Source organism: Hydra vulgaris, chromosome 03 (genome assembly GCF_038396675.1).
Source record: "Hydra vulgaris chromosome 03, alternate assembly HydraT2T_AEP".
Classification (NCBI taxonomy): domain Eukaryota; kingdom Metazoa; phylum Cnidaria; class Hydrozoa; order Anthoathecata; family Hydridae; genus Hydra; species Hydra vulgaris.
Genome location: NC_088922.1, coordinates 4,632,501 through 4,687,500, shown reverse-complemented (window position 1 = coordinate 4,687,500; position 55,000 = coordinate 4,632,501). Strand labels below are relative to the sequence as shown.

The 55,000-nt window shown below is 27.1% G+C and overlaps 1 protein-coding gene across 1 annotated transcript; it reads right to left on the bottom strand.

Moving 5' to 3' along the window:
* Window positions 1-30,357: 30,357 nt before the first annotated feature.
* LOC136078405 (deoxyuridine 5'-triphosphate nucleotidohydrolase-like) lies at window positions 30,358-31,272 on the bottom strand. Its single transcript, XM_065794177.1, has 3 exons — window positions 31,126-31,272; window positions 30,705-30,810; window positions 30,358-30,653 (listed from the first exon to the last, which is right to left on the bottom strand). Exons 1-3 carry the CDS (start codon window positions 31,270-31,272, stop codon window positions 30,358-30,360), a joined length of 549 nt encoding a protein of 182 aa, XP_065650249.1.
* Window positions 31,273-55,000: the final 23,728 nt, after the last annotated feature.

Genomic DNA, 55,000 nt, shown 5'->3' with positions numbered 1-55,000 from the left:
ATATAAATGTCTACAACTTAAGCTGCACAAAAGTTGTTACAAGACAAATAAAAGGATCAAAACAAAAAAAGAAACGTGTGATAAAAAATTTAAACTTTTATAGATAAACTACAATGTTTTGAAGAACAAGATCCATGCTTTGCAGACAGTGACATCCAGCCAACATTGATATACGGATGACGCACGGGTCTCATACGAGTCGCCAAACGAATCCCATATGAGAAAACAAACGGTGTCCCACCGGATCTTGGCCGCGGTTTCCATATGAAATGAAAGTGGCAATGATATATTAGAGTTAAAATCAAATCAAATATATAATTCTTAAAAATAATTAATATATACTGATTGAAATAATATAAAAATATGTAATTTTTAATAATTTAAGTTTAATTTGTCGTGTCATTATAAAGCCAATTTAATTTTGGGTTGATTTTATATTCATCTTATATATATATATATATATATATATATATATATATATATATATATATATATATATACATATATTATCATATGTATATATATATGATTACATATATATAATCATATATATGATTATATATATATGATTATATATATATGATCATATATATATGATTTTATGATATATATATATATATATATATATATATATATATATATATATATATATATATATATATATATATTATATGATATATAATATATATATATATATATATATATATATATATATAAAATATATATCATATATATATATATATAAATATATATATATATACAATATCATAAGTCATATATATATATATATGATATGTATATATATAAAATCATATATATATATATATGAATATATATGATATGTATAATATATATATATAATATATATATATGTATATATATATATATATATATATATACATATATATATATATATATATATATATATACATATCATATAGTCATATATATATATATATGATTATATATATGTAATCATATATATATATATGATAATATATGTATATATATATATATATATATATATATATATCATATAATCATATATATATATATGATTATATATATGTAATCGTATATATATATATATGATATTATATGTATATATATATATATATATATATATATATATATATATATATATATATATATATATATATATATATATATATATATATGTATGGTAATATATTTATATATATATATATATATATATATATATATATATATATATATATATATATATATATATATATATATATATATATAAGTTATAATATATTAAATGGTTTTGTTAACGACAGTTACACACTCGGAATTTTTTTAGATCTATTAAAAGCATTTGATACTGTTAACCACAAGATTCTAATTTATAAACTACGCAATTATGGAGTAGTTCACGCAAATTTAAAGTGGCTGCAATGTTATTTACAAAATCGCAAACAAGGAGTACCATATAACTTAACATGTTCCCCATTTGAATCAAACAATTGCGGAGTTCCCCAAGGATCCTTACTTGGACCCCTGCTGTTTTTAATATATATTAATGATATTTATTTGTCTTTAAAAATACTTAATGATCTTATTTTTGCTGATGACACAAATGTTTTCTTTTCTGACTCAAATTTAAAAAATATTTTTTATCTTGTTAAAACAGAATTAATATATCTTAATGAGTGGTTTGAAGCAAATAAACTTTCATTAAATATCGAAAAAAAGAAATATATTTTGTTTGCTAAGTCATCTAAAGTCATCCACTCAAATTACCTGAACTAACAAATAACAATATTAAAATAAAAAGAGTTTTTTTCAATGAAAATACTAGGAATTATTTTCGATGAGAATTTAAATTGGAAAAACCAAATAAAGCTAGTCGAGAACAAAGTTTAAAAGACCCTGGGGATTATGTACAAGACAAAACATTTTTTAAATAATTTATGTTTAAAAAATTTATACTTTTCATTTATACATAGTCATATTAACTATTGTGATATTGCCTGGGCAAACAATCATTTATCTTTCCTAAAAATTATTTATACAAAACAAAAGCAAGCAAGTAGATTAGTTTTGGGGGCAAGTAGATACGAAAGTGCCGAGCCGTTACTCAAGGAAATAAATGCTCTAAATGTATACAAACTAAATATATACCTTAACTTGTTATTTATGTTTAAACTTCAAAATGAAATGATTCCAAAATATTTTTTCAAAAGTTTCACTCGAATTAATCATAAATATGAAACAAGACATTCAATGAGTAATTACTACATCCCACTAACATCACTCAAAAAATCTGACTTATCGACTATATGGCGGGGACCACGCTTGTGGAATTCGGTTCTTGAAGAAAATATGAAAAAAATAAAATCTATTGCTACATTTAAAAGAACTTTAAAAAAACACTTACTAAATTTAAGCATTACGTACATTCTCTCATTTTTTTTAAAAAAAATGGAAATAAATTTGTATTTTTAATTTTTTATGTACTTTATTTATTTTTAATATTGTATTGAATATGTATATGCATATGAAGCGAATTAAATTTTTTTTATTTTTGTTTATTGTCTATAATATGTATACGAATATGTACAGATTTGTAATTTTTTATTTGTCATTTTATATTTTAACTTTATCTTAAATTTCTTCTTTTTTTAACTTTAAGTTCTTTTTTAACTTTTTTAAATTTCTAACCAAATTTTTTTTTTTTTTTTTAACTTATTAATTTCACTCTTTTATATAATATTGGAAGATGTAAAATTTAATTGTTTTTTTTTTGTATTTCACAAAGGGGCTTGATGGTAAGTCATTTTGACTTCTACTTTCCCCAGTCAGCTTGTAATTATATATGTATTTGTTTAAATTTATAGATAAAATTGTAAAATGTGTAAAATGACGAAATAAATAGAAATTCTAAATATATATATATATATATATTTATATATATATATATATATATATATATATATTATATATTATATATATATATATACATATATATATATATGTATATATATATATATATATATATATATATATATATATATATATATATATATATATATATATATATATATATATATATATATATATATATATATATATGATATATATAGATTAATCTAACTACTGTCCCATTAGTCTTTTTCCTATCATAATCAAGGTCTTTAATTAACAAACACTTAATTTCTCATCTTGAATCTATTAACTTACTTTCTGACCATCAATATGGATTTCGATCTTCTCGTTCTACAGCTGATTTGCTAACAGTAATAACTGATTGGTTTTATTGTGTATTAGATAAAGGTGGAGAGGTCAAAGCCATCAATTTTGATATTTTAAAAGCTTTTGATAAAGTTTGGTATGTTGGTCTTCTCCATAAGCTTTATTCTTATGGTGTACCTGGCAACATCTTTAAGATTATTGAATTCATCCTTTCCAATCGTAGCATAAAAGTCATCCTTGATGGATAGCACTCTTCTTCTTATTTTGTAAGTTCAGGGGTTCCTCAAGGTTTTATTCTTGGCCCTATACTCTTTTTAATTTACATTAACGATCTTCCAGATATTCTAACATCAAAGGTGGCATTGGTTGCTGATAATACTACCATTTATTCTTCTCCTGATAAGAAATCAACACTCTCTGATTGCTTGGAGGGGGCATTTGCGCTTGAAAAGGATCTCACTTCTGCTACAGCATGGGGCTCACAGTGGCTTGTGAACTTCAATACAGATAAAACTCAATTTTTTTCAGCCAATCGTTATCACAATAAGTTATATCTTCCTATATTTATGAACGGTGATGTACTCAATAAGTCATCTACTCTTCATTCTCTAGGATCAACTTTTACTTCCAATCTTTCTTGGAAACCATATATCAAATCAGTTGCTAAATTAGCATCTGCTAAGGTTGCATCACTTTATCAAGCTTGTCACTTTCCTATATTCGGATTCTATTCTCTGTCTCTATAAATCTCAAATCCGGCCTTGAATGGACTACTGTTGCCATATCTGGGGCGGATTTTTTAACGATGCCTGATGATATCTAATATGGGAAAAGTGCGTCAAGAGTTAAGAGACCATTTATTGACACGTCAAATGATGGTAATAGTTGAGGGGTCGTCGTCAAGTGACGGGAATAGTGTTGAAGAGCAAGTGAGGGGGAATAAGCAAATAAAGTTTTTTATTGTCACGTCAGGAATTTTAATTTGTTTAATGAAGCGTGATAAAAAAAGTATATAAAGAGTGAAAAAAATGAAATAGGTTCATAATCAATGGAATCGAAAAATAAACCGTTACAACAATTTCAAACTCCAACGACAGTGGCAGTAGTTCAACCTTATAAACCCGATCCTCCAATTGATAATGGTGGTACACACGACTCGCTTGGGAATCGTATTCGATTTTTTGAAGTGCGTTTGTGACACAATTGCGACAATATTAGCAATTTCGAGCTTGTTTATTGTTATTGTAGTGGGAAGATATTTATTTGGAGCGTTATTGGGAGTTTTCATAATTCTTGGAACAATGTTGGGATTATATATTTGTAATAAAATAATAAAAAACGAATTGTAAATTTTATTTATTTTATATATTATAATAAATTAAGGTTTAATATTTCTAATTCCGTAAGATATTCCTCCAGAAATAGCGCCACCCAAAACAGCTTTTGCAATAGTAGGTATAAGAGGTATAAAACGACTTTCTACTGTAGTCAATAAGGGTCCTATAAATTTTCCACGCAAACGTTTTGTTCCATGTCTTTTATAATGTCTTTTGTGATGTCTTTTTTTATGTCTTCTTTTATACATTTTTTTATCGCGGTATAAGAGATGATAATAAAGTCGGTGCTAAAACTGCAGCTTACAATGGAAGAAATTTACCATGCATACATTTTCTTAAATGTCTTCTTAAAGGTTTTCTACCTGCGCTTTTTAACGGAGGTAAATAAACTCTTACTCTTTTTCTATGCATTACGACGTGTTTGGGTTGGTTAAAGTAAATTTATATTGTAAAGTTGTGTTTTTTTAATATGATCAAGCTTAGCTTTTTGCATTTGTTTCTTTTAAGCTACATACCAAGGGTAAACTTTAAATTTTCTTAAAGTGTTTGCTAAATCTTCTCCTTGTAATTTTCTTTGTCTTCTTAAACGCTTTCTACCTGCGCCTTTTAGAGGAGGTAAATAAACTCTTCCCCTCCCTCTTTTTTACTCTTTTGTTTTACAAGCGGTGCAACAAAATTTTTTACGCATTGCGTTGTTTTTGAAGATAATCCGAAGCGTAGCCTCCTACGTTTGATTTTAATAGTCGTTTAGCAAAATTTTTAACTTTGGTAAAAAATTTCCTTTTCCTCTATGATGACATGCGCTACCTCTATGATGACGACGGCGACAAGAAGCATAACTTCTCCAAATTGACCATTGATTGTCTTGCTTTGTCAAATCGTATTTAGTTGTATCACCCACTGAATTAACAAATCTTCTTCTGTAATTATAAAGGGTGATTTTTTTAACAATGTTGCAAGCCATTTAAACCGGTGTAAAACAACTTTTGCTTAAATGATCACTTTCATTTTTTGAATTAACGAAAAATATAATGCTGTGGGGTACAATATCTGCTGTTTTTATACTTCCCAAATTAAAAGTGACTTCGGTGACATTTTCTACATTGGTTACAACTTGTTCGTAGAGAGCAATACGTAGTAAATTATACATTTCGTCTTTTTTACTGTTGAGATATAAAGATTTTTCCAAGGGTAAACTAGGTTTGAGCCTATACGTATTGCATTAAATCTTTGGGTTTTTAATAGCTAACCCCACATTGGCAAGCGCTGTTACGTCGGCGTCTGCAATAGGTCTTACTCATTCTAATAGTTGATTCATATCATTTTCAATATAAAGTTCTAATCTAATTTGTTCATTTTTTACAAAATATTCTTTCATTTGAAAAACTTCACACAATAAATTTAAAGGTACTCTAAATTTAAAACCTTTTTCTCCAGTCAAGAAAGCATTATATCTTTTAGCGCTGTTTGATAGCCAGCAGGTACAGGATAAGGTGCTGCAGCTGTGTTGAGAGGGCGAATGAGTCCATTAGGATCTGCAGCTTGTATAAGCGTTTTGGTTTCAGCATAACCAATAGGGTTTGTGGCATTTTCAGTGTCTTCTGTTAAACCTAAATTAGGATTAATCATCAATTCTCAAAAAACTTTCATTTTACTTTTTTTAATCAGCATTGATCTAAAACGATCATAAGATCGATTAATGATAGCATCATTAGCACAAGTATTATTAGCACTATTATTTCTAATTATAGACCTATATCTATATTACCGTGTTTCTCAAAATTGCTTGAAAGAATAATGTACAACAGGCTATTTAATTATTTATCAGAAAACAATATGTTGTACTCAAAACAGTTTGGTTTTAAGAAAAAATGTTCCACTGAACATGCAGTGATTGATATAGTCAATCAAATAACAAACGCATTTAGTACTAACTACTTTACATTAGGAGTTTTCATTGATCTGTCAAAGGCTTTTGATACTGTAAACCATAACATACTTATAAAAAAACTTGAATATTATGGAGTAAAAAATAATAACTTACTTTGGTTCAAAAGCTATTTGACCAATAGAATGCAATTCATCCAATATGCGCAAAAACAAACAATTCCATATGCTGTAACTTGTGGTGTCCCCCAGGGCTCTATTTTAGGACCCTTATTATTCTTAGTATATATAAATGATTTAAATCTAGCAACACACTTCTTAAACTGTATTTTTTTTGCAGATGACTCCAATCTTTTTTATTCTCACAGAGATATTAAAACACTTTTTGAAACAGCTAACGAAGAGTTGGGTAAGGTTAATGAATGGTTTATAAGTAATAAACTGTCTCTAAATGTGGAGAAAACCAAATTTATTTATTTCATAAAGTAAATAAATTAGAAAATATTCCAAATAAACTCCCAAATCTAATAATCAATAACGCTAATATTAAAAGAGAAACTTCAGTTAACTTTTTGGGCGTAATATTAGATGAACATTTACGTTGGAGTGATCATATAAAAAGCATTGAGAAAAAGTTATCAAAAAATATTGCCATGATATATAGGGCTAAACCATTTCTAAATAATAAATCTTTAAAAAGTTTATATTTTTCTTTCATTCATTGTCATTTGATTTATTGTAATATTGCATGGGCAAGTACAAATCATACAAAATTAAAAAAATTGTACAGTAAACAAAAACATGCCTGCAGAATATTATTTGGAGCTGATAAAATTGTACCATGCGAGCCTCTTCTGCGTATACTGGGCGCATTAAATGTTTATAAAATAAACTTACATCAAGTTTTAATGTTTATGTATAAAACAAAAATGGGGCTCCTAAAATATTTCAGTCCTATTTTGAAAAAGTAGAGCATAAATATCCGACAAAATTTTCAAATAATAACTACGTTGTCCCTAAATATAATTCAAAACAAATTACATATTCAATTCAATATCGTGGACCCTATTTGTGGAAAAAGTTTCATAATATTGCAAATACGGAAAAAGTTAGTATACATCAGTTTAAAAAAGAATCGAAACAGGTGTTATTACATATGGATTTTAATATATCCGATTTTAAATGCCTCTTTTAAACTAAAAATTATTTATGTAAAATATGTATCAGAATTTATCAATTTATCAATTTTTGTTTGTTAGTTTTTTCATTATTTGAGTTATGGTGTTTCCTCTAATCTTAAAAGTTATTGATGAAATCTTAGTTTTTCAATATTTTACTTAACTATTAATGAGTTGTTATTTATTTTACTTTTTATTAAATTGGTTAGAAATATACATACATAAAACGGTTTTTTTAAAATTAAGTACTCATTTATTTTGAATTTTTTGTTCTTTACTTAAATATTACTTTATTACAAATTGTTATAAATTTTATTTTCATATTCTTCAACAAATACTTTGTATAATATACGTATATAGTGTGGCTCTTGAAAATACGTGCTCTTTAATTAATTAATTTATTTTTTGTTTTTCTTTTTTACTTTTCTTTCAGTTTTTCTTGTTTACTTGATTATTACTCTTAACATGAATATTGTTCTTGAAGTATTTCTTAAACTAATTGTTATTTATTTTTATATTTATAATTTTTAATAAATAGTTTGTAAAGTATAAATATATTATCCGGCTATTGTAACTACGTACGATTGGGGCTCGGTGATAAGACAAAATGTCTTCTACTTGCCCCGCCAGTTTTTTTTATTTATAAACCTTGTAAATTTTAAAAGTTATTAAACGGCGAAATAAATAAATAAAAGTAGTATTTTTTTTGATAATTGGGATAAAATTTGACTGTTTTAAATAAAGCTTGAATAAAGTTGTTGCAAAGACACACTTTTTTTGCTAATTCATTGTCTGTTGTAGGTGTAAATCTTGTTTGCGTGTTCAAATCTTTATGAAGAAGTAAATCAAAATCCAAATACCAATCTTGTGGATATGTCCATTCGTTAAGTATAGTGGTAAAAGAAATTAAATTAGCCATGTCCGAAGTAAGATCGTAGAAAAATTTTTGATTATTAACAGCAATGACCTCATCTTAAGCTTGAGCTGTTTGAAAACCAGGATATTTTTCATTTAAAATAGCTTTATATTCAGCGCTAATATTACCACTTGTTGCTTCTTGCAATAAACAATTTTCGTGGTCGGCTTGTGCCAAAACATCTTCAATAGTAACATGACCGTTTGTATTGGGTGTATAACGATTGCCGTCACTATCTCTCACATATTTAGCTAATGAACATTTTTTTTTTTTTAAAAAAAAGAAAAAATAATTTTTTTCTATTTATTCATCTTCTGATTCTGAAGTTCTTTTTTTAAATGGAATTTTTTTATTTTTAACGTCTTTTAAAGCACGAGTGTAAACAAGTTCAGTTAAACTTTTTTTATTCAATTTTTTTTTCTTTTTTTCGTTATTCTGCATGAGTGGACTTGATAAAATGGCTCTTTGTTAAATAATACAGTTTCTACATAATCCGTTTATTTTGTCAACTGCATTGACTTCTTGAAAACATTGTGAACAGATGTGTAAAGGAGTTGATTTCATTTTAGGTTTTTTTTCAACAATTTCTTCTTCTTCTGAACTTTCGGTTTCAGATTCTGAATATTTTAGTTTTTTAGGTTTGGGTTTGACTTGTACATTTTTTTTCATTTTCTTGGGAGGTTTTTCGTCTTGTATTTCTTCTTTTTTATTTTTAATTTTTTTTATTTCATCCAATTCGGATTTCATGTTTAGCAATTCAGATTTAGTAGAATATTGAGATTGTTGATTTTGTAATTGTTGCATATGATTTTTAATTTGATTAAATTGTTCTTTAGGATTTATTTTTAATTCTTGCATCATTTTTCTTCTAAATTGACTAAATTTTTATGATATCTTCCTTTGGCACAAAAGAGACTCATTTTTTTGTAAAATAGAGAGAGAGAAGAAAAATAAAAAACTTTTTTTCTTTTTATATTTTCCTAATCATAATAAAAAATAAAAGACATTATTTTATACTAATCAAACTAGATAATTGTAAAACGGAACCATTTGAATCTTTAACGTAGGATTAAAAAAAACAGTAGAACTAAGATTATTAAAGGTGAAGGGTTCAGATTTTGAATTGAGAAACGACCATCTTGTTTGTTTCTAATCGTCGACATCGTTGATATCAAAGGTGGTCAATTGTCCTTGAATAGAAGTATTACGATTTTTTGTAAAATCAATATTGGTGGTGACTTGAGTAGAATTAGTATAGTCTAATAAATTAAAAAATGCAACAATTCCAGGAACATAAATTTTGTTCATATAAATTCCACATTGGACAGCTTGATCTCATTTAATAAAAGTGTAAGTGTCTGTAGTAGTAAGAAAATTGGAAACGGAGTTATTAAAGTTACTAGTTTGTACGGGAGCACATCTTAAGAAAGCTAGTCTTTTTTTTTGAATATTTAAATCTAGTGACTTGGCGTTGGTCATATTTTGATCGACTTGCATAATAAAAGGATTGATTTGTTGAGTTAAACTGTATTGATCTCTTTGTAAAAGTAAAGTATAAGGTATAGAATTGTTTCCAACAGGTTGATACATTTTTAAAATGATATTTTTTAATGGTAAACTGTCTGTCCGAGTTTGTACAATAGTACCATCGCTCTTTTTTTGGTAAATGAATTGACCATTAAGAGAAGTGCAATAAAATACCAATTCTGTTAGATTATTTCCTTGTAAAATAGTTTTGACATTATTTAACCATGTTTTATGACTCGGTGTAGTAGCTCATTCGAAACTAGTTGTAGTGACAAGAGGTACTTTGATGGTAATTGAAAAAATAAGTGAGCTTTGTTCGCAATATATTAAAACTTCAATAAAAGTTTCTGCGCTATATTTAGCAATTATAGAGCTATCGGATGTCCGTATTTTATAAATGTCATCAGGTAAGTTTTGAAGGTAATACTTGAAAGGGAGTGCCTTTCTTTTTGGGAGGACCAATAGGAACATTATTCCATGTATAACTGTTATCATAATCTGAATAGGAGTTACATTTCATTTCAGAATAGGCGTTACCTTTCATAAGTAATGTGCTAATTTTAATGGGTTATAATAATTTTCTTTGGAAGGATGGTAAAGAAAAATAAGTATAATAATTTGAAGTTCCGTCTATAGGATGAGGAAGTGCCCAGGAAGGCACACCCTTTGCTTTATTTGTAAGACATTTACTAAACATGTTAAAATCGGACCCTGCATAAGTATGATCGTCAAAAGTCAAGTTATTTAAATTGAGATTGAGTAAATTGTTTGTCATGTTTAAACTTTCGGTAAAAACATCCATCATTTTTAGTTCTCTTTCAGGCCATATGACTTGATCTACGTTAAAAAAAGGTAAAGGTAAAGAAGCTAACGATGTATTTTTTAAAGTATAACGATAATATTATCTTTTGGATGTGAGAGGAAAATAAATTTGATAAAAACTTGTTAATAATTCTGTAGTTTCTACGCCTACATCAGCTGCTGTAACATAGATAAGTTTTGTACCAAACCCAGTTGCAAAAGCAGTTGTAAAAACAGCTTTGATAATATCTACAAATTGTGGTAGTACTATTTTTTCATTAGTATAAACTCCAGGATAAAGTGGGTTTTTAGTGTCAACATAATTGTTCCAACTATTCCATAAAGATTGAATACGAAGATTGACATTATAAGGTGTGTTGAAATCGTTATGATTAGTTTCTACGTTATAAAGGTTGTCTTCAAAGGGTATTGTGTTGGTGTTGGTTATTATTTTTAATAAAAAGAAAGAAATTTGCCACGGTACAATGTGTTTCATTTTTGATTTTGTGCTTTCTGCAATAGGTAAAAAGTTATTAACATACACATCTAGATCAACACTAAGAGTGTTATTGTAGGTGATTAAATTTGTTCCAGTTAAAGCCGGATTTTTATAATTGGGTGAGAGCATAATATGAATAAAAGGTCGAACAAAGGTTTCTTCTATACCGTTTAGAATAATTTGTCTTTCGGGTGAAATAGCTGCTGTTTGTGCGGCAGTTAAAAGCGGATGTTTTGCATAAATTAAATAATTTTTACTAGTGTGAGTTTTAATGATAAATTGTATATGTAGAGAATTAGTAGTTATATAATCAAATTGTAATAATTTTGTAAAATCTTCTAAAACGTACACACTTGCACTTGTTCTATTTGAAAAAAAAACCGAAATAAGACAAACCTCTTTCTTGTAAAGGCAAGATCACGCTTAAGGTAAATAGAATAGGTTGTAAAAAAGAAGGATTTCTTGCTTATTCGTTTCTTTTTTTATAATACCATAATAAATTATAATTGGTTCTATTACTAAATGGGAAAGTATTGACGTTAAATAAATTTTGTTAAACATTTTTGTTTCTATCTAAACTAAACTTTATCATGAGTAATTCGATTACAGCCGTTTTGTATCGAAGCTCAGTTTGAGGATCAAATAAATATTTTCGATTAAAGTATTTTGGTTGATGAAATTTTACCATCTTTATTATAATAACTTGGAAAATAGTCTGAAAAATATAAAACTCTATTTAATTTAGAGTTATAAAGTTCCAAGTTTCTAACAAAAAAATCATCTTGATAGGCGGTGGGTGTCATATCGCCAAAGAGTTTACCTCCACCTGACGCATTAAAGGTCCACACATAACTCAAATGATCGGCGTTCATGTTTTCCGTATCTAAAATGTCATAGCAAGGAACGTGTCACCTGGTAAGGGTATATGATTGGTGCACAAGACAACATTTTTAATAACAAGATAAAAATATTTTATTGGTCTTGTAGGATTGCTAATCATATTGCTTTGAATATCTGATAACATTTTTTTATGGCAGGTTTGGATTCCATTCTTAATCCGTAATTGTTTTCAGAAAACGGTAGATTTTCGTCTATACGAGTTAAATTGGTAGGAACATCCATACTCGCTAATTGTAGAATGGTATTACTTTTAAATGTGGGTTTGTCGATATCGTTGGGAGTTAACGGTAAACTAAAATCATTTAAGACATTATAATGCACACTTGCTTCATTTTTATTTTTAATTTCAATAAAATATAATAAGTAGTACAATTGTATTTATTTTCATCTAAATTATCGTCAAACGTTAAATTGTTTATTTTTTCTTTTTTTCTTGCAGTCGTTTCTTCAAAGGTTTTAAAAAAGTATCAACATATTCGCTAAAGTTTTTATAGTAAATGTCTTTATCTTAATCGTTAATAGGTAATAAATCTTCTCGTTTCATTTTGAAAGCCGTATTTAAATTAACTACTAATCCCACTTTATAAATATAAATGGGTAAATAACCTTCTAGTAAAGGGTTAGAGCGTTTAGAGATTTTAATAATAATTACTTTTTTGTAGTGTCCCAATACGCATGATCTCGAGTAGTTAATTTGCTAAATGTGTCTTTGGGATCTACTTTATATTTTTTCAAATAACATTCGGTGCCAACGGATAGGGGTTTGTATATTTTTAATTTGTCGATTTTGTATTCTTTTTCTACTCGATGTAACATGTTGAAAGAAAAATGAAGTCCTCGTCTTTTGTCATTGCGGTATTGATTGACTAAACAAACAGCTTTACCTTTGGCGTTGTCAGCATCCAATTCTTCAGGAGCTATTCCACTTGGGACTCTTTCTTTTTCGTTGAGTTTTTGTTCAATGTCCTCGATATAAAAACTCTAAATGTTTTTCTGAAGTTTGCGTTGTTTTCTTAATTTTTGATAAAGCTGTTTTAATCGTCCTATTGTCGATTCGGCCAAGTTAGCTTTTCCATAATTTTTAGAACTAAAATGATAAATATTTTATTCATAACACCATTCTTCCATTTTGTTGTTAAAAAATTCTCCACCTTGATCGGTTTGCAAGTAGATAAAAGTTTTATCGTCTCTTTTAATATCTTTAAAAGTATGTTTACAACTACTCAGCACTTTATCTGCAGTTTTTATACTGGTGACTCTCAAATACACTTTTTTAGATACTCCATCTACCACAACTAAACAAAATTTAGGCCGATGAGGAGCAAAATTCAAATTAAAACTGTTCATATCGGCCAAATCAGCTTGAAAATATTGTCGAGGTCTTTCGTACGAATATTGATGAGTTTCTTTATCATAAGGTTTCCTAGGCGCTTGTTTTTTAACGTTGACATCAGCTGTTTTTTTAAAAAGTAAAGTGACATGGGACCGTTCCATTTGGCATAAATGGAACTTTCTAAAAGCGCTCTTAATTGTTCGTAAAATTTTAAATCGGTTGGATTTTTTTTTAAAGTGTTCGATTGTAGCATAACTTTTTTAATTTTAGGTACGTCTGTTAAAGCAATTAAACGACTCGATAATTTAGTCAGTTGATCTTCTACAAGGTTGTCAATAGTATCTCTTAAGTCGTTGTCTGTTTTTTTTAAGAGTCAGGATATTTTGTTACGTCGCTTTTTTCTTTTGCTTTTGATTTTGTCTCTAATTTTGATCTTGGTTCTATTTTTCTTCTTAATCCTACTCTTTCTTTTAAAGACTTATTTTCTTTTGGAGTTGCAGTTGCATTAATGAAAGCGCTGGCATCTGTTAGTTTACTAGTAGTAACAGGTAAAGCAGTAGCACCTAATAATTCGGGAGAAGTTCCAAGTGATTCAGTAGGTTCGGTTTTAGTTGTTTCAGTAGGTTCTTCTTTTTTTTTAGTTTCTATTGGAGTTAAATAGGGATCAGATGCTCGTGTTCGTGGTACTATTATGGGTGTAGGAATTCCTTATAAGAAAGTCCTTGTTAACGGATGAGTGAAAATTTTTTTTTTTAAATTGGTAAAAAGTTTTAAAGCGTTGGCAAAATTTTCAATTTTATTAGAATCCATTTCAAAACATTTTTTATAAGATATTAAAAGTGAATTTAAACCACCAAGTCGAGATTTATACATTCTACCCATTATCATCAACATCTCGAGTAAGCTTTTTTCTTTGATTGTATTTTCTGTGCTGTAAAATTGATTTGAATTGGATTTAATATGGTGCAATAATCCAAACGCACCTCCTTTAGCACAAGTTTGTTCTACATCTTCTTTTAATAGAACTACATCTGTTACATCTCTAAAAGGTAAAGAAGGTACAGGGTTGAAAAAAGTTTTAAATGTTTTATAGAGCATAGTTTCTCCAATTGGTCTGTTGGCTAATGCGTTTTCGTCATAGTTATTTAACATTCGAACATAAATATCTTTACTGGGCAGTAAATAACTGTTCACTTGAATGTATTCTCTCAAAATTTCAAATTTGAATAATCGAAACATTTCGTCATATTGTAAACATCTTTGTTGAATAATGTCTTTTGTTTCAGATAATATTTCAAAAGCTCTTTTTCCACCAAAACTTTTATCGCTTATGGATTCGCTTTCTATAAAACTAGAAGTCATGACAGTGTAAGGATCTCGAGCTAGAGCGCCGGCATATACACCTTAGGATGTTAAGTTAGTTTCGTTTCGGAAAGGTATGTTGTATTTTTTAATACAACTCCACAATTTTTCAAAAGTAAGATGCCTTACTTGATAATAATCTTCTCACTCTGTAGCTATTCTCATGCTAGCTACAGAGTGAGAAGAGGTTAGTAAAGTTAAAAATTCGTTAGCATAAAAAGAATATTGTTTTGGATTATTTATTTTTTCAAAAGCAAAGTTGGTGACATTGTTAATAATACTAGCTATAAACTCTTTTACATCTACGACATTGGCTTGATATAAAATATAAATTTTAAAATTGTTTAGAGTGGCTTTTTTGTTTCTCGGTTTGTAAACGCGTAAAGAAATTTGATGAGATCCAAACCGATAATTAACTTGATTTTTACACATGTCGACGAGATGTTTAGGTAAGTTGGGATTTTTTTTACAGATTCGTTTCTATAAAGCTGTTTTAAAATTTCGCTCGAATTGGCTGTTTTGTGAAAAACTAAAAATTTACTAAGAGGTGTCAAAATATAAATTTTTTAATGACTCGATGGAATAGTTTTAAAGTAATAGAAGGCGGTAAAGTGTTTAATGTAGATTGAATAGAGGAGGAAGGCGTAGTAGTAAGAGAGTTGTCTTAAATAGGAAATTTTTTAAAATTTCTCATCATTCTTAACGATTCGCTTATACTTTTTTGATCAATTTGATCATTGAATTCACTTTGCTTATTTAAATTTAAAATGGTTTTAAAAGCGGAAGCATCTCCTCCTACGTTGAGATATGTTTTCTATTTTTCTTGATCGGTTATTAAACTTGTAGCCAAATCACTGTTAAGCATAGTATCTAGAGGTAACAAAGCATTTAAATTTTGTTAAAAAGCTCACTTTACCAGCGATTTGATTTTCAATATTGATGCTATCTGCATAATTAAGAGAAGAGGGTAAATCATATTTCAGGATAAGCTGAGACAAATCCGATTTGTTTGTTTCTTCTGATTCTAGGTTAACTTCTGAATTTTCTTGTTCGTCCATTTGTAATAATTTTTTATTAAAAACATCCATGTTGTAGGCATTTTTGGCTAATACTTTACGTAAAGTCAATAAAAGAGACTCGTGATAAGATCTATATCTATTCATGTTTCATAAAAATACAAATTATTTTAAAAATAAAGTTCTTTTTGACAATAATCCACGTCAAACTGTTGTCTTAATAAATCGATTACAGTTTTTGTAGGTTGTATAGTGTCGAATGTGATTAAATTATTAGCATAATAATTTATAATTTCGTGATAAAGTTTAAAACGAGTAGAGTTGAAATATTCTTTTAAAACGTCGTAATTATTATAAACAAAGTCTGATATAGCTTGATTTGTATTTTTCATTTTTTCTTTTTTCATGAATTTTCATTCGGAAAAGTCATTGATGACTTTTCCGTTTTCGTTAAATTTTGGATAGGGATACAAATATTCTTTGACAAAGAGTTTAATTTCTATACAAACATATTCTTGAAAAGCGTTTTTTATTTGATGTCTTTTGTGATCTGATAAAAGTTTGCATTTTAACATAGTACAGCATTAAAACGTGTCAAAATTTCCTTCATCCATATTTTAATTTCGTTTTCGTCAATGTCTTTTCTTCTATTCATTTTGGGAATAAAATTTTTTTCTCGAGCAGCCAACTTTTGTCTCATGGCTTAACGTTTACTCGCTTTGTTTAAAGGATTGCACAATTCGTAATTGTTTTGTAAAATTCGTAAAAACTCTTCGCTTTCCCATTTATTCAGAATCAAAACTGGGTCCACCGTTAGAAGATTTGTTTGTAGATTCGTCTGAAGATTTGCACAAACCATATCGTTTTTGTCTTTTAATTTCTTCGAGTAGTTGTGTTGCTCTTTTGCTTTCACTCCATTTTTTTTATCGGATTTCCTTTTCCCTTATTTATATCGTTTTATCTTCTTCGTCGGGTTTATTTTCCTTCTCTTGATTATAGCCGTTGTAATGAGATTTGAGATAATAATGTTTTTTTAAATTTGGCGCTTTCACATAGGGAAAAGATTGAAAACAAACAATTTTTTTGTTAACGCTCATGTCTTTATAATCAAAGTCCAATTTACTTTGAGCATCTACTGGAAAAAATACTATTTGTTCTTTACTCGTATTCTGCGTTCTCAAGCGTGCTACCGAAGAGTTTCTTTTAAATAAAGCCAAATGCCGTGTTGATTAGAAGTTTCTTTATTTAACAAATCACTTATAACATGATGATGCATTTTACCAGTAGAAGAAAAATCGTTTTTAAATAATTTATCAATCTCGCTATTGTTATCAAAAGAAATAATACATTTGTAATAAGACACTAAATTGTTCCAACATTGACTGGATTTAGAAGGTACCGAATAAAAAATGGTAATGATACCTACTCCGTGATGAGTAGCTAGAACATGCGCTAGTATATTGTTGACTTTTTAGGCAAAAAGCACTAATATCATCGCATAAAGGTATCGTTTTTAATAAACGATATTAGCTATTTTGAATACCGTATTTATCTTTGGAAAAACCAATGGCTCTCTGTATTACCGAATCTAAATTTTCTGAAATGTTAACTTTTATAATATGATAAGCTTCTAAGTTATTTTTAGAAGATTCGATAATATTTTTCCATGTTTTATGTTGAGATTCGCTAGGTTCTCTTATTTGTATCAAAAATAACATTTCTGCATCAGGATATTTTCCACAATGCAATGATTTTCTAGCCATAGTTGATTTTTCGCTGTTTGTAGGTCCTTTATTAATTTATTATCAGGATATACATCTTGAGTAGGTTTAAAAATATTAAATTTAACTTGTGAATTCGTTTCTTCGTCCTTGTGTTCAGTTTCTTTTGATGTTCCTTTAAAATAAAAATCATGAAAACCTTTTTTGTTTAATATTTCGGTAATAGATCTAGCATCTTTTTTTTCTAATGGTTTCTCTGTAGGTTGTTCTGCAGTTTCGAGTTTTTGTTCAAGAGGTTTTTCTTCTTTAACTTCCATTTTTTATATTATTAGAAAAAAAATTTTTGTAATTTTTATCTTTTTTTTCACAAAACAAATTTACAAAAAACGGTCTAAAATAATTTTTTTAATGTCCACTCTTGATATGTTATCCAATGCGTAAAGTAATTGTTCTTTTGTCCCGTTACAATTCCATATTTTTAAAATTTGAAAACTTTTCGCCGATATATTTATATTCGTCGTCAATACAATCGAGTTGATTTTCGTGCATTTTTTAATATCTTTCATAAGGTTTCCAATTGATCGCCAATCGTCTTGCTAATTCTGCTAGTAATAAAGTATCCTCTATTAAGTTATGATTCGTTTTTTTTCTCTACAAGACAAGAACAATTATAATGTATTCTATAAAAATTTTCACAATGCTCACAATCTTCTTCATAACAGCCTAAATGACATACAAAGCTTAAATATTCAAGTAAACATTCTGTACAACAAGTTAAAAATGCTTCAGGGATAAACTCGCGTTTGTTTAGAGTGATTAGAATTAAACGAGAAGTAAAAAAGTCCTTTTTTTTCGTGATAATATTGAACTTCGTTTTCTGTACTTTCTACTAAATAAATTTTTTTTAAACCAGCTTCTTTTAACTTGTTTTCGAGTTGTAGGGTATTAATTTTTGATCAAAAAAACAAAACTCCAATTTTTTTATTTACAAAAAAAAGTTTTACAAATTTATATTCTTTTTAATATCGTATAATAAAGGTATCAAAACTTTTCAATTAAACATCGCCATTGTATGATAACACTCTGATTTTTTTATGCAATTTTTTTCAATTTAAAGTAAATTTTGAATGTGTTTATCGCAACAAAATATTTCCATATCGGGTAAAACTTTTAAATTGGCTTCTCGTATCGGTTCCAAAAGATAATGATCTCGAATTTTAGTCGTGACTCTGTCATCAAAAACATAATTTTTTTGTGTAAATCTTGTGAAAATATCAATAACGTGTGTTTGTATTTTAAATTGTTTGTAATTAACACTCATTCTATTTTGTTCGATAAGTTGATTTTCTTTTACCACTGAAAAAGGAAGTTCTCTACACAATCTTTTTGTTACAAAGGTGTCAAAACCGTTAACATAATTTGAAAATAAGAGTTTAGAATTGGGTACTCCTTTAGCTCTATTTTTGTAATAGTTTTCTTTTCTTCGTCTCCGTTGACGCTGTGAACACTATGACATTTAGGTCTCATGGCAAAAGCTTGAGCAATGTAATAAGGAGGAGGTTTTCGTTTTGAAAATGATCAGTTTCTTTTGCGTAAAGAGTGGAATAAAATTAGTGAGTTTTTTTATAATTGGAATAATCCATCCAACGATCGCCAAATTTTAAAAAATAAATCCATTGTTCTACTTTTTCGTAAAACGATTAAGAAAGTGTGTTGTTTTTCTTTTTCTTTTGCGTAATGAAAAAACAACCAGAATCATTATGTGTTACTACCAAATGTTTTTCTGCTCCATGATTTCTTAATACTTGTCCCAATTCCCAACTTAAACGTCCCACGTTGAGTTTTGCATTAGATAAAATTTGTAAAGCTACAATACCTAAAGATTTATTATTGAGTTTACATTTTTCGGTGGTTGTTAATATGAGAGCATTTTTATGATCTTTTGATTTTAAAAGTTCAAAGACGTCTTTCATTTTATGATGATTGGTTTCATCGTGAAATAAAACACTTTTGATTTTGACATTGCTAATAAACACTGATTCTTTATAAAATAAAATTTGAAAATGAAAAGGAAGTAATAACTTAATATTTTCATCCGTTTGACTTTCTCGAATTAAAACATGACGAATGTATTAAAAATTTTCAATGATATTTTGAAATGCTTTTTCTTCGTGATTGATAAAACTAGTATTTAGTTTTAGAGCAATTTGTTGATTTAATGTTCCGTAATGACCGGTAATTTGTAATTTGCAAGAAGCATCGACTATTTTGTCACCCTTTTTAATGGCTTTATTTCTTTTTTCCATATTTCTTTTTATCATTTTTTGAGGTAAAGGATAACGCCATAAAGAGAGTACTTTATAAATTTTTTTAACAACACATCCACAACACATAGTCAACCATATTAAAGTGAATAAAAATTCACAAGTTTCATGCGAACTTAATTTCATGACCAATTTAATGGTTTTATCTTTTTCTTTACCATACGTTCCTTTGTTTTTGAGCTAACGTTTAGATACAATTTCAGTTGGAGAATAATCTTGTAATGATTTAATTTCTTTTTCTACCATGGGTGAAAAACCTCCTACTTCTTGATATCTTGATATTCTGGTTTCATGGTAATTTGACCATGAACTAAAGCACTGGTTGAAAATCCGTTTAAATTAACGCGATGATATTTTCGAATCACATCCTCTAAAGTAGTACATTCCAAATCAAAGGTTTTAATTGAGCACCTTCGTATTGACCAATTTCGTCCATAAAAATTAAACATCCTCCTAATAAGTTATTGTTTAACTTGAGTTCTTTTATTTAGATTCAAAGTAATCTGTATCGATTGCGTATTTTTGTGTGCCGTTGGTTGACATGCCGCCACGAATACTCTTTTCAATCATTTTTTGATGTTCGTTGGTTGGAGGAAATTGAATGGAAATTAAACTGATTGCAGAATTTAATTTGCTTGTATAACTAAAAATGCTAACATGATTAAGAATATGAAATTTTGTAAATTGAAATGTTCTTTCATGAAAGTCAATCATAACAGAACCTTATACTAATGTGTCGAGCACAGTATATATATGCAAAAAGATTGTAAAGTTTTTAAATTTAAAAATTTCCACATTTTTTGAACTCCTTCATAAGCTTCTTTGATTTTTTTTATTTCTTCTTGCACATTTTTAGACTTCATTAAATCGTTTTGAGCAAATAATTCAATAGGTGGAAATGTTTTATATTCAATGTTTAATAGTTCGTCTGTTATTTGCGAGTAAGGAAATAATGTTTTTTTAATAAAACATTTTTTAAACTCTTGATTGTCCGTTAAATTATTAATTTCAGGATAAAAAGGTCGTAAATAATGCAAGATGGTGTTGACATTTTGATTTTGAGCTTTTTGAGATAACATACTACTGGCTTGTTTTAAGAAACAATTCAAAATTTTTAGGCTATCCACAATTTTAATTTGTTTACCAACGCAGATATTATTCACTTTGCTCACATTTTTAGATATAACAAAAACATCTTCCATGCTGCTATATTTTATAAAAGCTTTAAAAGGTGTTGTTTCAGATTCAGCCAAATGACCGTATAATGGAATATCAAAAAATTTTTTTAAACCTTCTACAATCATAGTACGGTTATCAAAAGAAGCGTTGTGAGCAAATATAGGACAAGACAAATGTTGACTTTATCGGCCTAATTTTTTGTTGAAGTAATTATGAGCTAATCCATAAACTTGCCCTGAAAAATGATCGCGATCAATAACAAGATAATCTTCAAAAGCGTTGAGAAAAAAATTGCATTTATTTAAAACCTTTTCTCTATTTTTTCCATCTTGAATAAAATTGGATAATCAAAATTTTTTTTCAAATTGTTTATTAAGAGAAATCAACATGCAATGATACATAATTTGTAACCTGGTTATTAAACTTTCTCATAAAAAAACAAAAAAAAATGTTTTCTGTATTTTGACTGCCTACTTCGTTGATACATTTGCGAACGATTTTGATTAAAAAGTATATTTCGAGTTGATAATCAGTCATGATAAGGTAAGCCAATTGTTTCATATAAGCTACAAGTTCTCCGCTGGTTATTCTCACATAATCACTTAACAAACCGTTAGTGGCATGTTGGTATTCAAATTTTTTCCACCATCTACATCAAATATAAAACAAACTTGATACTTGAAATAAATCTTGTTTTAATTTTTCAGCATCGTTGTTGATTAAATAATTTTGAACATTCAAAGGTAACATGAACAATTCTAAACGAGCTACTCTTTGAAACATGATATTAACAACTTGAATTCGTTTGTCGTTGTAAATACGAAATTCGTTATGATATAATCTTTCTATTTCTTAAGGAGTCATGCGAGAAAAGTTATTTTTATAAATATCAGATTGACGAATTTTATCTGCAGGATGTCTACAAATAGAACGTAAAGGATTTTCTTCTTGCCATATTAAATTTCTTTCTTCAGATGATATATTTAAATTTTGAAAACGCGGTAAACATATTTCATAAGCAAATCGAACCAAAGTATCAGCAAAGCTACTAAATCATAAACTCGTAATTCCATTTTCAATTTTTCATTATTTTCATGAGTCGAATTTAACTTTTCCCACAATATACGTCTGTGTGTTTTGTGAAGTAAAGAACTCCTGGTTGAAAATAGGCAGGTAGACACGTTAAAGGATTTCTTTCTAAACTTTCAATAGCATTTTCATAATAAAAAATCCATTGAGTGATCATGTATCCTTGTTCATCCAAAACAAAAAATTCTCTCGCTAATGTTTCATGAATGCATTGAATGACGATTGAATGACAATGATAACTCAACTCGGATAAAGGTTTGACTTTTGAAGTGGCATTTTCTTCAGATTTTGTAATACTCGTTTCCCAATTAAACGTCATTAAAAAAGGAAATAAGTTTCTTGTACACATAAAAGAATTTTTCGTACGATAGTGACTAATGCAATCGCCATATGTAAATTTGTCCGGTTTATAATAACCTTCACACTCGTGTGTCTCTCTAGTAAATTTTTGTCCGCATTCTGAACATTCAAATAGAACACGTGACTAGTTAGTAGAAAAATGTACAGTAAAAAATTTTTCATTTAACATGCTTATAGCATGAAAAGAATTGTTTTTTTAAAAAATACAAATTTTTATAGTGTTTTTTGTTTTTTTCCGTTGATTGGCTTTATTTCTTTCATCGTCATTGATAGAAACTCTTTGAGAATCTTGATCGTCTTTGGTAATGTTTGCGCTTTCGTATACCACTTTTAATAATTCTTTAAGAATACTTTTTTTTTGCAATTTTAATTTAGAATGCAACAAACAAATTTTGGTATTACTTTTGTTAACGGCAAAAGTTTTAATGTTAAAACGATCAAAAGTATTTTCGTAAGCAAAACACTGACACAAATCAATCAAAGTTTGAAATGATATATTTTCAGATTTTTTTTTAAAATTTTGTAAAACGATTTTCCAAGCTAAAATATTTTGCTCATCTTGATGATCAAAAAGGAGTTGTAAAATATTTTCTTCTGAATATAAATCGGTTGCATTTTTTTCAAAAACTTTTTTATTCCATTCTTTAATTGTGCACACATTCTGTTGGCGAATCAACAAAGAGATCAGAAAAGCAGAATAAAAACATAAACCTGGTTCAAACAAATTACTATAATCTAAAAATATTATTATTTTTTGATCATAAGAGAGTTTACTATAAGAAAGATCTTTTTGCGAATTTTGCCATTGCGTTATAGAATAAGGTCTATGCCATTCACCAAACCAATCGTCTACATCAATTTCTTTATTCCTCTTTTATTTTTTTTTAAATGAAATTATTTTTTTATTTTTTTCGTAATATGTATTAGAGCGTTTTTTTCTTTTTTTAATTTGTTCATCTGTTTTGATTTCTTTGCTCCTCTATTGTTGTTTTTAAAAAAAGGATTTTTTTATTTTTTTCGTAATATGTTTTGTTGTGTTTTTTCTTTTTTTGATTTGGTTCATCTGTCATGAGCATTTTTCTTTTAAAACCTGATAATTCAAAATCTCGAAGTTTCATCATTGATCTTTTTGTTAAATTAGATAGAGATTTGATTTTAACATTACAAAGGCGTTTCAACCTCCGTCCGTTATCGTTTTCTAAAATATTAAAAACACCACGGAGATTGGCATCTTGAATAAAACGTAAATTAGTCGATCCTTCTAATTGTTTTATAAAATAAACAGGCGAATTGTAACATCGTTTTTATTATTTTACAATAACCATTTTCAATAGATTTGCAACATTAGGTAACAATGTTATAACCAATTAAAAAATTTTGAAACAAGTCGGCAAAATAAATACTGTTTTTCATTTGCGTTTCAAACCCTTCCAATGTTTGTTGTTCTACGTGATAAACAATTTTATTTGGACTTTGAGTTTCTGAATAAAATTGTGATTCTTCAATAATATCTTCATCTTTATAATCATCTTTGATGTAAAAAAAATGTTTAGTGTATATACTGTTGTTACTAAATTTAGTTTCCTCAGTTTGATATTCAAAATTCATTTTTTTATATCTAAAAAATAAACACATGTATTTTTTATAAAATTCCAAAACATCTAAATCAACAGTGATACTTTTAAATATTTTTCGTAATTTTAATTTATTATTAATAATTATAAAAATATCATTAATATTACAAACTCGTGATAAAGAAACATAATAAAGACTATTATTAAAATCCTTTGAATTAAATTGAACAACTGCTTTATTCATTGTACTTCCTGAGCTTTATGAACAGTAAAAGAAAAAGCTAATTTTAAAGGTAAACCGAATCTTGAGCCTACAACAGCATGAGAGCAATCTAAAATCTCTTCTTTGATACATTCGGTTTTGACTTCTTTTTTATTTATATTAACCCAAACAGCATTGTTTTCTATTAAAATGACTGTGCCAATAGAACCATTGCACAAACCTTCTTCAACATTAATTTTTTTCACAAGCATAATAATAGCACCCATTTTAAGATAAACAGCTGCTGGAATCTGAAACGAACATTGTATGTTTGGATTTTTAATAACATCTTTAACATAAAACCAATAACCTTCGTGCTTTATACTCTCCATTTTTGTATTATTATAAACATTGACTTCCTTTTTTCTAAAAAATAATCTCTTATATTTAGTGTTTAAATTTTCATCTTTTTCAAAACAACGCGTCATAAAATAATCAATAGTTTGGTCTGAAACTTGACCAAAACGTATTTCATTTAATGCTCCTAAAAATTGCGCATCTTCTTTTTGTCTAAAGCATTCAGTTAAAATCAAAATTTGTGTCATATATTGTTGCCATATTTTAGATTTAAAAACAAATTCTCCTTTAATAGGTGGTAATTAAAAAAAAATCGCCAGAAGCAATAACTTGAATACCACCAATTAATTCATCATATCATTGTTTAATTTCACAAGCTATTAAATGTAATAAATCAAAATTATGAGTGTTAGTCATTGAAATTTCTTCAATAGTTAAAATATCAGTTTCCAACCACGTTTTTTTAATGTCTGGATGCATATGACGTTTATAATAATCTAAACTTTTAACACCAGTATCTATACCAGCAAAAGCATGTATAATGACACTATTTAATAAATTTGCTGCTTTTCCCGTACTTGCAGTTATTTGTATTGTTTTATAAATTTGTATACTTTGAGCAATTTCTTTGACGATATAACTTTTTCCACAACCAGCACCACCAGTAATAAAAAAATTGATTCCTTCATCAAGCCATTGAAGCGCTTTATTTTGTTGCAAAGATAACATTTTTTTATTATATTGCTGAAAAAAAATTTATTTCGAAAATAAATACATAATAGCATATTTAACAAAAAACATCATAAGAATAATGTTTTGTTTAACATTTTTTTCCAGTTTAGAAGTCCATGAACCATCGACAAAAACTTTACAGCAAACATTTCATCTTCTGTCAGAAGATTTTATTGATTAGTTAATAAGTTCAGCAATTTTTTATTATCATTTTCTCTTATTTTATTCATCTAAAAAAAAATTACATATAATATACTTGATCAAAACATTTTTCACAATATATAAATGAACAACTTCGCTTCCAAACTTTAGAATATCTAAATTCAATGCAATCTTCACATTCGTTTGAATAATGTTTACAATTTTCAATTTCTAGACATTTTTATTTCACACGATTTAATAAATCTTCTTTAGATATATTTTTATAAAAATAATAAAAAACTTTCAAAATTCAAATTTAAATAAACATGAGAATGTATTTTAATATATTGAAACACCATAAAAATCAATATAAAAGGTATTCTTTTAACTTCTTTATGAAAAAAACCATCCTTGCCATATTTCAAAAAAACTAATCTACAAGATTAACATAAAGTTTGTCTTGAAGTAAATACGTGCTTTCATTTTTAATTTGTTTTATCTATTTGATATTTTTTTATTACATCATTCTCGAAAATAAATTTTTTGAGTTTTTTAATTTTTCTTGACAACTAACACACGGTTCTCCTCTACATTTTGTACATGATCCCATAGAAAACAAAAGTTTTTTTATTTCGCCAGTTTCATCAAATTCTGCAGCGTAATTTAATAATTCGTCCAAATCAACATTATCATCGAGAAAATCATAGAGTGATTCCATATACAAATTAAAATTTGTTTCTGACATTTTATTATGTAATCTAAAACAAAATTTTAAAAAAATTACAAAAAACTTTTAATTTGTTTCCATTTGATATTTGTTCACGAGATCATTGTCGTATATATATTTTTTTAATTTTATAAATATTTCTCGACAAGTGCCACGTGCTTCAAAAGCATAATTTTCTCCATAAGTACAAATTGCACAATTGTTTGTAGAAAGCATACTTTTTTCTAATTCGCCACATGGATTAGATTTTGCAACATAATCTAATATATCATCAAAATCAAGATCTTTTTTTGGCTACTTCTCTATATAAATCAAAATCTTCCAAGGTTGTTTTAGACATTTTTTTTACTAATCTAAAAATAAAAAATGACATTTTTTATAAAAAAAATTTACAAAAGTTAATTTTAATTTGTTATTTGATATTTGATATACAGTTCATTTGTTCACGAGATCGTTGTCGTATATATATATTTTTATTCTCTTAAATTTTTCTTGACAAGATTTGCATGAATTAATATCACAAATTTCACATTCGTCCATTGAAAGCAAATATTCTTTTATCGAACCACTCAATCAAATTTAGCAACATAATTCAAAAATTCATCAAAATCAATATTTTTATCAACTATTCGTCGAAAGAAATCAAATTCTTTAAAGCTTGTTTGAGACATTTTTTTACTAATCTAAAAATAAAAAAGTAATACTTAAAAAATTCTACCAAAAAAGACTATATCCAAAAAGTGTTCTTAATTCAACATAAATATGACACGAATTCAAATTACAAAATACACAAATAAGAGAACAATCACATTGTGAAATTTTACAAAGAGCTTCCTATACAAAATCACGTTTTTTACAAATAACATGGAGTAATGTTTCCGTACAGTTCATTTTTTTTGCAACTTTTCACACATTTCTGAATCGTGTTGACTTAAACTCCATCCTGAAAATGAATTAACAATGTAATAAAATTTCTTATCAATTGCAAAGGTTTTTTCTTCTGAATAACTGATAACTCGTAATTTTTCTGGTTTGATTTGACGAACTTCTTTTACAAAATCATCAAACTGTTCTTGAGACATTTCTTTACAAATGTTCGGATGAAAATCTTCCAATGGAAATAGAGGTAACAGGCAATCATACCTCCATTTTTCGAAATCTTAACGAACATTATTGTAAATATTACTTCCCATAATTTAAAAGACAAGAGGTGCAAGATCTTTGTTTGCAACTTTATCATTAATGATACCAAACTTCCATCTTAATTTTTTACAATTTCAGCTTCATAAAACACATCCATTTTTTATTATGTAATTTAAAAAAAAATACAATAAAAAAATAAAAAAAATAAGTTATAAAACTTTTTTCTTTTGTTCCTTTATCGCTTAAACAATTTTAGCTTTTCGACAATTTGGACATAGTTCTATATATCGATATGTGGTTACAGCAGGTGTCATAAAACTATTGCTTGCTCGTATTGTTATTCTTACCATTTCTTTTTATTATGTAATCTAAAAAAAATATAATTAAAAATTTATTTACTCTAAATAAAAAGTACTCAAATATTCCATCGTTTTTAAAAAACTCTGTAATTCCTCACGGACAAATAATATTTTTTCAGTTTCACTCTGTACATAAAAATATTTCATTATTTCTCTATTAAATTGAGGAACATTTTTTTCAATATTATCAAACATAACTTTGTCTCTTTGTTTCTCATTCTTATAATCCATTTTTCTTTTCAAATACTCGATATCTTTTTTATTTGAAGTAAATAATTTGTATAGAGCATGAATATAAATTTCTAAAATTATTAGTCTTTCTTTAAAACTATCTTTCTCAGCATATTTTTTGAACTAATTTATTCATTTCCTTATTGGCTCCCTTTACTCCATCTCCATTGATATCCAAATTTTTATCAAAATGAACAGCATAACTATCATATTCAATAAAATAATTTATTTTTCGATATTCATAAGCGATATCAGCATTGTATTTATCGAGCTTTAAGTAAGTATTTGAAATATACTTTTCACAATTAAACTCGTGAAGAAACTCCATTTTTTTAAATTAGTTAACCTAAAAAATTTAAAGTTTAAAGTACAAAAATTTAAAAAATACAAAGTTAAAAACAAATTTTACACATTAAAAATATTTATAAAAGTAGTGATAAAATATTTATTAATTGTTTTTTTTAACAATAATCTTTCTTCATACTTTGAAATATACATAAAATCTTTCATGTCTACATTTGCTTTTATATGAGAGAACATAGCTTTATCTCTTTTCGAAAATTCCTCTTTTTCTTTTTTTCTTTTAGAATTTATCAATTCTATTAAGAAATTACGCAGATTTACATGATCTTTTATAAGCTCACTGTTTTTATTTATAACTTCTGTTATTTTTTGAAACTCTCCCAATATTCCATTTTGATGATCATCCATAGTTAAAAATTCTTTAACGATAACGAAATGAAAATAAAAACAGGTGTTAATAATTCCAAACTTTACCACAATTCATCTTCAGAATGATGTAGCTTGCAGTATTTGTCAAACCAATTAATGACATCTTCAGACCAACTTTTAGACTCATTATTCATTTTTTTTAATTAGTTGTCTAAAAAAAATTACAATAAAGAATTACAAAAACAAAACACTATCATGAAAACTAATAGCTGTTATCATTGTTCTTCTTAATAAACGATGAAAATAGGCTCTCAAAAAATTTCTGCAATCTAAAATATTTTTATCGTTTGGTGTTATAATAACACTATTTTTTTGATAATGATAAAACAAATCGTCAGATTTATTGCTCTCTATAAACATTTCCATAAGAATCTTCAAATACATGTTGTGTATTTTAATGTCATCCCAAACATAAGACAATAAACCAGTGTCTATATCTCGAACACAATTTCTCATTTCACTTAATTTTTCTTCATTGATTGCTAGCAATTGAGCTCCATCAACAATTTGTAAAAACTTCAACATGTCTTGAAACATATTATACATAGCATTGCTCTCTTGTTTAATCAAATCCCAATTATTTATTTTTATGTTTTATTAGTTAATCTAAATAAATAAAACAGATAAATTATTAAAATCATATTCTAAATTGTGAGTTTATTCAATGTGTTTATAACTAAAAGATAACAATTCTAAAAAGTTTTTTAAAATCATTTTTACATTATTTAAATAATTATGAAAAAAACTGTTCTTTTCCATTTCATTCATACCATCTATCGAAATTAAGTCTAATGAATCTATATATAATTTTTCTGTATCACCACAAACAAGCTCAATTTGAGAAAAAATATCCAAATAAGATTCTAGTATATTTAATTAAATACTTCCAATAGTTTGATAAAAAATCATTTTCATATTATTCAAATTATCAAGTGCTTCATTAAATGAAATAAGATGAGGACTTGTACAACACTTCCATATCCAACACTTTCTTCATCTTTGGCTGGTCGTTGAAAAGACACATTATTCTCAGTAATAAAACTTCTTTTCATTCGTTTACCATTAGGTCCACATAGTTCAAATGTAATGACACGATTTATAAAAGGCCATTTTAATATAGCATCATAAGGTGAGGATCTCATTATAATATACAAACCAATTTCTTCTTCATTATGGTTATCACATTTCATATTGATATTCATTTTCATTAAATATTGATAATTTTTATAATGAAAGGGAACACTATAATAAGCCTTGCTTTCATTTTTTAATTGCTCCTTAAAATTTCCAAAAATCCATATCTTACAACCATGTCCATTATTATTGTGCATTTCTTCTAAAACGGATACTCGAAAATCTAAATTCATTATCTTCTCATTATACAAACCATTGAATAAAAAACTCGGATTTTCAGTATAAATAAAGGTCTTCTATTTTCTGCAATTTTATCAGTCATAATTTTTACTAATCTAAAAAAAAATTTATACAATATAAAAAAATATTACAAAAAATTATTTTCCAGTGGAACCAAAACCACCCTTTCTTTCTACATCTTTAATCATTGACATTTTCACTTCACGACAAAAACAACCCTCAATTTCTATTACATTTTTTACAGCTTTAAATGTTTTTACAAATCCCATTTGAGCAACAGCATCTCCACGTTTATTAATATAATCTTCTTTCGAATGATTCATCAATAACACTTTAATTTCATCTTTATAATCAGCGTCTATTATTCCTGGAGAATTCAACACAGCAACACCATATTTAAAAGCCATATCTGATTTTGAATATACATGTCCTGCTAAATCAGAATATAATTCATCGATATAGACTCAAGTACTTACTAAAATACGTTGGTGTGGTTGAAGTATATAATCCTTTGTGCTTCTTAGATCAAAACAAGCACTCTCTTTTGTTTCATAAAAAGACCATTCTTGAATATCTCTTATTTTACGTATCTAAAAAAAAACTTAAATACAAACATTGTGTTTTTGTTTTAAAGAATAAACTACATGTTCTCTTTTTTCCTTTTGAGAAACAATACAATTTTTACAAAAACTTAAATTACAAAAAAAAGCAATTAAAACAAAATAAATATATTTTTTCAAAAAGTTCACAGTGTCCAAACCAATAATAATAAAATTCAAACTGTTTTAAATACATTTTGTTTAATGGTCCCTTAAAAAGTTCATAGATATAAGGTAATAAAGGCACACTAGTATTAAATTCAGTATCTATCCACATATTTAAAATAAATCATCTATTTTTTTTACTAATTTTCTATCGTATTCTTCTACAAGCGCAATTTTTTCTAATTGAACATGATCAAAATGTTTATATTTTAATTTTACAATTTCTATTCTTGTTCTTTCATAATATCTATTTTTTTCCTTTTCCATTTTTTTGCAATCTAAACACATTTTTATATCTCACTGTCTTTACCAGAAAATTTTGATGACTTTAACAACTTTTTTACAAAGTTTAAAGTTTATACCACATTTTGAACTTTACCACATTTTGAACTTTAAACTCTTCATAAGGAATTAACATTTTTTTTTTAAAACTTGTTTAGTACTTGTTTTTATAATCTCTCTTTTCAACTCAAACAGTATAAAAGGAGTTCATTTTTTTTAAAAAATTTATTCAAACACAACTGAACAAAAATGTCAAAGTTTGAAGTTGTTTATTGCTATAATAACACCTATGTCAAATTTGCTTAAAAAAATTGGCTTATTGAATTTAAAGAAGAAAAAAATGTAAAAGATAAACAATATTCCACTGTTCCTCTCAAACCACTGGCACAATTTAACTATGTTAAAAAAGAATTAATCTACAAACCAAAAAATGAGGGCTGTGAAATATTACTACCATGGCAATATAAAGATATGTGCGAGCTCAACAAAATAAATTATTTATTCATATCCGAACTGAAATTAACTAAAGACGACAACAAATTTAAAATGTCCAAAGGCGAAAATACTAATAATGTGGTTTTTAAATTTAATCATAACAAAATGACCAAAAAAGTATTGGAAAGTTTGATGGATAGTATGCAAGCAGCTCAAAACAGAGCTTATATGACAGTGGCTTACCCTAAAACCCTCATATTAAAAACAGTCGAATTTAACGGTTTTGGGATACGTTTAGCAAAAGAAGAAGATAAGATTTATGTTACAGAATATGAAAGATTATTGGTTGTAGAACCTTCTTTCCACAACACTTTGAATAAAAATGGTGTGCCTAAAAATTATAATCAGAATTTGAAAAAAGCCTGTGCTGAGTTTGCTGAAAAAGATGCGAGTGAAGCAAAAAAACCCAAAGTCGAAGTACCAGAAGTACCAGAAGTACCAGAAGAAGATGAAGAATAATTTTTTTGTATTTTTTTAAATTGAATTAAAAAACCTGTTTTATTAATAAAAAAACTTGTTTTTTTCTTATTGTTTTTTAATATAAAGAGTAAAAAAAATAAATTCTAGCTCATTTTTGAAAGTGAAAATGTCTAGCAAACAACTCGACGAAAGTATCATTAAAGCTGTTCTACTTTTTTATCCAGATAATGAATTTTTTTTTTCTTCTTTTTTTTTTGTTCATTTAACAATATTCTATTGTAAAAGTGTCGTCGGTACATAATATATGGAGAACACGGAAACTCGAAGAGGATCATAAGATCCTGTCACCGAGAACTGTTTAATAATACAAAAATTATAAACCAATTATTTCAAAAAAAATATAAAATAAAAAGTAAATACCGTTTAAGAAAACCTTCATACAAATAAAATAACCTCAATTATAAAACACCGTTTAACAAAACAATAAAAAAATAAAATCAAATATTTTAAATTAGTAAATACCGTTTTTATGAAAACCGTCATATAAATAAAATACCGATTAAAAAAACAATAAAAAATAAAAACAAATATTTTAAATTACATTTAAAAAAACACTTATAAAAGAGAAACGAGATCAGAAGAACTCGAAAATACTTTCTATTGAGAAAATAACTTTTTTCAGTTTGTTTTTGAAAGAAGAAAAATTCCAACTTTGGGAAAAATCAAAATTTTTTAAAACTATTTCGTTGCACAAATAAGCTCTGCGATAAGATATAAGAGACCTTCCAAATTTTGTATGCGAATAATGTTGATAAATAAAATTGTCATTTCTTAGATCATATTTATTTTTAAGCTTTATTGCATATAAACTTTGAAAAGGTATTAGAGCTAAGTTTATCTTACATTTAAATATAAAGCAAAGAATGTTAAAAATATTTAGTTGATATATATTAGGAATACCTATTTTGAATAAAAGTGGTTTTGCATGAGTAAAACGATCTTTAAAATTTATTATTCATGCTAGATGCTTCTGTTGCCAATAGAGAAGATCTAATTAATTTTTTTAGCACTGCCCCATGCGATATTTGAATAATATAGATAGCATTGAATAAGTGAGTAATAAAGTTGAATTAATGCGTGTGTATTTACAAAACTTCTCGCTTTATATAGTACTCCAATATTTTTTGAAACTTTGTTGCGCAAGGTTTCAATATGATTTTTCCACGTAAGGTTTTCATCAATAAAAACACCAAGAAAATGTATAACTTTTGATTATTTTATTTGAATATTATCTATATATATTTGAGGCAAATCATTTGGCAAAAGATGTTTTTTGGATTTTGGATATAATAGAGTCCATTTAGTTTTTTCTATGTTAATTAATAACTTATTAGACTTGAACCATTTTGAAATTTTAATTAGCTCTATGTTCATGTCATTAAATAGTGTTATGATATTATTGCTAGACAAAAAAAAGTTTGTGTCATCAGCAAACATTACCGTTTTTAAATTTGAGGCATTATAAAGATCATTGATATAAATGAGAAAAAGAAGTTACATCTAGTAAATTTGTTGTAGAGGATACATCAATTTGCACATACTGTTTACGATTGCTTAAATAGCTCTTAAGTAATTTTAGAAAATTACCACAGATTCCATAATTTTCTAGTTTTTTATTAAGAATCTCATGATTTATCGTATCGAAGGCTTTTGATAGATTTATGAACACTGCAAGAGTAAATTGTGATTTTTCAAACGAATCTGCAATATTTCTAGTCAGATGAAGCACTGCGTGTTCAGTGGAATTATGTTTTTTAAACCCATATTGGGTTGTACTTAGTGAAATTACATCCTAAGTTGTTTGAATTTCACCATTTAAATAACCCGTATGAAGAATGGCAAGATATTATATTTGCCTATTTTAAAAATTTTAACTAGGAGTTAAACTTAGAAAAAGAAAAATGGATGGGTTTGTATTATATATCTATAGCTAAAGACTATGAAAACTGTCTTCATTTGTTTGATAAACCTTCTCTTATATGAATTTTGCATAACAATTAGCTTCATGGAGAATTAACATGTTTGAAGTACGTCGCATGATTAACGATGATTTTTCAAATATAACCAAAACAACAGTAAAAAACAACACGAAGAACTAAAAAAAAAAACTGGAAGAGTTTATTAAAGTATATAAACTTTATTACAAATCAAAAAACATTGAAAAGAAATGTACTTCATGGAAAAGCAAACTTAAACAGTCTTTAAAGTATTACTTTTTGTTTCCTTATCTATCTAACAAATAGGAATATGATAACTTGAAGAAAATTTGTAAAATATTAAAAAACGTTTATCAAGCTTGCATGGACCAACCGCCTTGCTTTTCTTTCAACGATAAAGTTTTTCATAATGCCTATTACACCATTTACACACCTGCTCCTATTTATATATATTTTATAGAAAAAAAAGTACACCAAGAAGGAGATAGAGTTTACATTTATAAAGCCTTTAAACGTTGTAATTTTCACGAAAAAAGTTTAATAGAAATGTTTCCTACAGCTCAATGGTTTTTTTTCTTTAAAAGAAACTTTAACATTTCAATGGTACTATACAGAAAAGAGGACGAAGTTTATAATTACAATACTAACGAAATAGTATCGAAACAACCTATACACAGAAACACTAATTATATCAAAAATTATGTGACTGCGAAAGAAGGATTATAAACAAGACATTTTTTTTTTCCATATCAAAAAGTTGATATACAAGTTTATTTATTTTAAATATATTATTAAAACATTCACAAGTGTCTTTAATTAAGACTTTTATACAGTACATATTATCTTTTATCAATTTAATAAATCCTCTATAGTCTTCAACACTTATATCTGTATACACGTATCCATTAACATAGTCTTCTAAATATAATGAAAACATATATGTTTCGTAGCGAGGACAATGCTCCAAATCGTGTATTTTTGTGAAAGAATGACGGAAATGTTCCATACACAACGGTTCACTGATGACATATGCAGACAGCTTGCATACTTTAGGAAATAGTAACCGATTCAAATCAAAACTGTTAATTTTACTTTCTGTATTAATTGATTTCAAAACATTTCTTTCAATTTCGCCCCCTTTGTAAAATACAAGATTCCATTTATATTTATTTAATTGTTCTTTTAAATAATCGATTATAGAAGCAAAAAAAATAATATCACTAGTATATTTAAACGATGGATAAAAACACATTCAATAAATATTATCGTGACAATATTTAAACACATTTTTATATTTTTCATCTAATTGTTCAAACTTTGCACAAGGTATCACTTGAACATGAAAATATTTTTTATCATTGAGCGATCTTAAACAGAGTTCTACAACACAATGATATCACCACTCATGATTTTCTTTATTTGATATATGTTCCATATCAAGTATCCACAACTAAAAAAACTGCTTTTTTATTAAAAAAAGAAACGTATTCATTTAATAAAATGAATAAAAAAGTATAAAAAATCATTTTTTAAAAAACTTTTTACATATTTTTTTATAAAAAAAAACAAATCGCGTTGATAGCATCATTAAAAAATTTTATGACAATTGCGCAGTGTGCGCGCTTAATGAAGTGTCTAAAAGATACAAACATTATGAAAACAAGTCTGGAAATTCTTCACCTTTATCTGATCGTGTAGAAGAAGAACATTATACAGATAAAAAATCATTTGACTTTCTACAAAAAGTACTCGAATCTAAAAGGAAAACATTAAATTCTTACAGTACTGAAAAATGTTTTAAAAACAGTCAATTTAATAATTTACTCGAAAATCCTCAACTTTGCCCTATTCATTTCAACCACTTTGATGATTTGAAAGACCAACTAGGTGATAACTATATAGGTGAACTCTATAAAGCCAAGCTTACTGTTTTGCTACTAGACAGAGATATCAAACCTACTATGGATCAAACAGACGGTGATCAAACAGACGGTTTCGTAGATACGTTTACTACAAAAGTAATACCTACCGTCTCTTCTTTGATAGAAAAACTAGATGAAGCGTTAAAAAAAAATCAGTTAAAAAAAAAGTTGAAGGAATTATAAAGGAAGGAACGAGCGATAAAAAAATTTTATTTGTTAATATATTACACGCTATTGTAACTATATTTATTACGAGTTTTTTTAGTTTAGAAAAAGAAGAAGAATAAAAAAAAAACTACTAATGAATCTTTGTCTCGTTTTTTAAAAATTCAGAATTTAAAAATCATTTTATAGGAGTTTATGCTTTTGACGAGCTAAGTCAAACAAAAACACATATTCATATTATCAATAATATGATAAAAAGTGGTTCTTTTATTATTTACAACAATGAAACCACAAAAGAAGCAGGTCAACATAGGAGAGTGTTGATGAAAATAGACAAGGGTCATTTTTTTTGTTTTGATAGTTTAGGAGAAGAAAGTGTGTTGCAACAAATTCAAATACATTTAAGATTTAATAAATATTTGTTTGAAGCAGTAGAAGAAGTAAATAGCAATATACAAATTAACGCTATTAATATAAACTACAATGAAACTGAAATTAATTCTTATATACGACAATCAAATCATTTTCCTACAGAATGGACAGCAGAGAATCGCGAGTTTTATTGGTTTACCAAATTTATTTTAAAATATAGTGAAATCACTGGGAATCAAAACGTATTTTTTTCATACAATAAATTTCCTTTTCAATGCAATGATAGTAGTTTATGTGGAGCATTTGCCGCTTAATGTGTAGCTGTAGTCTTTCGCAGTGAAAATGCATTATATACTGATCAAATTAATTTACCTTCATTGTGCAGACTGTTAAACCATTATTTTTATGAAGTAACAACTCTTCATGCCTCTGCACTAATTCAGCTGAATCTCTATTTATTTTTTCAATTTGTTAAAAAAAGAACTCTTTCCACACCTTGATAACACTGCCAAACAACTGTTTGAAAAAGACATGCAATTGCATTTATATATGAGAAAACAGGAAAATCTGGAAAGAGATCTATTGTCTATGAAAACAAAACAAATTCCTCTGAATTATGATATTTATGAAAAGCAAATATTGGCTCAAAATGCTATTAAAAGATTTTTAAAAGATGCCGGATTCTTAAGAACAAATTATGAAGCTACGTGCGACAAATTAACTGTATTGGATATTCAGGCTATTCCATCTGTGATGAACGAGGAAAGTATTTATTACATGATCCAAACTGAAATGGATAGGATTTACGCAAACAATTACACACGCATAAAGACAGCATCTCAATTTTTAGATGTTCCTATTGATGAGCGCATTACTAAAAAAAAAAAAAAATGCAGATAGCTCTGAATTTAATATAAACAAACATGAAGAGGTCAACACTCACGCTGCTAGAAGAAATCATGGAAGAAAAATGTGCTACGCGTAACGGATATGACGAGTTGTTTTTTGTTGCTTTAAAAGAAAAAAAAAAACAATCTCTTGTTAAAATCTGCACTATACACGTTAAAAATAAAGAAGTATGGATTTTTTACACCGTCATCAAAAAATCAGCAAAATTATATCTTCATAAAACAATTTTTTTAACTTGCAAAGGAAAAAAGTCAATTCTTATAAAACGTTATAAAAAGAAAAAAGGAGAAGAAAAACAAGACAATATTTTATTTATACATGTTTATTCTTTGGATGAAATAATATAATATTTTTTTTACAACTTTCTTTTTTTTTAATATACTTTAACCACTTTATCCGTAAGCATATAAGGGTTGGCAGGTTTTGTAACAACAGGAACAGGAGGAGTTTTTGTTTTTTTGCCTTTCCACGCTTTTTTTATACTGTATAACAGCGAACCCACTTGCAATGCGTTGGTTACAATTTTAGTGGTTATAAAATTAGCTAATCCTCTTCCTCGTCGGACTCTTCCTTGCTTACGTATCTTAGATCTACATATTATGTCTTTTCTGTCTTTTTCGTCGATAAGCCTTCCTCCATGAGAATTTAGAACAAACAATAAAAATTTTTTTTTAGTTATTTCAAAAGAACGTTCTTCTCCATCTTCATATATAAACACAATATTGAGTTTATCATTGGAACGAGTTACTTTAATAATTTGACCCTGTTTCAAACGATGTGACAACGAAAAAACTCCCTTTGCATTACTAGTAGCTTTAAATATTGAAATATAAAAATCAGATAATTGTGGAAATGGATAACAATCATCTGCAAAAGTTTCAAAAGTCATTTTTTTATATAACGTCTGCTTCTTCGAGTAGCCAAATGTTAAATGACTATTTAATAACATCAAAAAAGTCTTCATATACCATTTCAAATTCGTGTTCGTTTTCATGAAAAATAAAATCAATATGAGCGTTTTCGTTAGAGCGAGTTACTTTAATTTCAGGTAGTCCATCAAAACGAAATATTAATTTGAAATCACCTTGGACTTATTTTAAACTATCATGAAATTCAAACTTGGTAGCTTCTATATTCATAACTGATTTATAAAATTCGTTTAAACAAGTTTTAAACTCCATTTTTTTTTCAAATGAATTTTTTTATTTCAAAAAGACTAAATTTATATTTTTTGAAAAAAAAAACAACAGAAAAAACACCATTAAATATTTTTTTTAACAAATTATTTTTGGTATTTTATTACCAATATGAAATACACCATCATTTATATGAGAAATACAATATATTTTATTTACAATGTCAAAATCTAAAGTTAATCCTCCAAAAAAAGTAGATGATATTCATAAATGATTTATAAAATTCGTTTAAACAAGTTTTAAACTCCATTTTTTTTTCAAATGAATTTTTCTATTTCAAAAAGACTAAATTTATATATTTTGAAAAAAAAAACAACAGAAAAGACACCATTAAATATTTTTTTTAATAAATTATTTTTGGTATTTCATTACCAATATAAAATACACCATCATTTATATGAGAAATACAATATACTTTATTTACAATGTCAAAATCTAAAATTAATCCTCCAAAAAAAGTAGATGATTTCGTGTGACCATTTTCTTTATCGCCACTTATGATGCCATTTTTATATTTATAAGTCAGAATGTAGTCTCCTCGTCCACTGATGTCAGTTCGTAAATTTTGTAACTCGTCCTTATTTTATTTTTTCAACTCTTTTAGTATCCATATATATTCTTTTGAGTTTTCTTGAACATGCTGTCTAAATTTTTCAAGAAAGCATTTTTTACAGTGTGTCTTTCTTTTTGAATGTTTGCACGCTTGTGTCGGATTCATTTTTGTAAATAAGCGTTTGCAGAGTTGAAATTTTTTATACTTGTTTTTTATCCGATTAAAATATGGTTTTAAATAGCCCACTAACTAAGGGACTACCTCCTAATAAGTTACCAAGGATACCTTTACCACGTTTTCTAAGAATACGTTTTCGCCCTTTACCAATTAAAGAATGATGTGATCTAGGGTGAGGTCTCAATCTTCGGTGAAAAAAATATATCTTTTAGCCCCCCTATGTCCTCTATGCCTTCTATGTCTCATTTAAAAAAATATTTCTTTGTTTATCACGATCCACTTTTGCTAAAACAAAACAATATATCGGTTTTCCAACTCGATCCATTTCACGATTTTGTTTATTATTTATATACTTGGTTTTTGTTTTTCGATAACACATCAGTGCTTTTCTACAATATTGACGCTTTATTTTTTTCAAATTTTTCCTAATTCTTCTACGTCTTAGTACTCTTAGTTCTGTATTATCAGGATCTGTTTACTCATTTTCATCAAATGAGGTCCTATCACAAAATTCAAAAAAAGCATCTCTATGAAAAGGCCATTGTCCATACAGTGTATATTTGGGTAATTTAGAAGTATATTTGGGTCTCAAACAATCATTCGGGAAAAATTAATGTCATCTGCGCTCATTTTTGACTTTAACTTTTTTGACTAAATTTTTTTTTTGACTTTAACTTTTTGACTTTAACTTTTTTTTATATTTTTTTTTACAAGATAAAAAACATGGTGTCACCCTGACACAACCTTACTTATTCTATCTTTACTTTGTCTTATTAGGCCTACTTACTTATGTTTTTCTTATTGTGTTTCTTTTTATACGGCCGTATTTTCTTACTTACTTACTTACTTAACCTTACTTAGTCCTTACTTAACTTACTTAGTCCTTACTGATTTTCCTTAGTCTGCCTACTCACACACTCGTAAGCTCACTCGTTCTCACACACTCCACATACAGTACCAAGTCAATTTTCGCTAACTTGATATTTTAACATAGAACTAACTAGACATACGGTACCAAGTCAACTTTCGCTAACTTGATATTTTAACATTGAACTTTCTAAATTTTCTAAACTTTCTAAACTTTCTAAACTTTCTAAACTTTCTAAACTTTCTAAACTTTCTAAACTTTCTAAATTTTCTAAACTTTCTAAACTTTCTAAATTTTCTAAACTTTCTAAACTTTCTAACAAGAGTCGAACCCACAACGGTCTAATGGCATGTTTCGTTTGAAACATAGTGCGGCGAGCGAATGCACTATGCTACGTCGATTATTGACTAAGATATAAGTGCTTTTCAAAACGTTCGTCATCTTGCCCCATGTTCCCCTATATATATATATATATATATATATATATATATATATATATATATATATATATATATATATATATATATATATATATATATATATATATATATATATAGTGGGTTGCATAAACATAAAGTCAGTTGATTTTTAAAATGATTTTTTATTTATGGCTTTGGAAAATTTAAAGCAAACAAAAAAGTTGATAATTTTAAAGTTGATAATTTAGTTGATTTAAATTGTTTTAAATTTTATTAACAGTGGTTTTATAAAATAATAAAGAAAAAAGGTTTTTCAAAAAGAAAGATTTTTTTTTGAAAAATTTTTCACACATGCACAAACACATATAGGCATAGATTTAACTAATCAGATGCATAATTCTCTTGGAAAAATTTTGCCAAAACTTTTCTAACGCCTGCTGTAAATCCGCAACACTGGCTATGCTCTCTTTGACCAACCTCTTGTCTATCAAAGCCCAAATGTTCTTGATGGGATTTAGATATGGAGAACGAGCTTGCCAAGGCATGACCGTAATGTTTTTTTGATCAAGCCACTCTTTAACCAAGATTGCAGAGTTAGCGTAGCACCATCGTGCTGAAAAATCCATTATTATTGTCTTCTGTATAAAGCTCTGGCTGTTGGCAAAAGTTTACTTTTGAGGATCTCTTTTTAGTTGTACTGGTTAATTCTGCGGTTATAAATGTTGTATGACCCTGTTCCTTTATGCAAGAACCATCACTATATCCCAACTGATCCTCCTCCGCCCTGTGTCCTTGGTACACAAGAACACTCTTTGAACTTTTCACCAGCCAGCCTCTTGATAAATCTTGACTTGGAATTTATCACCTCAAATTGGATTCGTTGCTCAAAATAACTTTGATGCAGTCTTCTACAGACCAGTAAAGTCTTTCTCTGCACCACATCTGAGACACGCAAAAGTGGTTTTCGAGCAGCGACATAGCAATCTAAGCCTTGTCTATTTAGCAAGTTCGCAGAAAGAAATTTTAGGGTCTTGTGTATTCTTTTGATAGAAATAACTTTGGTCTCTTGAAGTTAGCTTTAAAGGCCTACCAAGCCTTGGTAAATCTTTGACATCAGTATGTACCTCATGGTTTTTCAACGTTGTTTGTACACATTTAAGCAAAACATTGCACATTCGAGCTATTTCTCGTTGGCTTTTTGTTTTATCTTTTAGTAAACCTACATTTTGTCATCGTACCTTGTCTGAAACACCTTTTTTGCTCATTTTTTTCGTTGAAATTTCAACTTAAGCCATTAAATTTTAGTTGACTCTAAAATTATTAATTAAAAATTATAATTATAAATATTAAGTACTTAAAATTTAACTGTATCATTTCCTATATGTATTAAATAATAGACATTATAGACTTGTTGATCCTTACCGTAAAGCTCACCAAATAACAGCACAAAATAAGTTAGTTACTGACAAGCAAAATTAACATATTTTTTCAACAAAATAAAACGTAAAATTAGAACTGCAACTGAAAGTACTAAAAAGTTTGAATAGATTTTTGGCTAAATCGTCCCCTTTAAACAACTGGCCCAGCCTATACTAAAAAAGTCTAAATTCAGTTACTTTTCATTTTTTAATATCTAATTAAGACCTTGGATTGATAGAAGATTTAATTGGAATGTAACAACATATCTGGAACAATCCGCCAGATAAAGAATTGACTGTAATCTGAGGCAATTTACAAAATTTGGGCCATTTAACCATAAGTTGATGAGTCTTCGCATACCCCTAAGTATACTAGATGCTAAAGTTTTAAAGACACTTTGTCACCATGTCAAAATTTAATTCCATTTAACACACTACTAAGATGTTCAGAACGCTTTTGATGACAAAAATCTGAATCAGTGCTTAAAATTGATGAAGTATGATGGAGTATTATGCTGCCACACCACTCTTCTTTCTGAACACAATGCTCCCATCAGTTTAACCAATGTGTCCCTTAATACACTTAACAATTGCTCTAGCTGGTGCATCACATATGATAACAGCAAGATTGATTTCATACTCAAAATTTTTATAGATAAAACCATCTTTTGGAAAAACTTTGAACTCTACCAAAAAATTATGTTGATAATCAAAAATGAAATTAGGTTTTAGGGCACCACTTTTTAAATAAATCTTTAAAAATCCAATTTGGGTCACCCAAAATTGCGAGTCCAACAGCAACATTTATAAACAGCAAAAACTTTTTGCAAATTTAAAAAAAAATTTTCAACATGTATGTTTAAATTTTGTCACTATTATAGATTTTCATTGAATAATTTACTACATGTTTTTTTAATTTAAAATATTTATGGAGTATTATTCTCTTTTACTATTAGCTATCAAGCTGACTTGATCAGCTTTAGCTTTAATTTGAAGCTAATGAGTTTAAACCTAATGCTGAAATATCAGCTGCAACCCTTAACTTACAGACAACATAGTTAATGTGATGTATATACTTTACGATAATACATGTCTTTTTTATACTTGAATACTTAATTTTTTATTTTATAATACATAATTTTTGTTAATACATGGTATTTTATAATATTTAATACATAAGAAAATATTGACTTTTGCCCAATATTCTTTAGATAAAAATAATATTTTCTTACTCTAATCATGGTAATAAACGAAGGTAGTATTTACTCCAATCACTATATTTGTTCCCCAATGTTCATTCAATTCTATCATACATAAGTCTCTCACTAATTCTAATAAATAATAATTATTACCATTGTTATTATAATTAAATTTACTAACCTGTCATTACTTATATTATTCAAAAATACATTCTTGTTGTTGAAGTCACTTTAACTCATATCATAATGCAAATATTGTCAACAGTCAGTGTGCACCAAGCATAAATACTCTTAAACGTTCTGCAAAATACAAGACATACATAAGATACATATTATATAAGACCTATTTTTGTTGCTTTAACCTGGAACTTATTATTTTATCCCAACATTTTAAAATTAAGTTATGGTAAAGGAAAACGGTTTTTAACTTAAATAAGCATATGGTCATGATTTAAATAATAACTATTATCTGTTTTTTAGTTATCATTAATTATGTTAAAGTTATCAAGTTAAATTAAAGTTTTATAATTAAAGTTTTAATGCAAAAGTTCATATCAATACAAATTTTATCAGTATTGTAAACATAAGTTAAGTATTATAAATATTAACAAGTATAAGTGTTGTAAGTATAAGTTATTATTATGTATATCGACTGTATAGAGCACAAACGTAGTATGTCCAAAAACCAAAATATGGAGAAAAACGGATTTCAATTTTCAAAATATTTGCTAAAATCAAGATATTACACTTGTGTTTTGTGTTATATCTAATGATGGATATCACCTGTGAACATATTACAAATGTCCTCTTCAAGTTTATGTTACTACCAATAAGAATATAGTAAAACATTGATTTCATAAAAATGTGGACATTCTACGTTTGTGCTCTATACAGTCGATATTTTGATAATATTTTTAATATAACAACCATACAATTTTAAATCAAAGTCAAAAAATATCAATAACTAAAAAATGTAGTAAATGTATAACAATGAAGCTATTTTTTGCATTTATATGTAAGCACCTAATATATATATATCTGACGGTGGGTAAACTTAAGTTAACTTAGTATTTATTTAACATCAGTCATTTTGTTTGCATATAATATAGAAAAATCAATAGAAAGAGTGGATCTGTAAAAACGATTTAAAAGCTTTAAATTCCCTAAATATAACCTATCCATCACAACATTCAACTGTTTGCACTTTTTAAATGTTTCTGACTAAACTAATATTTTGATTAACCTCAAAGCAGCTATTACCATCACTAGCAAAAAGAAAACTTTATATTTTGATCTTTTTAAAAATGCAAACAGTGTCTCAATGGAATAGTTACATGTTTAAGAGTTACTGTTAAACTTTGTAAATTTATTAAAAAATGTATAAAAAAATTCTTTTATAATGGTAATAAATGAGTAAAATTTTAAAACAACGTCTTTTTAATGGAGTTTCACAGTGAAAAAATACACCAAAAAATTTTTTTTTTTTGATAACAATGCAAATATAATTTATACAAAAGTATAATGCATAAAAGTTAAATTTTTGAATTTATTTCACGCACAATAAGAATTATAAATGGCAACCATCGAAAAAGTTTTGTAATGATTTTTTCAATTATCAATTCAAACCTTTTGGGAACCTTATGGGAAACCCGTCAAATCGCCAGACCTTTCGGCCCTGGGTGCGGATTCACAACTTTTGAGTAACTCTTTCGAAGCTGAGCAAAAGTTACAAAACACTAACGCAAGTTATTTTTTGGGTAACTATTTGGTATTCACAACTTTTTCGCAGCATTTGCGTTAAGTTAAGGTTGCGCATGAGTTACGCAAAATTTAGGCAAAAACTTACGCAAAAATTTACCCAAAATTTAAGGCAAATATTAAATAACTATTTGTATAGAGGAAGTAGTTAGTATTACTAATTCTTTTTTTTATGGGCAATGTGACTAAGCAGTGAGTGTTTCTTTTTTAAAGACAGGGTTTAAATTTACTTACAATTATTTTTTCGTTGTTGTTGTTGCTATATTTAAAATGTAGCGAAACCATATTGGGGCTGTTCAAATAATACGTGACATTCTTATATATGGTGAAGGTGTTTGAAAGTGCCACCAAATATTACATGGGAGAGGGGGGTGGTTAGCTACAGTGTGACATGACAAAATTTTAAAATTTAAATTCTCATCACAGCGGAATGGTAAACCTTTAGTATAAAAGTACAAGCTCAAAGATATATTTATTTAAAATGTCACGTCACAATTAGGGCGTGCAGAGATTGTTTAAAATGTTGCATATACAAAGAAGGGAGTCTAAAAACAGCAAAAAAGTGTTTCGTATTATTTGAATAGCCCCAGATAGCATATACGTACAATTACTTTTAAAAGTAATAGCATATATAGCATAAACATTCTTTCAATCTATTTTGAGTATCTTTTAGCAAAATAATCAAAATAATTAATAATTGGATTAAAAATGGAACTAATAAGAGTCGGTTGGTTTTTAAATGAGATATCGATTTTTAACAAAATGCTACACATCTATTATTTTAAATATAAATGTTACAAAAACTCATTAAGAAATAATTCGGGTATATTTATTCAAATTTAAGTGGGTAATATAAATTGTATTATCCTGCGCTTATATAAGATAATTATTCGGCTTCATGTATGATGCCTTCAGTGAAAGCCCATTGGTTTTATTATTATTATTATTTATTTTTTTTTTTTCGAAAGTTTTTGTTTACATTTGACGTGATATATATAAATTACATATTTTTTTCAAATACAAACAAGGCTTCTAAAAGAAAATCAAATGATGTTATTGTCAGAAGCCTTTTACCAAACAGAGTACATAAAGTATTATAAAAACGCCTTTTTACAATAAGAGAACGTAAAAAATTAACTTAAAAATATTAAAAATAATACTTAGATAAATAGAAACAAATTGTCAATAAGTATAAAACAAAGATTGAACATACATTTCAAAAATATTATATATCATAAGACAAATTAAAAATATTCTAAGATATTTTCAATAGAGAGAATGAGATCTTTAAATTTAATTTTAAAAACAGAATAAGTTAGGGGTAAGCCGAAGTTAGGCAAAATAATTTTGTTCCAGAGATGAGCTGCACGATAAGTGATACAGAATTAATTGAACTTTGTTCGACAGAGTGGTTTATTTAAATAGTTATTATTCCTCATGTTAAACTTGCTTAAAGGTTTCAAAATAAAAAAGTCTTTAAAAATTAAAGGAGATAAATCATACTTCCACATATAAACAAAAGATAAATTTTTATATACGTTTAGTTTATAAACATTGAGGATTTTCATTTGATTGAAAAATATAGAGGATTTTGAGAACCGATCCGCAAAATTAATTACACGGATCGCATGTTTCTGACGGCGATGGAGACATTGTAACTTGCTTTGATCAGTACTACCCCAGGCAATAGTTCCATAACTTATATAACTATGAATAAAAGAATAATAAAGTTTAGTTAAATTATTTTTATCTAAATGAGTACGCGCCTTATATAGAATTCCAATACTTTTTGAAACTTTCGAGCAGACATAGTTAATATGATGTTTCCATGTGATGTTCTCGTCAATGAAAACCCTCAGGGTTTTTTATTCAGCCCTAGCTGTAACCTGATGCGAACTTTATTTGTAAATATTACTGGCTACATAAACTAAATAAAATATATACAGAAAACTAGCATTTGAAAGAACTTTTTTTTCTATTTTTATATAAAAAAAAAGAAGAAAACCAACATGAAATTATTATTATGAGGCATTTTTCTGGCTCCCATCACGGTCCTATAGTACCAAAAAAGGTCTGGGTTCACCCTTTCACCCAGATCATGCAACTTGTCTTGCATTGTTTCAGGTAGATAAAACAAAATACTATAGTTTGGCATAAAATTTCACGTTCATAAAACAAGGGAAGTGCTAAACTAAAGTGTTTTTTTTTCACTTAATGCTCTCATTCTTACTTCACTTATCCTAGGGTAAAAGAAAATATCATGATAATTGTAAAATTTTCTTTTCAGTGGTCTTGTTTTATCATATAATTGACTTGAATCAAAAACATTTTTTTTTTATTTGCAATAGGGAATGACAGTTTAATTAAATAAAGAAATTGCTTCAAAAAGTTCAAGAAATACATTTGATTGCATTATAGTATATTTGAAACTATTTATAAACAAAATTTCTATTGTCAGAAATATAAGGAACATTTGGAAAACATAAGCAAAAGTTCAACAGCTTTTCCATAACATATTATGAAAAATACATTGTATTTTTCATAATATGTTATGGAAAATGTTTCAATTGTATTATTTAATAAAAGTTGAGTTTGAATTAAAACCCACTTGTTTTTTGTAAGTTTTTTTCAGTGATATTTCAGATTGAGAGTTTATGGTACCACATTTGCACAAATAAAAACATGATGTTTATATTTGATGGATAGCGTAAAGTTAATTCTGTGAATCAGGTACGTGCAGTACAAAAAAATTTGACTCTTTAACAGAGCAAGTATTGATTAAATTACAATAACAAGTATTGTGGTAAGACACCAATATAGTACAATCTAATAGCTACAACCAGTGTGAACAATATGCTGTCATCTCAAGAGTTGTAATACTATTTTCAATAGCAACAGATAATAGTTCTATGAATTGTGAAAAGCACTCCATTTGGACTAACTGGTGGATCAAGGAACTTTTTATGGAATTTCTACTCTTTGCAATAACAAACTACAACAATGAGATTTCATATAGAAATACAAAAAAAAAAAAGATCTACCAAAACAATTTAAACTATTACAGAATATGTTTATTATTTGCAAATAATAATATTATTTACCAAGAAATTAGGCTTTAAAAAACAATGTTCTTTTTTTTAATAATTTAAATTATCCTTAGATATTAACAATATCTCCTGATAATTGAAATAATTAAAAACAGAGCATTAATATTCAAAATAATATTGATATTGTTAATACATTTGAATAATTAAAATTATCGAAAAACATAGCATCATAATTCAAAGTAAATTTAATATTTAGGTTAAAATACTTTTTTACTTCATTAGCCTGATTACTAAGAGATAATTGTATCATTATTGTATTTTGAAATAGTCTTGTTCTCATTTATAAATTAAAAAAAATAGATATTTGAAAAACTAATGAATTAATTACCTATTTTTGTAAATATTGTATCTATATTAGCACAAATATTTTCTCTCTCACACAGAGAGAGTGAGAGAGAACTCTCTCTTTCTCTCTCTTTATGCTAGTTATGCAAGTTAAAGTATATATTTCAATAATATTATTGTATACATTTTTGTATAACACAGTATAGATAGTATAGTATAGATTTTTTTTTTCTTTTACTTTTACATTTAATTAGTCGTAACACAATAAAATCCGTAATATAAGTTCTCGTAATACAATAAAATCCAAGACATATACTTTCGTAATATAATAAAATCCGTTATATATATTACAACCATAAATTAATATAGTACGGATACATCATATAGTTTTGATGTATGGCAATAACTAGTTATTAAGTTAACTTAACTTATTTAATAAGTTATTGGGATACAACAAAAGTATATGATATATCCGTACTGTGGTCGCTCTCCTTGTTTTAGCTAGGCTATGAGAGAGTGAACTATCCATTATATAGATTATGTGTTTATTTTTTTAACCTTAAATTTAATGTGAAAACAAGTTTTATAAAACAAGTTTATATAGTACATCTAAATTTTTGGTAAATATACTGCTATTGTTGTTGTTGTTAAAAAAAAACTATAGTTGTATTATTTAAATAAATAACTTAACGTATAGCAGTATAAAATTTAGATAAAAATATATTTTATTGGCAATAACAAACAAAATCTGAAATCTTTTATAATAATAAAAATGCCATTTTTAAATATTATTAGATGATTTAAAGTTACGACAAACTTAAGTCAGAAAATAGCAGACGTAACTTTTCTTGCGTAAAGTTTGCTTAGTGCTTTTTAGGTAAATGTTGTGAATACCGTTTTTTAGACCTTTGCGTAAGTAATAACTTACGAAAAAACGTAGGAATTTCGTAAGTTTTTGTTTACGCAAGGATTGTGAATACCACTTAGCGTAACTTTGAACTTAAGCAAAAATTACGCAAACTTTACGCAAATTTTGGACTTACGTAAGTGTTGTGAATCCGCAGCCTGATAAAAACCAGATAAAATCCAATCCAGCAAATTTGCTTGATTTATTTACCATATGGGACCCGTCCGGAAACCAAAACACTTACCCGTTAAAATCCCGTTCCCGTAAGCCCAGACAAAAACCATACGGTACCCGCCTCTCAATGTTGGCTGGGATTAGACGATTGACAAAAACTTTCAATGTTTGTGAAAGTGCAGCAGTCCAAGAATTTCATGTGTATTTCGCCACTGCTGACTGTAATAAAACTCCTAATGATCTTCAGCAGACAGTCTAAGAAGAAAAGAACGCGTTCATTGAGAAAAGATAATAAGAAAGGACCTTTAAACTTTACTGATTAGATATTAGACATTTAAAAAAAGTTATTTTCATAATCACAAGTGTTGTTAAAAACATATTCTAGCATATGAACTATAATGTAGCATGATGGATAGTTTCAATAGTTTAACACGTGCGCAGCCAACTATGAGTATACTCGTAGTAATCGGATGCTGTTTTTTTTTCCAACTATAGTCGTAGAATGCTGGCGTTTTAATAATGTCAGCTACGAATATACTCGTAGCTAGCAAATTCATGACCCTAGCAATGTACGAGCAATTAATAAAAAAATTTTGAAGATTTTCAAAGGTTAACAATCAATGGTTAAAAAACTTTTCAGTACCCTATCAGAAACCTCACGAAAGCTGGGGGCTATCGTCCCCTCCTCCCCCTGTTCCTACGCCAGTGACCCCAATTAACACTTACTTTTAGTTTCCTTAACGGAGAAAGGTATTTATGTTAAAGAAAAAAGGTGTAGACGCGTGATACTCTATGAACAAAGTGTTAATGAAAAAAAAGTCTTCATGACACATTAACACCTAATAAATGTTGCGGTTAAAAGTTATTCATGCAAATAAAGGTATTCATGTTACATTAACATCTTAACGTTTGAATAACGCCTTTGTGACGCAAATATTTAAATATTCAACAGTACCCAGTTGGGCATTAGACATCCTAGAACTTCTAACAGACGTCTGGACGTCCGTTACCTACTGGGTAAGCATGATCTTCTAAACCTTTTTGTTTACTCAGGATTGGCATATTTTAAATTAGACTTTAAAAAACTCAAAATTTTTTGAAAGGACTGCTCCGAGAACACACATTAAATATTTTTTTATAACAACTTTTAAATATAAATTTAAAATATTTACACATTAAGACTATAAATATTCAAGTAAATGTTATACTATAACAAACAACTATCATAAGCTAAAACACTTCATTTATTTGAAATAAAATCATAATACAAATTTTTAGTGTTTTTTTTTTTTTTTGTAACTCTATAAACTTATTCGACTGCTAATAACAGCTAATAACTAACGAACTTGGAATAAATTGTTAAAACAAATAAGTACCCATTTTTAATGCATGATGAGTGAATATCTAAAAATTAACAAATACTCTAAAATAATTTAATTTCATGAAAATGAATATTATCTAGTTAAAGTTACTTTTTCATTTACTTGAAAATTACGCTGGTACCCGATATCTCCATAGAAATAGCTCTTACTTTCAATTTGGGTTGGTCGAAACTTCAATCCTATGTGGCTTTCCCTTTATTAAACCCTTAAAAAAACAAAGTTGAATGAGAGCAAAGATACACATCGTAAAACTTTGTAATTTTGTACAGATTATTTTAATATTTTGATTAGGGATCGTCCATAAATTACTCAACGCTAAATTTAACTAATGGACAAAACAAAAATGAATAAAGTTTTCCCTCGAGATTCTTTAATCATGTAATTAATATATCAATCCTCGAGAGTCTTTAATCAAGTATATCCACAAACCGTAAAATTCGCCGTGCGAGAGAGTTTAGTAATCTCATACTTCTATTTTTTAAATAAGTTTCGCATTGCGTAATTAATGGACAATCCCTTGAAGGAAAAACTTTTCGATACTATTTTGATGTTAAAAGTCATTCATAACTGGTGTTATTTGATAAGTAAAATGAATAAAAATGAAGTAAAATGTGAAATTAAATGAAGTAAAAAAAAAACAAAAAATTCAAAATATTTATTAAATCCAAGAATATACCGAATTTATGCGTTGGTCAAAGATAATAAACCAATTATCTGGTAATAAGCCAAAAATATCCGGGTATGGGGTAACTTTGGCATTATAATTTGAGTTTAAGCATAGGCTTGTAAATAAAGTGTGATTATTTTACTTAATGTAATTTAAATTTATAGATAGCATCTATTACATAAGCAGCAAATAACATTTTTACATCAAGTTTATCTAATGGAAATCACTAATCACACATAACCGTGATTCTATTAAAAAATAAATGCTCTTCATCATGAGTGAATTTGGTTGGTGCACCAAAGCACTATTTATACTTTGAACTGATTTTATTATGGATAATAATTTGGCACTGTTTCAGTTGCCTACCCCAATCATTTTATATTTGATAATAAAAAAATTTTACGCTGAATAAGAATTGTGTAAAAATATAGACTTGAAAATTTTAAGGTAAGTACTCTAATGGATGAGGATGGCGCGGAAGAGTGATGTTGAAACTTTTTCGGAATTTTGTAACAATTTTCAAGTCTCCTAAAAAAAAAGAAAAAAAAAGTTTCTTAATTTCTAAGATGTTTTAGAACTTTCAGATTCTGGTGTATATATGTATATATATATACATATATATATATATATATATATATATATATATATATATATATATATATATATATATATATATATATATATGAAGACTCCATGGGAAGAAACGGCAGGGTCACATTTTAAAAGTTCTGACTTTTTACACTTTATAGCTTTTTTAACCACAATAGCATATTTTATATTTAAATTCAAATCAAATAAACAATTTGATGCATATTTAAAGTTTGATGGATGAAATCTCTTTTCTTTATTATACAAAAAATTACCTCCCCGAACAACTAATTTTTAAGAATGTAAATAATGTTCGGCACTTACTAAAAGACATCAACTAAGTTTACTTTTCTTATCTTTTGAATTATTAAGACTTATATTGCTAGCTCTAAGTCCTTGTTTTTTAAAATAGTAACAGATGATTTGGTTCATGTAAATATAATAAAAATGGCGGCTAATGAAAATCTATTAGACATGCCAAAGAAATCCAAATAAAGAAAAAGTAAGGAAAGATTGCGTGAAAGTAAAAAAAAACAATGACTTGCATCGCTTAAAACAGGACTTGAATGTAGTTGTAAAAGATTGAAATGCTTCGAAGTAATTAAAAGAGAAGATAGAATTTTTTTTAAGTTATTTTAACTCTCTAGTCAGCAAGGATGCTCATAATTCGTATCTTGCTAGTTAAATAACTTTAAATAATGTTTCAAGAAGACGGCCGCGAAATATCAATTCAAAAAGATATAATAGCAATTACAAATATAAACTTTTTATTACAAAGCGATAGGTATTTAAGAGTAAGAGTTCCTTTGTTCATGTTTGCTTATCTGCATTTACTTCAATCTTTGGGATAAAGAAGGGAAGATTGGAGACAATAAAAAAAAGTCTTTTAACCACAGGCAAATTATAATTTTTTATTGAATACAATAATAATATAATCTTTATTCTTAGTGCAAGTTTTCAATAATATAAGCATATATAAAAATTACGTTTTTTCATTATATAGGTCACTCACCTCTCGATCAAAGAAAAAAACACAAAAGCCATTATAAAAGTTTTACTCCAGAACTTAAAAATAAAATATGTGATCACATTTCTTTTTTCAGAGGTCGAGAATCCCACTATTCTCAAAATAAAACTAGATGACTATATCTTCCTGAAGAACGAAATATTACCAAGATGTTTAACCTGTTTAAAATCACGTATGGAAATGATAAATAGTCATATGAATCTTATCGCAACATATTTAACACTAATTTTAACATTTCTTTTGGGTACCCCAGAACTGACACTTGTTCTAAATGTGATGAGTTTAAAATTAAAATCGAAGCAATAAAAATTGAACTATCTTTTAATTCAGAATTCAAAAAGCTTAAACAACAATTACATGAGATAGAATTACAGAAAGAACAACACCATAAAGATGCAGAAACATTTTATGTTAGAAAACGAAATGCACGATTTAAAGTAAAAAGGGAACAAAGATTTAAGTCTATTTCTTTTGACTTCCAAAAAAATCTCAATTTACGAAATCTTTCAACCAATGACTTTTAGTTCAGAAGAAAATTGGCATTTTATTCATTTAATATTTACGTACTTTCAAGTAATGAAGTTTTTTTTGCATTGTTATGATAAAACTATTGCTAGAAAAGGGGCTTATGAGGTAACTTTAATGTTTTATGATTTTTTTATCAAACATTTAGACAAAGAAATTCGATCTGTAGAGCTATTTTGTGATTCATGTGCCGGCGAAAACAAAAACTATAAATTAATTCGTTTTATTATTAATTGGATTTTCTTATTCATGAAAAAAAAAGGTTTGGCTTCATTAAAGTTATTTACTAAGAAAGTGGACATTCTTACATGAAATATGATAAAGATATAGGGTTAATTAATTGCAAAATACCCGCATGTATTCCATCAGATTGGATTAACACATTCAGAAATGCTCGTAAAAGACCCACTCCATTTTAAGTTGTGGAATTGATGCAAGATATGGTATAAAATATAACTGATTTTTTAAGACCGCTTTATAAGAACAAATGTCCAATTCCAACACGTCCCATTCATGAAATTTTTTATTAGAGGAGACTTAACAGGCATTATATTTCATCGTGATTTGTGGAATGGATTATTGTAAAAACAAATTTAAGAAATAATAGGAAGAATGCTATAAAAAGTGAGATCCCGATTCTATATTTTGCAAAACTTTGTATCTCCGAGGAAAGGTACAGAGACCTACATATATTAAAAAAGTTCACATCCAATACAAAGTTTAATGATTCTCTGCCTTACAATCAAGACATTTAATGAAAATATTGACGCTGAAGATGATGAATATCTTTCTTTTTTTATTTTTTTTGTTAATGTTTCTTGAAAGATTTTTAAAAGTTTATTTGTTTTTTATTTCTCTGCATTTTAACTAAAACAATTTATATAATGAATAATCACAAGATATTGAAGTAATGATATTAAGATAAAAATTGAGAAGAAGCATAAATATTAAATTTTTGGTTACATTATATTTACTCTTTAAAAATGAAAGCTCATTTATTATCAGGAAAGACTCCCTGCAATAAATGCCTGTTTGTACATAAAGTTTTGTGAAATCTATATGGGCAAAGCTTTACACCTTAGAATTAAAAAGAAAAATTGCATTTTGTCATCAACAACAAAAAAGTACATTTAATTTATACTAGCCCCAAGACTATTTTAAGGTTGATACTAGATTCCAGTGGGAAGTCGGTTGATAAAAAAGC

Bases quoted from the DNA above. Each gene is read 5' to 3' on its own strand.
- LOC136078405 (XM_065794177.1), bottom strand. From the start codon at position 31,272: ATGTGTTTAGATTGCAAAAAAATGGAAAAGGAAAAAAATAGATATTAT. The intron at 30,811-31,125 runs GTAAAAAAAATA...GTTTTTTTTTAG, and splicing joins AAGAATACGATAGAAAATTA to ATACGTAAAATAAGAGATAT. The intron at 30,654-30,704 runs GTATTTTAGTAA...ATTCTGATTTAG, and splicing joins TATACTTCAACCACACCAAC to CAGGACATGTATATTCAAAA.